The sequence below is a fragment of the Nicotiana tomentosiformis genome, chromosome 2 (genome assembly GCF_000390325.3).
Source record: "Nicotiana tomentosiformis chromosome 2, ASM39032v3, whole genome shotgun sequence".
NCBI classification, from domain to species: domain Eukaryota; kingdom Viridiplantae; phylum Streptophyta; class Magnoliopsida; order Solanales; family Solanaceae; genus Nicotiana; species Nicotiana tomentosiformis.
Window position 1 is genome coordinate 111431759 of NC_090813.1, and position 72089 is coordinate 111503847.

At 40.0% G+C, this 72089-nt stretch overlaps 2 protein-coding genes and 1 pseudogene across 2 annotated transcripts; 2 read left to right on the forward strand and 1 right to left on the reverse strand.

Annotated features, from left to right (window-relative positions):
• Positions 1-21127: 21127 nt before the first annotated feature.
• LOC104118982 (ADP-ribosylation factor 2-B-like) lies at positions 21128-25078 on the forward strand (annotated as a pseudogene).
• Positions 25079-44110: 19032 nt separating this feature from the next.
• On the forward strand, positions 44111-45787 carry LOC104112415 (ADP-ribosylation factor 2-B-like). The gene is made up of 6 exons (XM_009622336.4): positions 44111-44364; positions 44664-44734; positions 44834-44953; positions 45029-45147; positions 45311-45392; positions 45503-45787. The coding sequence occupies exons 1-6, from the start codon at positions 44217-44219 to the stop codon at positions 45506-45508; spliced, it is 546 nt and encodes a 181-aa protein (XP_009620631.1). The 5' UTR covers positions 44111-44216; the 3' UTR covers positions 45509-45787.
• Positions 45788-50138: 4351 nt separating this feature from the next.
• LOC104112414 (cyclin-D3-2-like) lies at positions 50139-52036 on the reverse strand. Its single transcript, XM_009622335.4, has 4 exons — positions 51291-52036; positions 51008-51209; positions 50767-50897; positions 50139-50666 (listed from the first exon to the last, which is right to left on the reverse strand). The coding sequence occupies exons 1-4, from the start codon at positions 51774-51776 to the stop codon at positions 50382-50384; spliced, it is 1104 nt and encodes a 367-aa protein (XP_009620630.1). The 5' UTR covers positions 51777-52036; the 3' UTR covers positions 50139-50381.
• Between the last annotated feature and the right edge of the window lie 20053 nt (positions 52037-72089).

The following is a 72089-nucleotide window of genomic DNA, read 5'->3' on the forward strand; positions in this document are numbered from 1 at the left end:
CACCTTTTCCACTCCATGTAGTAACAGTCATGGCATGTCCCTTGTTGTTCCCACCCTTTGGGTTCACCACCGTGTCACTTGGTAGTGCCCCCTTAGGACGAGTGTTTAAAGCTTGCGAGATTTGCCCCAATTGAACTTCCAAATTGTGAATTGAAGTGTTATGAGAGGCTAGTTGGGCATCAGAGTCGGCATTCTTCTCCATCATTTATTTGAACATGTTCTCAATTCGTCTCATCTCACTGTTGGAAGAGCTTGGACCATTGGAAGGATAAGGAGGCAAGTTGCTCGGTTGTTGATACATCGGTAGCCTTTGAAAGCTCGACCCCCGATTTCATTGGTTATTGTTCCACCCTCCTTGGTTGTTACCTCCCTAATATCCTTGAATATTGCCACTCTAATTGCCTTGGTTATTTTGACCATTCCAATTTACTTGATTGTTTTGATTGGTCCAATTCCCTTGGTTATTTTGATTGTTCCAATTCCCTTGATTACCATGAGGTCACCATTGTTGTTGATTCGGGCCTTGAGAGTTGTTTCTTTGCCCTTGGACGTTGTTCACATATTGTACTTCCTCCTTTTGGTCATTGTAAGAGTCATCTTGATCAAACCCACTATTTTCTTGCACATAATGTTTCGCACGATTTTTCACTTAAGGACCCTTTTGCCTTCTCCTGTTTACCATCATATTAACTCCCTCCATTGAATTGACTTGCTTAGGACCTTGCACCTATTGAAGTTGAGCCTTGGCTAATTGATTCATTGTGGTGGTCAACTCGGCAATTGCTTGCCCATGATCGTGCAATTCGTTATGTAGGTGAATCATGTTTGGATCACATTGAGGAACATTTGCTCTAATTTGCTATGCTGATGAAGTATCCGCCATTTCATCTCAGATCTCACAAGCTTCTGCATATGGCGTTGTCATGAAATTTCCACTGGCAAGTTGGTTTACCACGCATTGATTGGTAGTATTGATCCCCCTATAGAAAGTTTGTTGAATCATAGCCTCTGTCATGTCATTGTTTGGGCACTCTTTCACTATAGTTCAGTACCTCTCCCATATTTCATGCAATGGCTCATTGGGTTCTTGTTTGAATGCTAGAATCTCGTCTCTAAGAGTAGCCATATGCTCGGGAGAAAAGAACTTGGAAATAAATTTCTCCGCCAATTCATCCCATGTATGGATGAAATGGTTTGGAAACCTTTCTAACCAATCCAAGGCTTTCCCCGTAGAGAAAGTAAATAGCCCCAACCTTAAAGCATCCTCGGAGCCGTTTGTCTGTTTAATCCCCCAGCAAGTGTCCACAAACCCTTTCAAGTATTTGTTCGCATTTTGATTTGGAGCCCCGGTGAAGAATCCCTGTTGCTCTAGCAATGTGAGCATAAAATTTGTGATTTGAAAGTTTCCCGCCCTAATGCGGGGAGGGACTATGGCACTTTCATACCCTTCATTCGGCAACACCCAGTGTGGAGCCGCTCTTGGGGCATTTGTGGGTGGAATGGGAACGTTGTCTTGAGGCGGTCGGCCTCGTCTATTTGCTTGAGGTTCAAGAGGAACCTCTTCAACTTGGTCATCTTCCACGTCCACATCCCCCAAAGGCATGTTTCCAAGAGGATCATTTTTGTTGAGAGCCATTGTTTCACCTACAATTGTTTCACCAAAAAGATTAGTAACACAGAAGGAAAAGAAGACAATTCACACACAAAACCAAATATATAACTAAATCCGTTTTTTTTGCTCCCCGGCAACGGCGCCAAAAATTGATCTCATCCAAATCACACCTTTATTCAGGGTTGTGAAATGGTCCATTGCAATAATAATACCCAACAAGTAGTTGGGATCGAATATCCCCAGGGAGCTGAGATGGGATTAGTGGTATATATTTGGATAAAGCGCGTGAAGTATCTTGGTTGCACTTCCACAAATATGGTTTTGTTTTTACTTCTAAAATTACGTTAAGGATTATAATTCTAAAGATATAAAACTAGAGAATATTGTTTTTGGATGGTTTTCAAATATAAAAAAAGTCCTAGGGGTATGACCTTCACCTAGGTGTTTGCCTAACGGGCTGTAAACTTTAAAGCTTGTTTTGTTGGTCGGGGTATATTATAACAATCAACACTCAAATATCCACTCAATACCTCTCGGTAAGAGAGTGATTTTGCCCAATTTGGTTTTCTCAAGTCCAAATGGGTATTGAACAAAACAGTTGATAAAATGCTCAAGTTGGGTTTTACTATCTGTAAGTTCAATTCTTTAATTGGGACTATCAATCTCTTGATTTTATCCCAAATTCCTGTTAGCCAAGTTTTCCTAGACTAAGTCTCTCTTTTTCAAGTAGAAACCAAATCAAATAGGCATGAACTAATGTTTACAACCATTAATTCTACAATTAAAGGCAAGAACAAGGCTAAATAATAATCAACCATAAATAAGCCATAAATCAAACACCCATTAGGTTCACACACTAGGGTTGGGTCACAACCCTAGCTAAAAATCTAGCTACTCATAATGGGTATAGAAGAAAATAAAGAAGAGAAGATGATAAAACTCATATTGCAAGATTAAAAGATAAAAATCCAATGTTAAATCACCAAAGTAAGCTAAAGTTTCCTAAAGGGTTAAGTAAAAATGTCTACAGGACTTTCAATATTCAAAACTTGACCTAATTTGTTGAAAGTAGTCTATTTATACAAAGCTGGAATTTTCAGATAAAATTGCCCTTTCAGAGGTTCTGCGGCCGCATAATTATATGTGTGGTCCGCACTTCTCTTCAGATCTTGACAGGAGTTGATTCTATGGTCGCACAATTCTGGATTACAGTCATATCTCTCATGTTCTGTGGTCCGCACAATCCTGGGTGCAGCCGCACTGGGCTCTTCTGCGGACCGCAAATTTCCTGAGTGCGGTCGCATAGCTGTTTCTGCGGCCACACAATTATTGTGCGGTCCGCATTTCTTCTTGAGCTTGAAATGAAACTCTCTAAACTTTGGCTCTTACGTAGCTTCTGCGGCCGCACAATAATTGTGCGGTCCGTACTTTGCACTGGGCTCTGTTGATTTTCCTTCACATTCTGCGGCCGCAGATAGAAATATGCGGTGCGCACTTGAGCTTTTATGCCTGATTTTTTTGTCCTTGTTAAGATCACTCCTCCTTGAGTTGGATTTCATCGTAGTGGCTTATTTTCCAATACTCTTGCAGGTAAGCATATTTCATCAGTTTTCGGGAATACAATTAGACACTTTTGTACTAAAACGAAAGCTAAAAGGCGCTAATAAGTAGTCAAAATTCCCACTTATCAACTCCCCCAAACTTAAGCTTTTGCTTGTCCTTAAGTAAATAAGGTAATTCTCACTTCCACAAGATAAGAGTTATTCTAGATAATCTAAGGTGAATCAAACACACATCAATTGGTACCAATAATTACCCACAACACTTATGAATTATCAACAAGGCAATGATTTGAAGTTTTAAGCACAAATAATTCTAATGTGACACTAGAGCATCAAGAGTTGACTTTACTCATCAAGGAAGTTTGCTCTTTTATGTAGGTCATTGTGGATCCCAATCTCCTCCTCCTCTACTCTCCGTTAGCATATCTCACTTAAGAATGTAGCACTCACTTCAAGGATTTGTGAAAAGTTTGCTTATCTCTCTCAAAAGAATGTCACAAGTATGGCTCTAAGTACCATATGCTTGCCCCTCATGTAAATCACCACTAATGTAAGTTCACTTGGCTTGAAATCACGTAGGGCTTTTTCGAAATGTAATGAAGGCTTTTGGCCCCCTATGTATAAAAGGTGACCGAAATGTTGTCGAATTCGCCGAGCTGGCTGGCGTCGAGGTCTTAGTGTGGCATCTGATTCATCTATTCGCGCCCAATTTTTACCGTGGCACGGTGCTGAATCTACAACATCGTGGAGGCAAGTGTTTGGTGGTAAAAATGGATGACAAATGTAGTTGACAATTTTGGCTCGACTTTTTCTTTGTCAAGACCGAGGTCGTCATGGCTAACGTCGCAGGTTTTCCTGAGGCATGAAACCGCAACCGTAAGTATTCATATTCATCACTTTTAGGTTTGTCCATTTTGAGGTTGCGTAATAACCCTCTCTATTTTGCAGCTACTGATCGACCTCTTCAGCTGGTGTCGAACCTTGCTGACTGGGTCAGGAGAGTCCTCCCTTGTACTGTAGGGATACGAGATTGGCCGAGCTTCTGGAAAATTCAAACAGGCCCTTCCCTTAACAGGTACTTTCATTATTCTTGTCGGCTCGCACTTGTAGTTTCTTATATTGTTATGCTTATCTTTTTGTGCTTCCTATAGGTTCTATCAGGGGATACACGAAGGAACATAGCGCATGCCCTCGTTTGGGAGGAGAAGGGTTGCTATGCCTTTTGTCTCTGCTCAAGTCTTAACTACTGCGCATGCTCTCTCCTTGGTTTCATTCCTTGTTGATGAAGAGGAGATTTATCCACATGACGCAAACTCGAGACCTCACAAAAGAAAAGTCGTGGATGTAGGAGAAGGTGTGCTTGCAACCGTTGACTTATTAGAGGACGAGATCGTGGTGCAAGATACTATGACGGTATTTATTGGGAAGGGTGTTGGGCGACCTCTGAGGTGCTTCGGTTAGTAGAGATTGACGGATTTGTACCTTTACGCTCCGAGGAGGATACAGTCGCGGAGGGGGATTTAGTGATAGCTCTGCACCTCTCGGCGTGAGGAGACCTCTTCTTCTAGGCCAACTAGGGATACTCTTCTGCTGATAGAGAAAAAGGCAAGAGTCCCATCGATGAGGGAAACGAGTCTGATTCCGACATGGACCCCGAGGATCTCAAAATGATCGATGAGGGGATCACTCAGATCGAGGTGAAGATGGAGTGTGACCCTCAAAGAACTGACTGATGGCACCTTGTCAAGGAACATTGCAGGCCTCGTCCTCAAGGTAAGTGTGGTTGTCCTTCATTCTTTTTCCTTTGATTTAACTTGCTTCTAAGTTTTAACTTTTGATTTTCCTTGATTTGCAAACTGTCATTCTATAAATAGAAAGCGTGCGGAGGGAGAAAAGACAGAAAGAGATTTACGTGAAACTGAAGGGTAAATACCAGGAGTTTCTTGGTAAGTATTGGGACACTTAGAGGCAGCTTCACGAGAAGGGCGATATGCCGTCCTCGAGGGAGGATTTAAAAAAGAAGGATGAGGAGCTGATGGTGGCCGTAGAGAGGTTCAATGTTCTCGATGGAGCGTTGAAGAGGAAAGGAGAGGAGCTCGAACTGAGCAAGGGCACGAAAGCCCAATACAGCGACCTCCAGAGTCAGTTGGTTCAACTGCGAAGTCAGTTGGACGTAGGGCTGTGCATAATTTGGTAAATACCGAATTACCATAGTGAAACCAAAATTTTTGGTATTTGGTATGGTATTTGGTTTACATTTAAAAAACATTTGGTATTTGGTATATTTTTTAAAAAATACCGAAATACCAATATTGTACCGAAATATATATTGGATTAATTTTAAATATCCTGTTATCCTTGCTGCCTGCAGTTACAGTAATTTTGGAAATTTAATCTCTCATGAAGAAATCCGACTAAAAAATGAGTGTTCCAACTCACAAGGCAAGAAGGGGAGCAACACACAAGAAGTGCGGTCCGCAGAGGTATTTCCGTGTCTGCTGAAGAAAGTGCGGACTGCAAAATTCCCTCTGAGGCCGCAGAACTTGTGAAGAATCCCATCTGACATTAAGCAGAAGTGCGGACCGCACATGAATTGTACGACCGTATAATAGAGTTCGCACTAACAAGAATTCAAAAGTTTAGTGAGTGTGAAAATGACCAACACTTGAAGCCTTGCCTGAAGTGCAGACCACACAATAATTGTGCGGCCGCAGAAGCTGACTTGCAGTCGCAGACCAAATTGTGCGGTTGTAGAATCCATGTCACTGCAATACCAAGCAATGTACGGTTGCAGAGCCTTCCGAGGGGCATTTTTGTCAGCGAATTTTGGGCCATTATAAATAGATGAGAATCACATTTTTAGGTCAAGTTTTGGAGTTCAAGCGGTTGTAGACGTCAATTTTCCATTTTAGGAAATGTATGATCATTTTGGGATTAAAACATCATAATTTATCATTTTACTGTTACATTATGAGTTTAATTAGTATTTCTTCTTTGTTTTCTTCATTTTCTACTATGAGTAGCTAGACTTTTACTAGGGTTGTGAGCCAACCTTAGTGTGTAAACCTTATGGGTATTTAATTTAATGCTTGTTTATGATTGGATGTTGATTATTTAGCCTTGTTTATGCTTTAATTTTAGAAATAATGGTTGCAAACATTGATTCATGCCATTTTAACTTGGTCTTTACTTGAGAAAGAGGACCTAGTCTAGGAAAGTTTGGCTAACAAGAAAGTGGGCTAATTAAGGATTTGATTATCCTAATTAAAGGGTTTGAACTAGATATAGGGAAAACCCGACTTGAGCTCATATCAACTATTTAGCTTGATACCCATTTGGGCTTGAGAAAGCCAAATTGGGAAAAATCACTCTTTGATCGAGAGGTATTGAATGGGTAACTTAGAGTTGAGAGCTACAATACACCCCGATCAGTAAAACAAATGTTAACGTACTTAACCTATTAGGCAAATCGACCCAGACTCTTGTTGGGTACTATTCTTCCAACGACCGTTTTCACTCACTATTCATTACAGATTGGACGTGAATCAATTTTTGGCACTGTTGCCGGGGTATATATTTGAATGTGTTTTTGGAATATCTTTTTTCTCTTCCGTGTTACTAACTTGTGTGAGAATTTACATGTACCAAAATGACGAATAATGATCTCGGAAATTTGCCTTTGGGGGAATTGGATGGCGAGGAGGAACAAGTAGAGGAGGTACCTCTTGAACCTCAAGCTAACCGGAGAGGCCAGGTACCTCATGACAATGTGCATGTTCCACCCCCACCTCCACCACGAGCGGCTCCACACCGGATATTACCCAACGAAGATTATGCTAGTGCAATAGCCCATCCCCGTATTAGGACGAACAACTTCCAAATTACCAATGTGATGCACACTTTGCTTGAGAAACGAGGTTTATTTACCGGTGCTCCAACGTAAAATTCTTATAAACATTTGAATGGCTTTGTGGATACATGTTGGGGGATCAAGCAAACTAATATTTCCGAGGAAGCATTGAGGCTAAGGCGTTTTCCCTTCTCTCTACGGGGGAAAGCATTTTAGATTGATTGGAACGATTGCCGAACCATTCAATTCATCTTGGGATGAGTTGGCGGAAAAGTTCATTGCTAAGTTTTTCTCTCCCGGGCACATTGCTACACATTGAGATGAGATCTTGACATTCAAGCAAGAGCTAAATGAACCACTACACAAAATATGGGAGCGCTACAGAACAATGGTTAAGGAATGTCCCAATAACGATATGACGAAAAATATGATTTAACAAACCTTCTATCGTGGGATTAAAAAAAACAACCAATGTGTAGTGAATCAACTAGCTGGTGGGAAACGTGTGAAATCTTGGATGAGATGGTAGAAATGTCGTCAGCTTGGCAATCATGGGCCAGTGTTTCATAAGGTGATCTGAATATGATCCACCTTTACAAAGAATTGCAAGATCATGGGCAAGCCATTGCCGAATTGACCACTACCATGACTCAACTACTGAAGGCCGAACTAAATCAAGTGCAAGCTCCTAAGCAAGTTAATGCTATGGAAGGAGTGAATGTGATGGTTAACAAAAGGAGGACCAAGGGTCCACAAGTGCAAACTCGAGTAAAGAACTATATGCAAGATGATGGTGGTTTTGAGCAAGATGATTCTTATAATGACCAAGAGGAGGAAGTGCAATATGGGAAAAAATTTCAAGGGCAAAGAAACAACTTCCAAGGCCCAAACCAACAACAATGACGACCACAAAACAATCATGGAAATTGGAATTCTAACAATAGGGGAATTGGCATAACAACAACAATCAAGGTAATTGGAGTGGAAACAACCAAGAAAATTGGGGAGGCAACAATCAATGTGGATGGAGTAACAATCAAGGAAACCGGGGGTCGGGTTTTCAAAGGCCCCCAATGTACCAACAACCGAGCAACCCACCTCTTTATCGTTCCATGGTTCAAGTTCTTCAACCAATGAGATAGGACGTATTGAAAGTTTGTTCAAGCAAATGATGAAAAAGAATACCAATTCGGATACCCAACTTGCCTCACACAACATATCAATCTGCAACCTAGAAGTTCAAATGGGGCAAATCTCTCAAGTTTTAAATTTTCATCCTAAGGGGCACTACCAAATAACACGGTAGTAAACCCAAAGGTTGGTAACAATATGGGGCATGCTATGGCGGTTATCACACGAAGTGGAAGAGGCAGTAATGCACCCACTTCAAGTAGAAGGCAACTTTTTGGTGATTATCAAGTGATGCAAGAAGAAGAGATCCCGAACAATGTTGTGCAACCTAATGAGGAAGTTCGGAATAATATTGATGATAATGTGGAAGAGACTCAAGAGGAGGTGAACCCGTCTAGGAAATACATTATTGAAATACTGGAGCCGGTAGTGCAAAAGGCTAAGGCACCATTGCCTAAGCCTCCACCTCCATACCCTCAAAGACTTACCAAGTAAAATGGTGAGAATCAATTCAAGAAGTTCATTCAAATAATGAGGGGTCTTTCAATCAATGTGCCATTGGTCGAAACATTAGAACAAATGTCCGATTATGCAAAGTTTATGAAAGATCTTGTGACAAAGAAGCGGTAAATGAATTTTGAGACAATCAAAGTCACTCATCAAGTGAGTGCAATTGTTCATTCAATGGATCCTAAGTTGGAGGATCCCGGTTCTTTCACAATTCCTTGTACAATTGGAAGTGCCGAGTTTGCTAAAGCTTTTTGTGATCTTGGGGCAAGTATAAATTTGATGACCTTGTCGGTTTTCAAGACTTTGGAAATTGGGCAGCCAAGACCCACCTCTATGAGATTGCAAATGGCCTATCGTACCATGAAAAAGTTGTTGAGTGTGATTGAAGATGTTTTGATCCGAGTTGATAAATTCATTCTTCTAGCGAATTTTGTCAATCTAGATTGTGAGGTTGATTATGAAGTGCCAATTATTCTTGGGAGACCTTTCCTTGCTACGGGTAAGGCCCTTTGTGATGTTGAAGCCGGAGAACTCAGTTTTCGGGTTGGTGATAAAAAAGTGGTATTCCACATGTGTAAGTCCATGCGGCAACCAAATAGCAATGAGGTGTGTTCTTTTGTAGATTTGGTGACAGATGTCATTGTTGATGATACAAGTGCTACAATCAATGTTGGTGATATGTTGGAAGCCCTCTTGCTCAACTTTGATGATGACGAGATGGATGACTTCATGGAATGTGTGAACTCTCTGCAAGGAATGGGGTCATACAACTATGCACCCCGGAAATTGTCCTTGAATCTTAAAAATAGGAAGACTCCTCCTACAAAGCCTTCTATTTAAGAGCCACCTACCTTGGAGTTGAAGTCATTGCCTCCACATCTTCGGTATGAATTTCTTGGCCCTTGTTCTACTTTACCAGTTATTCTTTCCTTTTGTTTAACTAACGTGCAGGTAGAAGATTCCACATTGGCGGTGGTACAAAAGAGGAAAAAGGCTATTGGGTGGACCTTGAAGGATATTCAAGTTATAAGCCCCACCTTTTGCATGCATTGGATCAAGTTGGATGATGGCGCTAAACCATCTATTAAACATCAAAGGAGACTCAACGATGCTATGCAAGAAGTTGTCAAGAAGGAGATTATCAAGTGGTTGGATGCCGGGGTTGTCTACCACATCCCCAATAGTTCATGGACTTCTCCGGTTCAATGTGTCTTAAAGAAAGGGGGCATGACGGTGGTCACCAGTGGCAAGAATGAATTGATTCCTACAAGAACGATGACCGATTGGAGGGTGTGTATGGATTATCGCAAGCTCAACAAAGTCACAAGGAAGGATCACTTTCCACTTCCTTTCTTAGATCAAATGCTCGATAGATTTGCCGGCCGTGCTTTCTATTATTTTACTGATGGGTACTCGGGCTACAACCAAATTCTCATTGCTCTAGAAGAGCAAGAGAAAACAACCTTTACATGTCCCTATGGTACTTTTGCTTTCAAATGGATGCCATTTGGTTTGTGCAATGCACCGACGACTTTTTGAAGGTGCCTGATGGCTATTTTCATGGACATGGTGGAGGACTACCTTGAAGTTTTCGTGGATGACTTCTCGGTGGTTGGGGATTCTTTTGATGATTGTCTTGCAAATTTGGACAAAGTGTTGGCTAGATGTGAAGAATCTAATTTGGTGCTCAATTGGGAGAAATGCCATTTCATGGTCGAGGAAGGTATTGTTCCTTGGCCATAAAATCTCAAGGGATGGAATTGAAGCTGACAAGGCAAAGATTGAGGTGATTTCTAACTTCCACCCCTAACTTCGGTGAAGGGTATGCGGAGTTTCTTAGGCCATGCGGGTTTTTACTAGTGCTTCATCAAAGATTTCTCTAAGGTGGTGAACCCATTGTGCAAGATTCTTGAGAAGGATGCCAAGTTTGATTTCAATGATGATTGCATTAGAGCTTTTGAATTGCTGAAGCTCAAGTTGACAACTACTCCCATCATCACCGCTCCAAATTGGAGTGAGCCTTTTGAACTCATGTGTGATGCAAGTGACGTAGGGGTTGGGGCTGTTTTGGGGCAACGTAACAACAAGATTTTCCATCTGGTATACTATGCTAGTAAGACCATGAATACTGCCCAAGTCAACTATAGCATTATGGATAAAGAGCTCTTTGCTATTGTGTTTGCAATGGAGAAGTTTCGCCCGTACTTGATGGGTGCAAAAGTTATTATCCACACAGATCATACGACGCTTCGTTATCTTATGAGCAAAAATAACTCCAAAGCTCGGTTGATGATATAGATGCTCTTGTTACAAGAATTTGATATTCACATCCAAGATAGGAAAGGTAGTGAAAACCAAGTGGCGGACCACTTGTCTCATTTGGAGGAAGAGGGGAGGCCGCATGATGGCCCTGAAATCAATGAGTCCTTCCCCGATGAGCAACTTTTGGCAATTTCAATGAAAGAGGTGTCATGGTTTGCGGACTTAGAAAATTTTCTTGTGTGTGGAATCATTCTGGATGAGTTCTCTTCAAGCCAAAGGAAGAAGCTCAAAAGGGATTGTCAAGATTATTATTGGGATGAATCATACCTTTTCCGAATTTGTACGGATGGGGTTATTACGAGGTATGTACCGAAAGAAGAGCAATGTGATATTCTTGGGGCTTGTCGTTCTTCGCCATATGGTGGTCATCATGGTGGAGCAAGAACAGTAGCCAAAGTACTTAGTTGTGGTTTCTATTGGCCCACTCTTTACAAGAATGCTAGTGAGTTAGTGAAAGGATCTGATAAATGTCAACGGGCCTGTGGAATTTCAAAGAAAAATGAAATGCCTCTAACAACGATTTTGGGGATTAATATTTTCGATATGTGGGGCATTGACTTCATGGACCCTTTTGTGAGTTATGTGTCCAAATGGGTTAAGGCCATCGCTTTACCCAACAATGAGGTGAGAAGTGTAGTGGCTTTCTTGAAGAAGAATATTTTCACAAGGTTTGGTACTCCACGTGAAATTATAAGCGATGAGGGGTCACACTTTTGCAACAAGGCTTTCGATACTTTACTTAGCAAGTATGGTGTTACTCACAAAGTCACGACTCCCTATCACCCACAAGCTAATGGGAAAGTGGAAGTCTCCAACCGGGAGATAAAGAGTATATTGTCTAACGGTGAATGCTAATCGGACGGATTGGTCCAAGAAGTTTGATGATGTATTATGGGCTTTTCAGACAGCTTACAAAACACCTATCTGAATGTGACCATACCACTTGGTGTTCGGAAAAGCTTGTCATCTTCTGGTGGAACTAGAGCACAAGGCAATGTGGGCTCTAAAGAAGTTGAATCTTGATTGGGATGTAGCCACTAACTTGAGGGTTGCACATTTGAATGAATTGGATGAGTTCCAGTACCATGCTTATGCGAGTTCGTCCTTATATATAAAAAAAGAGGAAATATCTTCATGACAAATACATTTGGAACAAAGAGTTCAAGGTGGACGATCTTGTATTGTTGTTTAACTCAAGATTGAGGATGTTTCCTGGGAAGCTAAAATCCAAGTGGAGTGGTCCATTTGAAATTGTTGGTGTGATACCTTTTGGTGCATTAGACTTGAAGAACAAAAACAATGAAGTATTCCGAGTCATTGGTCACCGGGTGAAGCACTACTTGGGCAAGGTTGGAGATAGCCACGTGGTGGCGGTCATTCACTTCATTTGAGAAAATTCTGCGTCGTGCCATGATATTAAATCAGACGGTTCTTGAAAGGCAACCCATATTCTTTTCCTTTTTCTTATGTAGTTAGATGTTATTTGTGTTTTAACTTGATTTGAGGTAGATTACAGGGATAAGTGTGACTTACAAGAAAGATAGACAAAAATATGTCTAAGTGTTCAAAATTATGTGCATCGTACTTTATTTGTGCGGGCCGTACATTTCTATGTGCCACGACAGAAGAGCATTGCGGCCGCACATTTCTATTGCGGACCGCACATTTGAAATATTGAAAAATTGTTAAAATGCCAACTCTTTGAAGTTTGAGCTGGTCGGTGCGGAGGTCGATCTGTGACCGCACGTGAAATTTGCGTCCGCACCTGAAATGTGCGGACCGCACATTGAGTTCTGAGACTATCCACCCAGGTGATAGAGTGCGGACCGTACATGAAAATGTGCGGCCGCATTCGCCTCTTTCCCCTTATCAAACAGTTGGTATAAATAGAGGAATAGAGCTCATTGTACATTTTTCCCTTTCTGAATAAACACTATTGCTCTGTTGATTTTCTTAAGAGATTTTAACTGTCCTCACACACAACCACCTTGATTATTAACCCATTGCACTCACTCTATCTGGTATGCTTCAATCTCATGTTAAATTTTTGTGTTAGTTTAATTTTTAGTTCTTTTTAGGCCATCTGTTATTAGAGTTTGGCTATGTGTCCATGTGGGGTATATCTGAATTGGGTAACGATAATACATGCTCTAATGGGTTTGAGTGAGTGAAATTTCATGTTTTTACTATGTTGCCATGTCTATTTGAGCAAGAAATTGAAAAATCTAAGTAGACAAAATATGATTGTTCGTAACATTTAAAATCTGCGGCCACACTTGAATTTGTGCGGTCCGCAGATTAGAAATTTAGCAACTCAGGGAAGCATGGATCTTCGGCCGCAAGTTAAAATGTGCAGACCGTAGATTTTCCTCTACGGCCGCAAATCAGTCATATCTCTGTCTTCAGAGACTCTGCATTTTGAGAGTCTGAAGTGCGATCGCACTTGCAAATTGTGCGGATCGCACTTCTTTTCTGCGGCCGCAAAACCAATTTCTGTGGACCGCAGTTCCCTTCTGCGGCCGCACATCAAAAATGTGCAGACTACAGATTCCATTACCTGCATACATGTGTTATACTCATAACCCCACTGTGTCCAGTTATTTCTCCCTTACTCACATAAGTCCTGAATGTGTTGAATAATAAACTGCAACTAACAATCATCTTTACTTTGATACAAACAATGGGCACCAGCTCTAAGGCTAGTGCCCATTCCCACAGCTCCAGTATCTGCGATGTGAGTCTCCTAGACATTGGCGAGTCTCAACAACTAGATGCAGACAACTACTTCAAAGATATCTGACTTATCTAGTACTGTTGCAGCGCAGTCCACTACAAAGGCACCATATGCCCCCTCTAACATTGATGAGATGCTCAGGAAGATTCTGTACAACCAGAAGACGATCATGGATACCTTGGTGCAACTCGGGTCAGTTATTGAGGAGTTGGGAAAGGACGTGAAGAAGATGAGGAAGTCTCAGGCAAGCAAGAAATCAGTTGACAAGCTCAGAAAGGAGGTGACGAGACTTTCTACAACTGAGGAGCTACCTTTTTATATGTTACTTGACCCGTACCAGTCCTTCTTAGATCCATCAGCACCATCTGCACCGATAGCACCAGCTAGCCAGTCTGAGGAGCCAGACCTTGCTGCTGACACTGCTGAGTCAACGCGTGCTATGATCACCACTCCCGCCACGCCTAGATTTGACGATGATGAGATACAGTTGGTTGATCCTGAGGGAGATGATATTGCTGGGGACACTGAGATGTCCAAGGATCCTTAGGGAGTTTTCTTCACCCTCTCTTCTTTCACTCTTATTTTGCTAAGCATTTGAGACAATGCTTATTTTTATTTGGGGGTGGAGTTTATTTGATATATTGACACATTTTGGATACATTTAGACTGTAATAATTTGATGATTCTCTTTATTTTCTTATTTTTATTTATCTATATTTAGTAGTTATTGTTCACTAGCTTCTTTATTTTTCTATTTTAGTTCTTGTTTTGTTAAGTAGCTTCTTTTTATGCTTTCGTAGATAATAAACCTTTGGTTTTCTTAACGCCACGGTTCTTTCCAAAGATAGTTTTTGTTTGAACCGGGTGACTCATCCCAACGATGGGTGGCGTGACAACCTTCTTAAGAAAATAAGTCCATTTTTGTGTTTAGGTAGTAGTAGTAGTAGTAGTGGTGGTGGTGGTGGTGGTTGTGGTGGTGGTGGTGGTAGTAGTAGTAGTAGTAATGAATGAAAAGGCCTAATCAAGTCATTCTAGAAGAGTTAATCATGCTTCATTTAGTACCAACACACTTAACTACGTGATTATGGATAAAGACAAAGTTTTTGAAAGAAATAGCTCTAGTTTATTGGACCATAGTGATCTTTAAACTTAAATGTGGTTGTTGTAGACTCTCGAATGAATCCTCTTTTATGATCTAGTTGCGTGAAGGGTGAGATAAATATTTGCTAGTCCAAGTATCCGTGCGAATGGTCTAGAACTTGACTTGAATGTGCTTCAAGACAAAATCCTAAGTTTTACTTGGTTTGAGAAGTGATTGTTGGCTTTCCTTGGCCTGTTTGAGCTTTCTATTTTCAACCAATATCGTTATCCCTAGTCAACCCTCTTTGAGACTCTAGTCTTTCTCATTTGATAATCATGTTATAAGCCTTTACCCATTTTGTCGTGACCCTCCCTTGGCACCCGAATTTTTTTTAACACTCTTGTGAAGTAAGTGGCTTAAAGCATAGGTTTGGGGGAGAGATTAGGAATTTGAAAAAGGTATCAAGGCGAAAAAAGAGAAAATAAATAATCTTTAGGAAAAGAGAAGGCGAGAAAAGAAACAAAAAGAACAAAAAAAGTGCAAAAAAAAAGAGAATAAGTGGAAAGGTTGATGGATTCAAAATGAGGTAATGATACCTAACATGAGCATAAAAGGGAGAAAAAGAATGAAATAAACAAGAAAGAGTGATGTCAAGTCTCTCTAGCCCCCAATAAAAGAAAATGCATCTAAGAACTGGTAATTGTGAGCCGAGAAATGAAAATATGAAGTGCTTGAGGAAAGGTGTAACCACTTACCCATATGGTATCCTACCCTAATCCAAAAGCCTCCATTACAACCCGATAGAAGTCCTACTTGGTTTCGAACCGAGTGAACTTACATTAGTGGTGATCTACATGAGGGGCAAGCTTATGGTACTTCAAGTCGTATTTGTAACATTCTCTTATGAGAGAAGAGTGAACCTTTCATGAATCTTAAGATTGAGTGCTAACTTTTTAAGTGAGCTTGGCAAATAAAAAGTAGAGGAGGAAGAGTTTGGAGTCCACCATGACCTACATTATAGAACAAGAGTCCTTGATGAGTAAAGTCAATTCTTGAAGCTCAAATGTCGACTTGTCACCTTGTTGATAATACATGAGTAATGTGGTTAATTATTGGTCCCAACTGAGTATGAATGGCTCACCAAGCTGAAATGACCTTTAACTTTGAGGAGTTGGGAACTAATTTATTTGCTTGAGTACAAGCAAAGATTTGAGTTTGGGGGAGTTGATAAGTGTGGATTTTGACCACTTATTAGTACATTTTTGCTTTTATTTTAGTCCAAATATATTGATTTATGTTCCCAACACTAATGAAAGTGTACAAATTGCAGGAATTTTGGAAATTTGATCTCTCATGAAGAAATCTTACTCAAAAAGGAGTGTTCCGACTCACTAGGCAAGAAGGGGCGCAACACACAAGAAGTGCGGTCCGCAGAGGTATTTATGCGGCCGCAAAAGAAAGTGCGGACCACAAAATTCCATCTGCCCCCGAACTTGTGAAGAAGCCCAACAGACTTTAAGTAGAAGTGCGGACATCACATGAATTGTGCGGTCGTAGAACAGGGTCTGCACCAACAAGAATTCAAAAGTTCAGAGAGTGTGCAAATGACCAAGACTTGAAGCCTTGCCTAAAGTGCAGACCACATAAGAATTATGCGGCCACAGAAGCTTACTTGCAGCCGCAGACCAAATTGTGCGGCTGCAGAATCCAAGTCCCTGCAGGACCAAGCAATATGCGGACCGCACAAGGAATTGTGCGGCTGTAGAACCTCCCGAGGGGAAGTTTTGTCAGCAAATTTTGGGCCACTATAAATAGACGGGAATCACATTTTTAGGTTAAGTTTTGGAAGTCAAGCAGTTGTAGCCGTTAATTTTCTATTTTAGGAAATTTGTGATTATTTTCGGATTAAAACATCATAGTTTATCATTTTAATCTTACATTATCAGTTTAATTAGTATTTCTTCTTAGTTTTCTATATTTTCTACTATGAGTAGCTAGACTTTTACTAGGGTTGAACCCAACCCTAGTGTGTAAACCTTATGGGTATTTATTTAATGCGTGTTTATGAATCGGTGTTGATTATTTAGCCTTGTTTATGTTTTATTTTTAGAATTAATGGTTGCAAACATTGATTCATGCCTTTTTGACTTGGTCTTTACTTGAGAAAGAGGGACTTATTCTAGGAAAACTTGGCTAACAAGAAATTGGGCTAATTAAGGATTTGATTAGCCTAATTAAAGGGTTTGAACTAGAGATAGGGAAAATCCGACTTGAGCTCATATCAACTATTTAGCTTGATACCCATTTAGGCTTGAAAAAGCCAAATTGGACAAAATCACTCTATGACCGAGAGGTATTTAGTAGGTAACTTAGAGTTGAGAGCTATAATACAACCCGATCAATAAAACAAGTTTTAACGTACTTAAACCATTAGACAAACACCTAGGTGAAGGCCACACCCCTAGGCTTTTCAACCATTTGGTAAAAACAACAAAAACAATCATTCGCTTTCTAGTTTCTTCTCATTAGTTTATAATTGTTAGTGATAATTTAGAAGTAGAAAACAAAATTCATTATTTGGAAGCATAATTTAGTTATTTCACTTGCTCTCATCAAATATATACCCTAACACCCATATTAAACTCCCTGTGGAAATAGACCCTGACTCTTGTTGGGTACTATTCTACCAACGACTGAATCTACTCACTATTGAATACGGATTGGACGTGGATCAACGAACAGGGCTCTTCATTCTAAATGAGAAAACGTTCTATGCGGTCGAAGCTAAGGAGGCCAGGCTCTAGGAGAAAATAGGAGATTTGGATAAGGATAACTCCGAGCTACTGGAGCGAGTTGTTATTATTGAGGACGATAACGCCCGATTACTTGAGCGAGTTGCTGATGTTGAGGCCGAGAAAGCCCAATTGCTCGAGCGTCCATCTACGTCTCATGCCTCTGAGTTTCTTGACATTCCCCGAGAGAGGTACGAGGACTGGATCCTCACTGAAGACCACTCGAACATGATTTGTGAGTTGAACAAGACGGGCTTTGTCTTCGAGACGGTTATTAAAGAGGCTCGAGCCCAAGCTCGTGAGGCCCGGCTCGCCTGTGACTATGATCTCGCCACACCTCTGTCTAATTCCGAGGAAGGCAATGAGGAAGGTGTGGATCAACTTGCGGATAGCGCTTGATATGACTTTGCTTACGACCGAGGCGAGGAAGGAGAGTATGGTGGAGGTCAAGGCGGTGACGACCATTAAATGTTTATCTTTTTTTATTTTTGTTCAAATTTTGTATTGTACCTTTTGTTGGCGTCTTCGAACGCCTTTATAAAAACTTTTCTATGAATACAAAGGTTTGTTTTGGTTTCATATGTACCTTTTGTCTTTGTGCGTTCTTCCTTTTGTACTTATGTTTTGCTTCTGTGTTTTTTCCATTATTATCTTCCACTCGAGTTTAGGCTGAGGGCTGATAAGTGTTAGGCTAAGGGATGATAAGTGTTGTTCGAATGGGTCAAACATGTCGTTGAGTTAGGTCAAGGACGAGGGCTGATAAGTGCAATTCGAGTTGACCGATCATACCTTTTTGTTTAAGACGTAACCAAGGGCTAATAAGAGTCGTTCGAGCTGTTCTGACGTACCTTAGATTAGGTTGTGGCCGTGGGCCAATAAGAGTTGTTCGAGTTAGTCGAACTTTCTTTTCATTAGGTCGTGGCCGAGGGCCGATAAGAGTTGTTCAAGCTGGTCGAACTTACCTTTCATTAAGTCATGGCCGAGGGTCGATAGGTGTTGTTTGAGTTGAACGTACTGTTTTATTTTGTTGCGACCGTGTGCCGATAGGAGTTGTTCAAACTGGTCGAACTTACCTTTGATTGAGTTGTGGCCGAGGGACGATAGGTGTTGTTCGAGTTGAACATACCATTTTGTTTAGTTGCGGCCGTGGGCCGATAGGAGTTGTTCGAATTGGTCGAACTTACCTTTGACTGAGTTGTGGCCGAGGGCCGATAGGTGTTGTTCAAGTTGATCGAACGTACCATGTTGGAGAGCAGTTTTAATAAATGTTCATCTTTATTATTTCGGCATCGTTGCTTTGATTACATCATTTTGCCCATAGGCAACTTTTGGAGAAAATTATAAGTTTCGAGTGTTGGCCGGCGTTCCAGTCCCAGTACCAGTATATCTAACCAGCATATCTAGTCCCTTCATTATTCGACTTGGAGATTCTTGTGGAGTCGGGCAATGAAAAATATGTTTGCTCTCGTGTACTCCAACTCGAAGTGTCCCACACGTCGCCTCATTAAAAATCTCCTTGAGAAAACCTTATTGGGACAAAACTCAAGTGAGGAAAAAAAGAGTACGGCTTACGGGGCATTTCTTATTTTTTAAAAATTGAAGTACTTGAGATGGCTGATATTCCAATTATTTGGTAGGAGATTCCCTTCTATAGTTTCCATTTGGAATGAACCTTTGTATTCTTTGCTTGTGATTTTGTAATGTCCGTCCTAGTTGGTTCCCAACCTGCCTTCTGTGAAGTCCTTGTTTGCTTGGGTCTTGGCTTTGAGTACTTAGTCCCCGATCTTGAGCAATTGAACCTTTACCTCTTTGTTGTAGTAGCGATCTGCTTGCTGTTTTTGTACGACTATACTTATGTATGCCATATTGCGTCGCTCCTCGACCTCGTCAAGGTTTTGTCTCATATTCTCGTCATTATCAGTGCTACTTTCATGGGAGTACCTCAGGCTGGGTTCTCTGACTTCGACTGGTATTACTAATTCTGTTCCATAGACTTGAGAATAAGGTGTATCTCATGTGATCGTCTTCGGGGTCGTTATGTTCCCTCATAATACTTCGGGGAGTATTTCCGGCCACAGTCCATTGGCGTCCTCGAGTTTATTCTTCATGATGTTTAAAATAGATTTGTTGGAGGATTATGCCTGCCCGTTGTCGGCTGGATGGTAAGGAGTTGAAAGTATCCTTTTAATATGCCACTTCTCGAATAACTCGGTGGTTTTTCTTCCCGTGAACTGGGGCCCGTTGTCATAACTTATCTCTTTAGGTAGGCCGAATCGGTAGATGATGTTTTTCCATATGAAGGCGATTACCTCTTGTTCATAAACTTAGCTGAATGATCCTACTCACACTCACTTAGAGAAATAGTTAGTTAAACTAGAAGAAAATTTACATTACCTCGTCTTGGCGGAAGCGGTCCCACGATATCCATTCACCGTTTAATGAAAGGCCCTGGAGAGGTGATGGGGTGGAGGTATTCACCTGCTTGGTGGATTATCGGGGTGTATCTTTGACACTGCTCGTATTTATTCACAAATTCTAGGGCGTCTTTTTTCATGGTGGGCAAATAATACCCAGCCCGTATGAGGCACCTAATAAGTACTCAGTCATCGGACGCAATGACCTTTGTGGACTTCTTCGAGAACGCGCTGGGTTTGGTTCGGGCCTAAGAATTTTGCCAAGGGGTCCACCGTACGTTCTCTTATACAAGTCGTTGTGAAGGAGGTTGTACCTGGCGACCTGCATTCTCATCTTTTTGGCTTCATTTTTTGTTGTTTGGGAGGGTGTTGTCTTGCAAATAGTTTATAATACAATTAAGACAATCCCAAGTTAAATTTATAGATTTTACCTCGATGTGATTCAATGCCGAGTTGAGGAGATGAACTACACTCTTATCCTCGGGAGTTATTCTTTTAGTGGCACGGCCAATTTGGCGACGCCATCTGCTTCGACATTCTGAGTTCGTGAAATTTGGTCGAGCTGGCATTCTTCGAAATTGGGCAGCAATCTACAAATCTCGGTCTGATACTTCTGCAACCTCTGATCTTTGATTTGGAAAGTCCCAGTAACTTGGTTGACTACGAGCTGAGAATCATAATAGAGCTTCAATTACTTTGCCCCGTACCTGAGTACCAGTCTCAATTCTGCAATTACGGCCTCATACTCGGCCTCGTTGTTAGCCATATCTGGGCACCTTATGGATTGGCGAATTATTTTACCGGTGGGGACCTCGAGCATAAGTCCCATTCCAAACCCGCATGCATTTGACGCGCTAGCGGTGTGTAGTACCCAAAGGTCCTGTGTTCGAAGGAAAGCTTGAGTGGCTTCTTTTTCAGCCTCATACATTTCTTTTGCGCTAAAATCTACGATGAAGTCGGCGAGCACTTGCGGTTTTATTGTTATACGAGGCTGATAAGTGATGTCGTGCTCACTTAATTCAATGGTCCACTTGGCGAGCCTACCCGACAACTCGAGTTTGTGTAATATGCTTCTTAAAGGAAAAGTGGTGACGACCGCGATTGGGTGGCACTGAAAGTATGACCTGAGCTATATCCAAGTGTGTAAAAATGCTATTTGCATAGGAAAAAAATGAGAATATTAATGGTGGGACTCGATGCATCTGGAAAAACAACTATCTTGTACAAGTTAAAACTTGGGAAAATTGTCATTGTCGTTCCTAGTAGTTGCTATCTCACCTCTGTCTACCTTTAATTACTATAAAGCCTATTTAATCAATTCCAAAGGAAGAACTTGATATTTTCTCAATCTCGAATAATTTAATTAAGTCTTATATATTAATACCAGGATTTAACACGGAGACGGTGAAATACAAGAATTTGAGGTTCACAATATGGGATGTGGGTGGACAAGATAAGGTATTCAATAATCAAAAAATCCTAATCAAAGCCGACTACTTTGTCAATCGAAATCCCTATTTTGTAATTTTGTTGTACTAATTTTACAGATCCGGCACCACTTTCTGAACACTCAGGATTTAATCTTTGTGGTAGATAGCAATGATAGAGATGGAATTACATAGGGCTGTCAAAATTGGCATGAGGAGATCAAATGGGCTACACAGTTTGCATCGGGTAGGCAACCATTAACATCCATATATAGAATGCTATTAACGTGTATTGTCTATCACATATGGCAAGAGAGAAATTGGAGAACCTTTCGCAATCAGAAGAGGAGAAGTGAGGACATGGTCGATTAATAATCCAAGAGGTCCATTATCGAGGGAGTTTGAGACCCAACTTAGCAATGAAACTATAGAATCTAACTTCTACCCTTAGCTAGTTTTATCCTTAGATTTGGTGCTGATTAGTTTACCAAGACTTCTAAAGTTGGGGCTACATGTTCAACTCTAGAATGAGAGTGAAGGGTTTTATTATGCTTGTACATATTTTTCTCGGTAATAAAAATTTAAAATTACCAACAAAAAAAAATTTGGCCCAAGCCCAAATGACCCGGCCAACCCGCTCAAAGTTGGGTTGGTTATTGACCCGCCTATTTATTGAACTTAGCCCATCTTGATACAACCCATCTCAACCCATTTAAAGTTGGAAAAAGTTTTAGCCTAAATTGATCCATGAGTAACTTTATCAAAATATCTTAGAAATATTATTTTTTTTTATTTGATATGTTATATATAACCATAACGAAAGAAAAAAAATTATAAGAAAATAACACATATTAATTAAAGCTTAATAAGGATTGTGCGGGTTGGGTTATGACCCGAATTTTAGCCCATCTTGACCCACCCATTTTAGCCCAAGTAATTGTTGGACGGGTCAAATGACCCGCCAAATTATTAACTCAACCCATTTAGACCCGCCCAAAATCGAACTAATCCGCCCATTAGACACCCCTAGAATTACCAGTATCAAATTCAAGTTGGCTGAAATTAATGATGGTTTATGCAGAAAGAATTAGGAGACGCCGCTATTCTTGTTTTCGCCAATAAAAAAGACCTTCCAAATGCTATGAGTGTTTCAGAAATCACTGATAAACTCGGCCTGCTTTCGCTGTGTCAGCGTTGCTGGTACTATCTCCTGTCCATATTATCTATTTTTGTATGCCCCTTAAAAATAATATTTCATAGCCTTATTTATATTTCTCTTAAATGTCTCGCTTAATTAAAATTAGACCAACAAGGGTGAAACTAATTTTTTTTTTTAAAAGGTAATAAATGCTTCTCATCTTTTAGGTACATCCAGAGTGCTTGTGCAACATCTGGGCCGGGGCTTTATGAAGGTCTTGATTGGTTATCAAATAATATTACTGGCAAGGTAAGAATATTTTGGCCTTTTAGTTTAGTTACCTCTTCTCTTTCATCTTTTTCAGCCAACAAAAAAAAGGTTTAGAGCCTGTTTGGATTAGCTGATTTGAAATAGCTGATAAGCATTAGGTGCTGAAAAGCATTTTTAATTGCTGAAACTGATTTAATAAATAAGTAGTTACGTGTTTGGATACAAGTGCTGAAATTGATAATAAGTTGCTGCAGTATTTGATAAAAAAATGCTGATAAGTTCTTTTTCTGTTAAAATGACTTAAATAACCTTATAATTGTTTACACTTATAAAGGCATAATTTCTTCAAAATTTTAGATTTTAGATCGATTCAAATACAAAATATTCTATTTGTCATTTTATTTTAAATACAATTGTGCTTAGATAAGATAATTTTTATGAAAAATATAATTTATTTTATGATAAGCATATAATCATAAGTTATAATACTTAATAAATTGACAAAAGTTTCTCAGTAAAAAATGAACCTAAATAGGACAAAATATTTGAAGAGAAACAAACATTGTTTTCATCACCACAACACTTAGAAAGCAATACACCAAAAAATTGATATGTCTCATTTATTACATTCAGTTCAAAGATTAATACACAATTACATTGATACAAATATGCAAAGGAATAAAGGATTCGTTTATCTTAAATAGTCAATGAGAATTGCAAACTTGAAGAGCCCGGGGATAGGTTGAAAAAATACTTGAGTTAATGATTATCGATGTAGGAGTTTTGTTCTAAAAAAGAATATTTTAAGGATAAAATAGCAAAAATCTTGGTCAAACTTAAAGTACTTATAAGCTAAAATTCATAAGCTGGGGGTGACCAACTTATGGCTTTTGGCTTATTTTTGACTATAAGCACTTGGCTTATAAACACTTTTAACTTTATCAAACGCGTAGATAAGCTAAAAAGCGCTTATAAACTAGTTTGACCAGCTTATAAGCTTAGCCAAACACCCTCTTATTAATTGTAATTTTACTTGGGTTAATAAATCATCATTGCAGGCATAAATTCAGAGCTACATTTAGCGTAAGAAGTTCCTGGTCTTTAAATCAAAACGCGTGGGTTGAAATTATTATGCTGTGGCGGTTGCGAGACTTTATATGATTTTATATCTATATGATTAATAGCGAGGTCATTCCCATACTTTTGCACAAACTGTTATTTCTTTCTTTTTGTTAAATAATTGGCGCAAAGTTTGAGCTTTTCTTCATACTTTATGTGTGGTTGAAACTTTTTTTCATATTTTTGTAAAGTTTGGATCAATTTATCATAGGAGATTATTACAAAAGAGTATAAGATATATACTCTCTATGCACTGATTTAAAACATTGAATTCACAAATGTATGTGTTTTACCATATAAATGTGACAAATCTACTAGCATACCTGCACTGCATCATGCATGAAAATTCATGAGGTATCATCAAATAATATTGATGGGTTGGGTCTTTTAATTTGTAATTCAAGAACTCCTATTGAATCCTTAAACAGCCTTAACCAAATAAGTCACGTACAGCCCACCTATTTTTACTTCTATTGTCTGCTGAGTATTTTTTTTTTTAAACCTAGTGTTGGGCTAAAACGTCCGGTAATACTCGCACACCAAACACAACAACAACAACAACCCAGTATAATCCCACTAGTGGGGTCTGAAGAGGGTAGTGTGTACGCAGACCTTACCCCTACCCTGTGATAGAGAGGCTGTTTCCGATAGACCTTCGGTTCTCTCCCTTCAAGAACTCCCCACCTTACTCTTGGGATGACTCGAACTCACAACCTCTTGGTTGGAAGTGGAGGATGCTCATCACTAGAACAACCCACTCTCACCAAACACCTAGGCCATGATTAGTTCATTCCCCTGTGAGCTGTCTTGTTGACCTAGCTGTAAGCTGGATTTGGAACAAAAACAAGCTGGATTAGTATTCCGGTTCACAATTCCTGTTTAAAGATCTTTAATGACAGGTTACACAGTACTACACAGGATGTGGATGTACAAAGCCAAATGGAAAGAAGGGTTGAGACTCTGGATTACCAGTCGTCGGTGGGACAAATGCAAGAACAAGGGATCATAGTTTTTCTCATTTTATATTCATATGATTCGAACTCTTAACCAATTGGTGATGTGTCCACAGTTCAATTCCAAAAAAATCTTGAGAATTCGTCTACTAATATTTGTTTATTACTGTCTCTGTTGCAGTAAATATTTGGTTCAGTTAAATATTCATCTTAGAGATTGTTAGTCAATATAACTGGTGTTTCCAAGTTGAATTAATTTAAGGTTACAGCTAAATGACTCAAGAAAGGATAAGCATATATTCGTATTTTCTTTTGTACACAGGAAAAGAGTATCTAGTTACTAAGTGTATTATTTCTCTAGATCTAGCTAGAGGTCTTCTTTCTTGTGTGGTTGTTTGAGACATGTAACTCTATTGGTCAGATCCCATATTATATATAACTTATACTAATAGTTTGTATTTACCTCAAAATCGGATAACAATTAAATTTGTAAGTGATTTTAAGGATACGCGGATTAATTTGATACAAAACGATAAATTGGATTAAAACGAACAAATTGAAATACACTAAATTCAAACCACGCGGGGAGGATGTCTTCAGCCTTAGTGAACTATTTGCCCTCGATCCGGACTCACAATGATCAATATTGATGACTAAAAGAAAAGCTTAGAATAACAATGAAAATAATAGTATATTGCTTTGGAATGCGTGTTATAATGTGCTTAATGAATTATCAGACCCCCTTTTATATAGTAAGGGAATCCTATTCTAAGTATAACTCTATAAAAGGTAAAAAATCTTCTGTTTAATTGATTGTCGGTTCTACATCAATACGTGCCGAGCTCCACGCCGTGATATCCGACTGGTCACGGATATTACGGCCTCCTGTTAGTCGTGCTTGATTGTCCGACGACGCTCTCCGAAGTCCTTCAGGTTTTAGGTCGATCTCGAATCATGACCTCGATATTATTGAGGGTCGATGGTCGGCCCCCGTACTCTGACTCGAGGATATCCTTGCTTCTATTCTGATCTTTCGCAATCATATCTCGAGCTCGTTTTACCTTGTTGGAGGCTGGAGTGTATCATGAGCTCGGTTTTACCCGCACAGAAAGTCCCCTCGTTTCTCGAAAAGTAAGCTGATGAGAAACGACATGAGCGTCCCGATTCCTTCTTCGATACACCGTGACATAAACAACAAAAAACTCGAAACGTCTCGTCAGTCATGTCATAATGGCATTAAATGCATATCAGCCGCCGGTCGGCTGTCCCTAGAGGCAAAGCATCACGGCACCACTATAAATAACCCCTCTTTCGTTCATTTTTTACTTTATATTAAACCGTCTACCCTCGTACCCTCAGGATTTCACTACTCTCTTTCACATTCTAGCATTTTTACCTCCGGTATTCGAGATCCTTCGAAAACGTTACTCAACATCCACTCAAGTCAACACATCTGAGCCTCCAATTTTCAACCCTTTTCCATCTTCTTCAAGCTTTCTCTTAGAACAATGGCAAAAACCTCAAAATATGTCCCCCAAAAGGTTACTTCTACCTCCCAAACGACTGTCGGAACCAATGAGACCACTTCCGATGTGGTCGACCACGGGAGATCCACTGCTAACATGGCCATCGACGAACCGGCTCCCGAACCTCCCTTGAAGATGTTCATTCCCGGGGGTTGTTCGATTGCCAATGACTTCAAGGTCGAGAAACCCTTCCCGGTGCAGGGTCGGTGCGAGGAGGCATCGAGGTATATTTCCTCGATCACCGAAGACGATCTCCCCTTAGTCCGAAAAGACTATAACTGGGCTAAAAAGGACATAGTGGTCCCCGACCCTGAGGAGGCCATTACTACTTACGTTGAGGGATAACTAAGTGTCTATACTTAGCCTTTTACGTTGGGCCAGGTGGATTCGGTCATCTTGGACTTCTGCAAGAGGTATGAGTAATGTCTCGGCCAAATTCACCCCTCACTATGGAGGATTGTGATCCTCCTCCAATTTTTTGTGGATAAAATCGATTCGTTCGCCTTCACCATCGACCATCTACTCCGTTTATACAGTCTCGAATCTTTTGGGGGGACTGATAAAGCTTGTTCGCCAGGCCAGCAAAGCCCCATTTTCAAGCATCGACGAGGACCGGGATCGAGGCTCGCAGGGTCATTTTGTCCAGAGAGGACCTCGGATTTGATTCCGGTCGAGTTCAGGCCATTCCCCGAGATGTGGAATGCATCATGTAAGTAAAAACTTTCCTTCGAATGTTGATTCTATGTTCATCCCTCTTTTTCTCATTGGTATCTGTGGTGGTGCAGCTGTTTCCCGAGTCCCAAATGTTGTTCCTCGATTCAAGGAGTGGGTTGAAGGTATCGTCTCACAAATGTCCTACTCCGAGCGCTCATGGCGCAAACTCTCGAAAGGTCGTTGGGAGGCCCGTTCCTATGGTAAGAATTTCCCGAGTAGGTTGTGTTAGGATTCTTCTCTCAGCCCTATGTTCTTATTATTATTTTTTTACTTCCTTTTTGTAGGTTTGCCTAAAACCGTCGAGCTTAGGCCCTCGGTCGGGGACGAGGACTTACCTGCCGGTTCATCTGCTTCAGGAAAGACCGGGGCCATAACAGTGGAGAAGAAAAGAAAAAGGGCCCTGAGTTCACCAAGCTCGGAGAAAAAGAAAATGAGAAGAAGGTTGGTTCGTAAGCCAAAGGAAACCTCCAGCTCCCGAGTTCTTGACTCGGAATCACTTCTCCCGCTTAGAGACGAGCCTGAGAAGGACGGCATCTTCATGGCCTATGTTCCATCTATCCTCGAGGAGCGGGTGGAAGCCGGGGGGAAACAGCTGAAGCTGATCCCCCTCAAGTTTGCGAGGCTGATGCCGAGGTAAGGGCCGAGGATTCGCGAGATGCCGGTCCTGCCCCGCCCGACGTTATAGATATTTCGAGATATCCTTCGTTCACAGAATTAATGTTCGATGAAGCCCGAACGACGAAGGAGCGATCCCATAAGGAGGCCCATGGAGTGGATGATCCCCTCCAAGGCTTTTTTGACGATATAGGCTCATCCGTACCGGAGGATTTTACCGGGTTGGGTGACTTAGAGGTACCAAGGAAAAGTCCACCTTTGGAGGTTGGCAGGTCGAGCTCGAGCTCAAGCCCGAAATTAACCAACTGGTTCCCTGCTCTAAGCACGGTTCCTGGTCGAAGTGGGCCGTCTGTAACACCCCGAAAAATTTTGACGTACTTAAGCGCTATTAAGAAAGTTGATGTGTGCTAATTATATTATTTTGTGTGCAGACGAGGACTATTAATATGATGGATATCAATTTGATATGATAATGAGTGTACGAGTCATATTATAAGTAATGTGGGGTCTAAGAAAAGCCCTAAGTCCAAGTCAAGTTGGAAATTACATGATAGGCTAAAAGTTCCAAATGAGTACGCACAAGACCAACCTTTGGACGAGCATATCTACATATATATATATATATATATATATATATATATATATATATATATATATATATATATATATATATATATATATATATATAAGGAGTTATGTGATGGATGACCTATAAAATTAAAGCTCTTCGAGTCTAGTTTCTAACGCTTCACATTGTTCGTCATTTGGACACTTCTACAAAAAGTTATGACCAAATTAACAAAGGCTAGCAGAAGGTGATTCTGCGGCCAATTCTGCGATCACAGAATCATTCTACGGGCCGCAGAAGTGGTATGCGGACCACAAAACTGGTCGCAGAATGGATCGGTGCAGCCCAGTTTTGGGCACCTATTTCACTGTCAATTGTGCGACCCGCATACCCATTCTGCGGTCCATTATGCGACCGCAGGCCTGATTTTGGAGGATTAATTTTTTTATTTTCATAACCCGACCTCATTTTGATAAATAGGCTTTGGGGCTTATTTTGGGGTAATTATCTGAGGTTTTTTAGAGAGAAGTGAGAGTGTTCTAGAGAGAGGAAGTAGATGAAGTGTTTTGTTCATCAAGATCTTGCCCAAGCTTTGAAAGCCAACAAGGAAATCTCACAAGATCTTAACTCAAGAGGTAAGATTCAAACCCCTAGTCTTCAATTTCGAATTTGGGTAGAAGATGGTTGATTAATAGTACAATTCTTGGGTATGAGAGTATTTTTTATACAAGCATGTACCAATAAGTTTTGTGGGAAGATTGTTGAGCTCAAATGGGTAAAGATTGGATTGAGGAGTGAAGGAAATCTTGTAGAAGAACCTTGTAGTTAAATTTGCACACCTAGTGTTTGATAAAATGTACAAATGAGTTGAAACCATGAATATCTTCCTAATTTGTGTTCAATTTGTTATGTCTCAAAAGAGATTGGGATTGCTAGAATTTTCGGAACGATATAATAATTTAAGGAAAGCTCAAAGCAAGGTATGTTGGCTAAACTACTCTCTTAGATTGGGATTACACCTCCACCCGCATACATTGGGGTGAGGCGGCAAGGCCTCTTTGTGTAGAGCTTTTGGTATTGTGGAATACACCTCCACCTGCATATATTGGGATGAGGCGGCGGACCACTTTGTGTAGGGATTGTGGTATTGTGATACATCTCTACCCGCATATATTGGGGTGAGGCGGCATAACCGCTTTGTGTAGGGATTGTAGTATTATGATGCACCTCCACCTACATATATTGGGGTGAGGCGGCAGGACCGCTTTGTGTAGGGATTGTGGTATTGTGATACACCTCCACCCGCATATATTAGGGTGAGGCGGCAGGGCCTCTTTATGTAGGGATTGTGGTATGGTGATACACCTCCACCCGTATATATTAGGGTAAGGCAGCAGGGCCGCTTTGTGTAGGGATTGTGGTATGGTGATACACCTTCACCCGCATATATTGGGGTTAGGCGGCAGGGCCGCTTTATGTAGAGATTGTAGTATCGTGACACACCTCCACCCGCATATGTTAGGGTGAGGCGGCAGGGTCACTTTGTGTGAAGGTGGTTATAGAGGATCCCCGACTTAATATCTATAAATTTGCTTGACGTTAACGGATATCTAAGCCTTTTTACTGTTACCATGATTCATCATATTCATGTTGTATTTCCAAGCCCTTGAATATGTGTAATTCTATTATGTAAGTGAACACTGTGAACGGTCTATGAAACGCACATGTGCATTGTATGGGTGATACTGTGAACGGTCTGTAAGACGCATAGGTGTAAAATATGATATGTGAACACTAAGGACTGTCTATGAAATGTATATGTTAAAAGTAAGAGAGGAAGGTGCCATTTTTTATTGGCCTTGTTTGTACGTGTTGTTACAGTTACATTATATTATGTATTCCATGTATAGTTCATATGGCGCGGTTGATCCTAAAAGAAGGTTAGAATGATGCAAGTATAATAAGACTTGAAATGTGATTCTATGGGATGTTTCGTAGTTTCTTGATATACTTTATTTGCCTCTTATTTGAGTTACCATATTTTCATATGTTGTTTTGACTGCCTTACATACGAGTACTATTCCACATGTACTCATGTCTCTTTTGCTGGGGGCGCTACATCTTTTAATGGATGCAGGTATACTTCTATAAGATGATATGGACCTTTGATAGGGATCTTCTTCACTACTCAGCTTATGGTGAGCCCGCTACAGTCCTAGTGGGTATTTGGATCTAGTTCATTTTATGTATATAGGTATCTATTGTCATAGAAGCTCCATGTACACTATGGGTCATATAATTAAAGATTTGAGTTTTGTCGTGTATTTATGTTCACAGTATTTACAGTTATTTATAGAGCTGTGAAACTACCACGAGAAAGAAAATATGGGCCATTGAGCCAAATGTATTCAATTTAAAAGTCATGATCTAATGATGTTTTGGTATATCATTAATGAGTAATGATGAGAGGTTAATCTAAATTAGGCTTGCTCGACTGGGTTTACTCGGTTGAGCACCAGTCGCGCTCCCCGAGATCGGGGCATGACACCATTGTTATCACCGTTCTGGAGGACGCCCGAATCCTTTCCGCCCCTGTAGGGATAGCCAGTTACCTCTGGTGTTTGGTGACCGAAGAAGACCAGGCGAAAATGAACGAGGTAGTAGTGCCATGCCTATTCAACGAAGCACAACATGCGCTAAAACGGGTAATTCTTGATGATTCTAATATATCTTCTGATATTTGAACTAATTTTTGATAATTCTAATATCCCTTCTTCGTATATACAGGCCTCGTTGCTTCACCACGAAACCTTCCTCTGGTACCGGGATGAGCTGAGCTAACTCGTGGCCGAAGTCAAGAGCTTGCTGAGAAGATAGGTATGTATAAGCTTCTTAGCGAGCAACGTGAAGGAGAAGTCAATAGCCTCCGAGCCAAGCTGGACACGGCTCAGAAGGAACATGCCGACCTGTTGGAACATGTAAAAATCTTTAAAATTAGTGATGATGAGCTAGACCGGTGTCTAACAGTCAGAATCCACAGGTCCAGCAGAAGATTGATCGGGTCGACCAGCTCCGGGCTGATATGGATGAAGTCAAGGCCATGGCTGAGGAGTGAAAAGGCAAGATGGACAGATTGGCTTCAGAAAAGGAGACTGTCCGGGAGCAGATGGCCTCGGCGGAGGCCCAACTTCGTTCGGCGAATGAGAAGGTTGAGATCCGATCCCGAGAAATCAAAAATTTCTTGTCTCATCTAGGCTCGGTCATTGCCACCCGGGATACCCTTGTCAAGGAGCTCGAAGCAGCCAAGTCAGAGGCGAAAATGACTTGGGCCGACGCTAAAGAGATGGTGGCCCAGTACAAAGCCGATACTGAGGCAACTCAGGAATGCCTAAAGGCCATAGTCGAATATGTGAAGTGGCAGTCCCGGAGGGAGGCTCTCGAGGAGGTTCATGCCCGGGGGTTTGATTTATTGGCCGATCTAGAAAATGTTAAGAGGCTCGAGGCCGAAGCCAAGAAGCTGGCGTACCTCGAGGATGAGGAAGATTCCGAGGGTTCTGGCGGATCCGAGGATGGGGAAGGCCTCGATGGCTCCGGTGACGAGGCGGGCTCCGGGAGGATCAGGCTTCTTAGGTGCCTTGTAGATTTCATTTTTGTACTTTTGTATTTCGTTGAGGCCGTTTGACCTTTGTAAATATTTATGTATATGTATATATAAGGCTGTTTTCCTTCGGCAAATTTCAGACTTGTTTCTTTTTGCTTTTTTCTTTATTATTGTGAAGATTTTGAATGCCTTAGCACGTAATTATTAGGTCTTGTCCGGAAGTTCGAACAATGTTCGTTCTTCATGTTATTTTGCTTAAGACTCGTGGGGGCTTAGTATGACCAGAAGCTTTCCCTGAAGTGTTTACTTAGAATTTGTTATAATTTTTGCCGAGAGTATTTTTCGAACCGATTTAGAAATTTTGAAGGCCTTATGTTTCGGTTACGGATCTCGGACGTCTCCGAGCCGTTCTAAGATGACCGTAGCCTTTTAAGTTCGGGTGTTGCCCAATAAGCTTATTATCCTGAGCCATCTGGGCTTTCCCGAGATAATAGTCTCCGAATAGGGATAGCCATAGCCTTTGAAGTTCGGGCACTGCCTAATAGGTTTTATGCCCTCGGGTTTTGTGCCCTCGGGCTTTAAAGCCCGAGCTTTCCGAGTTTTCCCAGGACGATAGTCCCCGAGAGGGGGTGATTTTTAAAATTCGGACAGAGGTGGACCTTGGGCCCGATGCCCTTTAGGTACGAAACATAGTAGTTTTTAAGAGACATAATATGTATCTGCAAGGTAGAAACTTTCTTTTATTTCTGTGCAACATACAAGACTGCCAATGTGTACAAGTTGTATGTTATGGATTAAGTGATCTATGCGGGCATGGATCATTTGACTGTTTGGCCCTTACAACAAATCCTATCCACCAAACTTAGACTTGTTTGAGCATGAAGTTTCCTTCCTTGCTAAAATCAATATCCGAGGGTGGTGACCCCTAGTGTTCGAGGCCGATTTTAGAGAGGGCTCGGATACAGTTGATGCGAACCTTGACGCCGGTTCATAGTCGGTCTCCAATTCTAAGTTAGCACGATCCACTGTTGCCTCGTTAAAAATCTTGTCGGAAAACCCATTTGGGACAAAACCAGTTCGAAGGGAAAAAGAGTGCAACACGTGCTTTCAGGCCTAATAGTCATATCGTTCCTTGGTCATTACCTACAAGTGTCAGCCCAGTCCGTAATATATTTAAATGAAGGTAATGAATGGGGTCGTACCTTAGCAGTAGTATCGTTTTAAGTGGGTTATGTTCTAGTTGTTCGGTAGCCGTTCACCGTTTCTAGTTTATACGATCCTTTGTTGGTGATATCGATAATTTGATATGGGCCTTCCCAATTCAGTCCCAGCTTCCCTTCGTTCGGGTTCTGGGTGCTCATCGTCACCCTTCTTAACACCAAGTCCCCGACACTGAAGTATCGAAGGTTGGTTCTTCGATTGTAATATTTTTTGATCTGTTGCTTTGGGCGGCCATTCGGACGAGGGAGGCCTCGCGCCTTTCGTCTAACAGTTCTAGGTTCGTATCATTGCCTCATCATTTGACTCTTTGATCGCATATCGGACCCGGAGACTCGGTTCTCATACTTCGACCAGTATAAGGGCTTCGGCACAGTAGACCAACGAGAACAGAATGGCCCCAGTACTGGATTTTGAGGTCATACGATATGCCCATAGAACTTCGGGTAAGATTTCCTTCTATTTTCCTTTGGCATCGATCAACCTCTTTTTGAGGTTTTGGAGTATGGTTTTGTTCGTGGACTCTGCTTGCCTAGGGGTGGCTAGTGGGCCGGTTAGGACCGGGACCGGCCCAGGACCGCAAGCCCACATGGGCGGTGGGCCTAAAAGGTCCTAACCGGATAGGACCGGGACCGTGGAGTGGTGGGCCGGGTAGTGGGCCGGTCTCATAGGGGAGGCCCGCGAGACCGGGACCGGCTCAGAAGTGGGCCGGTTCAAGCGGTCCTAAACGGTCCTAAACAGGCCCAACGGATAATTTTAAAAAAAAAAAATTGACCGTTTGGCCATTTAAAAACTAGCCGTTTGGTCTGCCAAAATAGCCGTTGGATATTTGCAAAATAGCCATTAACCCCCCAAATTTTGTTTTAATCCCAAACTTTTTATAATTACACTTTTTCCCTATTTTTAACTATAAATACCCCCTTATTCTTTCATTTTTCTCACAAAATCATCAATCTCTCTCAATCTCTCTCTAATATTCTTCTATAATTGCTTACTTAATTATTACAATTTGTGTAAAATTATGAAGTTGGTAAATTGAAGTCTTCAAGTCTTCAATGATAATTATTTTTTAACAAGTTGTTCGTCAATTCGGTAAACTCGTTCCAACTCTTAAGTTTTAATATTATGGTTTTGTTTGTTTTATTTACTTTGCTTGATTAATTAAGATGGCTTATTCCCTAAAAAAAAAATATTTAGTAAAAATAAGGAAAAATCCAAGAGTGGTGAATCTAGTGGCCAATCTGTTCCTCCTCCACTTCCCCCGGCTCCCCGGCCGAAACCTGTTACCCGTCCTACACCTGTTACTCTTGATAGCGATAATAGTTTATTATAATTTACCGAGAGTCAATTTTGCCATAATATTGCACCCGGTGAACAATTAAACCATGAATATATGAATGATCTTTATGGTAATCCAACTATTGATGAAAATGATGATAAAGAAATAGATTTTGATGAAATACAATCGGATGACGATACACCCACTAGTCCTGCTCCTGAAGTTAACCCAACTAATAATAATCCAAATGATCCCCCGTCTGACCCTCATGTTACTGCCCCTACTTTTTCTAGACAACCTTCTAAACGGGCAGAAACATCTCTTGTTTGGTCATTTTTTACTCAACTAAGAGAAAAAAATAGGGCTAAGTATAAAACTTATGGCAAAGAGTTAGTTTTTAAATATGTTGGAAGTCGGGAGGGGGACGGGAAGTTTGACTAGACACATATTGCTACACCCTCAAGATAAATCTAGATATTTTCATATGAAAGCTTTGGCCGAGGGGACAAGTGCACCTAGTCAGGCTAACTTTAGTACCGGGTCAAATCAATTTCAACCGGGAATTAACACTGTTACCGGTGGTATTTTATATTATGATCCAAATAAAGATCGGGAAGAATTGGCAAAAATGGTTACTGTTATGTACTTACCCTATAGTTTTCCTTCTAACCCTCACTTTGTGCATTATATTAGAAAAGTTTATAATCCTACTTATAAAGGTTTTCCTCGCACAACCGTAAAGAGTGATATTTATAAATATAAACATGAATATGAACAATATTTGCGCTATTTATTTACTCATATAAATTGTCGTGTTGCTATTACAACTGATATTGGTAGAAGTGGTAATGATTGTGATTACCTTACTGTTACCAGTCATTGGGTTGATGAGGATTGGATAATGCAAAAGCGCATTATTGCTTATAGAATAATTAATTCACGCCACACAGGGTAGTTTATTTCTAGCACGATTACGGATATTTGTAGATATTTTTGCATTAGTGATAAAATAATGTCAGTTTCAATGGATAATGCTACTAGTAACACAAATGTTGTAGCCTTGCTTACCACTACACTAAGTCCTACATTTAGTAACATTTTTCATGTTAGATGTATTTGTCATATTTACCATTTAATTATGGGTGATGGTATGCGAATTTTAAATGTTGAAATTGAAAAGGTTAAAATGGCTCTTAATTGGCTTTTTTATTCAAACCGTAGAAGTAGACTTAGAGAATATTTTAAAAGATGCGATGAATTTGGCCTAAGAGAAAGAAAGGTTCCTAAACCTTGTCCAGCTAGATGGAATTACATGTATGAAAGTTTAGTTGTTGCATATGAATATAGAAACCCCATAAACTCAACGTTTAATGCTCATGTAAGTGATGATGATGAGCACCTTACAAATGCGGATTGGGCTAATGTTAAAATACTTGTAGATTTTTTAGAAAAATTTTATATTGCTACAAATGAATTTTCTGGGCAATATTATCCTACTATTTCTAACTATTTAGTTTATATTGCAGAACTTGCTAATTTGTTTGATCATTTTTCAGAGGGTGGAGAAATTTATCAACTTGCTATTGATTCCATGAGAAAAAAATTTAAAAAATATTTTTCCCTATTCCCCCTATTTATGGTGTTACTGCATTGTTAAATCCTACTATGAAATTAGGAGGTCCTCAATTTTGGTATGAAACTGCTTATAATGGTTTAGCACTTGAAAATGAGGAGTTGTCTACACTTGCGGACGCAATAGCCTCAATTTAAATAAATGTTCAAACTATTTATAATGCTTATCAAGTTGCATTAGATCATGCTAGACCAAATGTTCCAACTCCTTCTTCTTCTAGTTCTCAATCATCTAAAAGAACTGCGGGAGTAAGAGCACTTAGTGCTTGGACAGGGTTCAGGGGTTCTCAAGGTTCTAGTACTAGTGATTTTTCACAACTAAATGAGCTTGAAGTTTATTTGTCACAGGGAATTGAGGAAGTGAATCCCGACGGCTCCTTTAATATTTTGGAATGGTGGAAGGACAAAGAAGAACACTTTTCGATTCTTTCAAGGATGGCCCGAGACATTTTAATTATTCAAGCTTCAACAGTGGCATCAGAGAGCGCTTTCAGTCAAGCAAGACTTCAACTCGGTGATTATAGAGCGTCTATGAGGGAGAGCTTGGAAAAATCAGTACTTTTCAGAGATTGGATCCGTTCGGAAAGAATAAATTTTGGACTTGCTGAATCACAACCAGAGATAGACGAAGCTTATGAAGAAATGCTAGCTGAACTTGCGGAGGATGATGCTTCACCTGGAAGCAGTGATGACCAAGCTTCATTTCCGCCACCACCAACGAAAATTCCTCCGGACCTTGAAGGATTTATGAAATTTGCAAGAGATACCATGTAAATTAATATGTAACTTGTATTTTGGCACATCTTGATTAGTTTCTTTTTCTTCTCAATGGTGGTATTAGCACCTTCTTGTGCTCATTCCGTAGGGGGGAGGAAGACTAAGAAAGATATTGCCATGATTTTTTAATGCTATAATAAATATATAACGCATTGCTTTAAATATCTCTTCACAATATTTTTGTCTTTTTATATACCGTAAGCTATACATATAGTATATATATATATATATATATATATATATATATATATAGTATATACTATATAATATATATATATATATACATCTTACTATATACATAGTATATAAGCCATATTCGATAGTATACATCTTACGATATACTATATATACATCTTAATATAGTAAGATGTATATTTAGTATATATATATATATATAAATCGAATATAGCTTATATATCTTAAGATGTATATATAGTATAGTATAGTATATATATTATAACGCATTGCTTTGAATATCTCTTTACAATATTTTTGTCTTTAAATTTGAATTAAAAACTTTAGGTGACAATTCTATAATATAATTAACTAGGAATTGCCTTAGATATTTTTATTACTATTTTTTTTCTCTAACTTGTATAAAAATAATTTAAAAAATAGAAAGTTTTCGTTGGGCCTGCTTAGGACCGTTTGGGCCCGATTAGGCCCGGGACCGGCCCACTTAACACGGGACCGCTAGTTCGTGGTCCGGACCGGTTCCAACGAGAAGCCCGGAACCGCTTAGGACCGGCCCGCCTAGGACCGGACCACTTAGGACCGAGCCCGCGAAGCCCACTTAGGACCGAGCCCGACCCACATGCCACCCCTATGCTTGCCTATTTCCACTAGGGTGATAGGGCGTTGATAGGATCCTTTTGATATTGTGGTCCTCGAAAAACTTTTTCACTTTGCTGCCGATAAATTGCTTCCCACTATCTCACACGATCTCGGCCGACATTCCGAATCGCCATATTATGTGGTCCCATATGAAATCAATAACCTCCTTCTCCTTGACTTTCTCAAATGCATGGGCTTCCACCCACTTAGAAAAATAATTATTCATAAATAAGAAACATTGAGCCTTACCGAGCGCCCAAGGTAGGAGACCAATGATGTTCATCCCCCATTTTATGAATGGCCAGGGCGACAAGACCGAATGCAGCGGCTCCCCGTGCTGGTGGATCATCGGAGCATGCCTCTGACACACGTCGCATTTTTGTATGAACTCCTTTGCGTCTTTTTCCATATCGATCCAGTAGTAACCGGCTCTGATTATCTTCCGAACCAATGACTCGGCGCCCGAATGGTTCCCGCAAGTGCCCTCGTGGACTTCCCTCAAAACGTACTCGGTGTCTCTCGGCCCCAAACATATGGCAAGTGGGCCATCGAATACTCTTATGAATAGGGTACCGTCTTCGAACAAGCTGAACCAGGCCGCTTTCGTACGCAAAGGTCTCGATTCTTTAGGATCTGAGGGAAGTTTTTCGGTCTTCAGGTAATCTATATACTTATTTCTCCAGTCCCAGGTTAAGCTTGTCGAGTTTATCTCGGCGTGGCCTTCCTCCACTACCGATTCCATGAGTTGTACGACCATTCCCGAGTTGAATTCATAGTCATCGGCTGACGATCCCAAGTTAGCAAAAGCATCGGCCTCGCTGTTTTGATCCCGAGGTACATGTTGTAAAGTCCATTCCCTGAACCGTTGTAGCGTTACCTGTAGCTTATGCAGGTATTTTCGCATTCGTTCCTCTTTGACTTCGAACGTTCCGTTGACTTGATTCACCATGATGAGAGAATCGTATTTAGCTTCGACCACCTGGGCCCCTAGGCTTTTAGCCAGTTCAAGACCTGCAATCATGGCCTCATATTCGGCCTCGTAGTTAATCAATTTTACAGTTCTAAGAGATTATCTAAATACATTCCCCGTCGGTGGTTTCAACCCGATGCCAAGTCCAGATCCCTTTCCGTTCGAGGCACCATCCGTAAAGAGGGTCCAGATTCGAAAGAGGTCCCCGAGTTCAATAACAACTCCTTTTCGACCTCAGGAACTAGGGTCGGCATGAAGTCGGCCACGAAGTCCGCTAAAATTTGTGATTTAATGGCAGTTCGGGGTCGATATTCAATCTTGTACCCACTAATCTCCACAGATTATTTGGCCAATCGTCCCGAGATCTCGGGCTTATGCATTATGTTTCTCAGGGGGTAAGTGGTCACAACACATATGGGATGGTATTGAAAATACGGCTTTAGCTTCCTAGAGGCACTTAGCAAAGCGAGCGCCAATTTTTCTAGGTGAGGATACCTAGTTTCGGCCTCGCCTAGAGTTCTGCTAACATAATAGATAGGAAATTGCGTACCTTTCTCTTCTCGGATTCGGACTCCACTTACCGCTACCTTGGATACCGTTATGTACAGGTACAACTGTTCATCTGCCTTCGAAGTATGAAGCAAAGGCGGGCTCGAGAGGTACCACTTAAGTTCCTCCAAGGCATGTTTGCACTCAGGAGTCCACGAGAAATTATTCTTCTTCTGTAACAATGAAAAGAACCGATGACTCTTATCGGAGGCTCTCAAGATGAATTGACCCAAAGAGGCTATGTGCCCGATTAACCTTTATACATCCTTAACACTATCCACAAAGGTGATGTCCTCGATGGCCTTGATCTTATTGGGATTAATCTTGATTCCCCGGTTGGACACCATGAACCAAAGGAATTTTCAGGACCCGACTCCGTATGCGCATTTCTCCGGGTTCAACTTCATGTTGTACTTCTTCAATATGTTGAAAGTTTCGTGCAAATATTTCAAATGGTCCTCTGCTCGGAGGGACTTAACTAACATATCGTCAATGTAAACCTTCATCGATTTTCCTATTTATTCTTCGAACATCCGATTTACTAAGCGTTGGCCGAATGGCATTACATTATAGCAGTAGGTACCGTATTTAGTGATGAAGGACATTTTTTCTTGGTTGTCCAGGTCCATCCGAATTTGGTTGTACCTGGAGTAGGCGTCGAGAAAACTGAGGATCTCGTGGCCGGCCGTTGCATCGATCATGTGATCGATGTTTGGCAGAGGGAAAGAGTCCTTGGGGCATGCCTTGTTCAAGTCTTTATAGTCTACACACATTCTTAATTTATCTCCCTTTTTAGGGACTACTACTACGTTTGCTAACCAATCCGGGTACTTAACCTCCCGGATGGACCCTATTTTAAGGAGTTTAGATACCTCGTCCTTGATGAATGCATGCTTGACTTCGGACTGAGGTCTCCTTTTCTGCTTGACGAGATGGAACTTCGGATCCAGGCTTAGCTTGTGAGTGGTTATCTCCTGCGGAATCCCTGTCATATCAAGATGGGACCAAGCGAAACGATTTATGTTAGCTATAAGAAATTGAATGAGTTTTTTCCTGAGCTCGGGACTTAACCCCGTGCCCAGGTGTACCTTACGATCAAGAAGGTGTCCAATCAATATGACTTGCTCCAATTCTTAGACTGTTGATTTGGTGGCGTCGGAATGATCGGGACTATGAAAGACCTGGGAACTCTGTAGTCGCCGTCTTCATCCATTCCCTGCTTCTTTGGTTCCATCGAGACCGGTATCGATAATTACTATTTGGTTTCATCTTTGGATATCAGGTTCAGACCTTTCGATGTCGAAAGTGTGGTACCGGGATCACCTCGTCGACTGTGAACATCTCCTTTGCGGTCGGTTCCTCTCCGTAAACTATTTTAATTCCTCCAGGCATTGGGAAGGCCAGCACCTGGTGCAGTGCCGAGGGTATTGCCCTCATGTTGTGAATCCATGGTCTCCCGAACAAAGCATTGTACCTCATGTCTCCTTGAATCACGCAGAGCTTCGTTTCCTAAATGGTCCCTGCGGTATTCACCGGTAATGTTATCTCCCCTTTAGTGGTATCGCATGCCATGTTGAATCCATTCAGAACCCTGACTGCATGCACGATTTGGTCTTGCAAACCCAGTTGTTCCACGACCCTCGATCTAATAATATTGGCCGAGCTACCTGGATCAATCAACACACGCTTAACTCGAAATTTAATTTTGAGTACAGATATTACAAGTGTATCGTTGTGGGGATGCACGATGCCTTCAGCATCCTCGTGGTTGAAAGATAAGGTCCCTTCTGGTACATAATCTCGAGTCCGTTTTTCTCTCATGATAGATACTTTGGTGCGCTTTAACATCTTCCCCTGGGAACGTCGACCCCATTGATGACCATGTTAATGACGTGCTAAGGTTCCTCCTGCTCAGTCTATTTTTTAGAATTTCTATTCCTGAAATAATTTTTGGCTTGATCGCTCAGGAACTCCCGGAGATGTCCGTTGTTGAATAACCGGTCTACCTCATCCCTTAATCGTCGGCAATCCTTTGTTCTGTGGTCGTGTGTGCCATGATACTTGCATATTAAGTTGGGATCCCTTTTGGCTGGATCAGAGTGTAGAGGTCGAGGCCACTTGGTGCCTCTGTTGCGTCCTATGTCGGATATGATAGCAGTAGCATCGACGTTGAAGTTGAACTCCAATACCCTCGGCGCTTCCTTAGGCCCGATGGGCCTGTCAAAACCGTTTTTGCTCATGAGTCCTCGGTTATTTTGACTCTGATCGCTTCTCCTTTCATTTCTCACGGGGTTTCATCCAGATCCGTTACCCCTACGATCACTGTTGTACGGATGATATCAATCCCTATTTGACCTTGGTTCACAGTCAATATCTCCTTTGGGTCTATCAATAGCTCAGACAGGATAAACAGATTCGGAAGGGGCCCCAAGCTGATCATCTTCGACTCTAATTTTTTACTGATATCGGTTATGCACATTGGCCCAAGTTACGGCCGGATATTCTACCAGATTTTGCTTCAACTATTGCGAAGCCAACGAGCTTCGAGTATTGAGTCCTTGGGTGAAGGCCTGAACGACCCAATCGTCTGCCACCGGCGGCATGTCCATCTGTTCCATTTGAAATCTTGACACGAACTCCCTGAGCACCTCGTTATCTCTTTGCATTACCTTGAAAAGGTCCGATTTCTTGGTCTCGATCTTGATGGCTCCGGCGTGTGCTTTTACGAAAGCATCTGCAAGCATGGCAAATGAGTCAAATAGAATTTGGGGGGTAAGTTGTGATACCATATCATAGCTCCTTTTGACAAGGTCTCCCCGACATATTCGATCTCATCATCTTCTAGGTCGTTCCTCTTGATGGCACACATGTATGAGGTCACATGTTTATTTGGGTCAATCGTCTCGTTGTACTTAGAAATTTCAGGCATGCGAAACTTCTTAGGGATCGGCTTCGGGGCTGCGCTCGGAGGGAAGGGTTTCAAAACAAACTTTTTGGAGTCTAGGCCTTTCAATATCGGTGACACTCCGGGGATTTGGTCGACCCTGGAGTTGTAAGTCTCCACCTTCTTGTCGTTGGCTTCAATTTTATTTTCTCCCGTTTCCACCCGCTTTTTCAATTCCTTGATCATCTTTATTATCCCGGGGTTGGTCCCAGGTTCAGCTTCATTTGGCCTATCTGTGGCTGGTTCATTTTTGCGAGTGTTTTCCCGGGATGATTCGGGCTCAACTCTATTGGAAACGTGGCTTTGGTTCTGCAGTTGTGCTATCACTACCTGCTGAGCCTGCAATATTTCGAAGATCACCCGTAAGTTGATCCCATCTCCTTCACATTCACGAGCATTTTGGGCTACCGACCGGACTCCCCCGCGGATGTTGTTCTCAGGATCGGTGAGCAAATTCATGTTGATGGCCACATATGAGCTGGCGTCAATCGGGTCCGCGATTGGAATTCCGTTGGGATCAACAGGGGGCACCTCGTTACCGGGCACTATATTGTTGTTCTCGCCATGGTGGCCAGACTCAGCATCCGTGTTTAGAGGGGCAGATTGGGAGTTCGACATTTTAAACGCAGACCTGAAATCAAAGATACTTCAAAGAACAAGTGAGAAGTATAGTGTGTTATGGAAATTTATATCAAATTGCCACTATTATCCTTAGCCCCACGGTGGGCGCCAAACTGTTTATCCTCAAAATCGGATAACAATTAAATTTGTAAGTGGTTTTAAGGATACGCGGATTAATTTGATACAAAACGATAAATTGGATTAAAACGAACAAATTGAAATACAGTAAATTCAAACTATGCAGGGAGGATGTCTTCAGCCTTAGTGAACTATTTGCCCTCGATCCGGGCTCACAATGGTCAATATTAATGACTGAAAGAAAATCTTAGAATAACAGTGAAAATAATAGTATATTGCTTTGGAATGCGTGTTATAACGTGCTTAATGAATTATAAGACCCCCTTTATATAGTAGAGGAATCCTACTCTAAGTATAACTCTATAAAAGGTAAAAAAATCTTCTGTTTAATTGATTGTCGGTTCTACATCAATACGTATCGAGATCCACGCCGTAATATCCGGCCGGTCACAGATATTACGGCCTCCTGTTGGTCATGCTTGATTACCCGACGACGCTCTCCGAAGTCCTTCAGGTTTTAGGTCGATCTCGAATCATGACCCCGATATTATCGAGGGTCGATGGTCGGCTCCCATACTCTGACTCGAGGATATCCTTGCTTCGATTCCGATCTTTCGCAATCATATCTCGAGCTCGTTTTACCCTGTTGGAAGCCGGAGTGTATCATGAGCCCGGTTTTTACCCGTACCCAGTTTGTATTCCATGACTCCATGAGGAGAAAAAAGGATAAATGGAATATATATAACTTGATTTCCAAAATCGAATTTGCAAGTTTCGATAATCTTCCTCATTCCCTTCGGGCTTCGGCCTTGGCTTCCCGTCCTTTCCTTTTCACATATGTCCCTATTTCCTTTCCCATTGTCTAAATCAAACATACATCGACAGTTCATGCAAGAATCAATGCTAGATGATGCATCTATTTTGTCTTCTCTTCGAAAAAGGACTCAGTATGAAAGATTAAAAAGTTGCTGTATTGAGATGCCACGCAATAGGTGGACAATTAATTAATCTCAGTGGCTACTACTTAAAAATACGATTCGTTACTTCTCATACAAGTAGTACATAGATTTTCAAGTTTAAAAAGGGAACCTGCTTTTGGGAAACGAATCACCAATGGACTAAACACATTATGGGACAAGGACAGATGCCTTCTTAGCCTCAAGTGTAATAGAATTAATTTGCACCCTTTATTCTCCTCGAAACTGATCAGAATCATATTCTTTATTTTTTCCTTTACGTATTGGAAATGCGATTCATTATTTGTATTAAAAAACTTCTACTCTTTCATTGAATATATATTAGGCTATTTGGAAATTGCAGATAAAATAAGTGAATTCTCTGCACTAGTAGTTGTGTGTTGATCGATTGTAGAGCAATGGGCATGTCAATATCCAAGTTCGTAAAAATGCTATTTGCAAAGAAAGAAATGAGAATATTAATGGTGGGACTCGATGCAGCTGGTAAAACAACCATCTTGTACAAGTTAAAACTTGGGGAGATTGTCACTACCATTCCTACAATTGGTATTTGCTATCTCGACTCTTTATCCGTTTGATTACTACAAAGTCTTTACGTTCAATTACAAACAAAAAGAAAAGAGAGTTTATCCAAAAAGAAAAGACTTTCCTATGATTTGAATGCTTTTTTTGTCTTTATTAATTTTTTCTGTGCATTGAAATTGACATATAACAGGTAACTCTTCGTATTAGGTTTGATATGATAACCATAGATTGAGCATTGGTATACGGTTAAATTTCGTTAATAATATAAAATTTCTTAATATTATGTGCAAAGCTTAATCTCTTGATATATTAATCCCCAGGATTTAACGTAGAGACAGTGGAATACAAGAATTCGAGCTTCACTGTATGGGATGTGGGTGGACAAGATAAGGTATTAATTCAATAGGTTAATACCAAAATATCCCAATCAAAGCTAATTACTTGGTTAATTGAGTTACCTATTTTGTAACTATGTTGTATTAATTTACAGATCCGGCCTCTATGGAGGCACTACTTTCAGAACACTCAGGGTCTTATCTTTGTGGTAGATAGTAATGATCGAGATAGAATTACAGAAGCTAGAGATGAGCTCCATCGCATGCTTAATGAGGTATTATCAAAACTGATGTACAAATTACAAGTATCAATTCCGCATTAGTTGAATTAATGACTATGATTTATACAGGAAGAATTACGAAGCGCTACCATTCTTGTGTTTGCCAATAAACAAGACCTTCCAAATGCTATGAGTGTTGCAGAAATTAGTGATAAACTTGGTCTGCATTCGCTCCGTCAACGACGCTGGTAAAATCTCCCGTTCATATTATACGGCCTTAAAAAGACATTTCATAGCCTTAGCTTAATCATAATATCATTTTGCATTTTTGGACCTTCTTGTATTTTATGCAAACAGTTTCCAAACAAAATAACTAAGGAGTGTGGCTGTGTGTTGTCTATGTCTTTTTAGGTACATACAGAGTGCTTGTGCAACATCTGGACAGGGGCTTTATGAAGGTCTTGATTGGTTATCAAATAATATTTCTGGCAAGGCAAGAACATTTTGGCCTTTTAGTTATCTCTTCTCTTTCATCTTTTTTAACAAATTAAAAAGAAAGTTTACAAACTGTAATTTTACTTGGTTAATAAATCATCATTGCAGGCATAAATTCAGAGTTGCAACCAGCGCAAGAAGTTCCAAGTCTTTAAATCAAAACGCGTTGGTTGAAATTAATATGCTATGGCTATACATTCTGTTGCAAGACTTTTCATATTTTCTTTTACCTATAGTGATTAATGACGAATAAGTCATTCCCATACTTTTGCTTACTTACCCATTTTTTCTTTCTGTTTGTTGAATAATACGGGGCAGGGGCGAATATATCTTTGAGCTTTTCGTTACATGTGGTTGAAATTTTTCTTAGTATACATATTTATATTAAGCTTACATCATTTTTTTTATAAGAGATTTTTACAAATGTGGTTGAATCAGTATTGGGTGTGTGTTTTTAGACATAAATGTGAGAAACTACTGGCATACGCGTTTCATGCATGAAAATTGATGAGGTATCATCCAATTATATTGATGGGATTGGTCTTTTAATTTGTAATTTAAGAACTCCTACCTGAATACATAAACAGCATTAATCAAATAAGTCCCACACAGCCACCTGTGTTTACTTCTATTATCTGCTGAGTATGTTTTATTTAAACCTAGGCCATAATTAGTTCATTCCCCTGTGAGCTGTCTTGTTGGCCTAACTATAAACTGGCTTTGGAACAAATAGTTATTGACCACCAATGATTTTTATTAAGAGAATGTAAGACATAAATATCAAATTGAGACATAAATGTAATGGAAGCTGATAATCATTTATTTCAAAGATTCAACAACATTATAACCTTCCAACAATACATCTCAACAAACATACTATAATGTAGTGGCCAAAATCTAATCTGGACCAGGCCTACTAATTTTTGGTATCAGATTCAATCTAGACAAATATAATTGGCTGATACGACGCTCCACCATTGACGCACTAAACTTTTGTTACCCTCTAATGACAAACCTAGATCAAATTAAACCTCAACAAATATATCATGACCCAAAGCTCTCTTTGATTGTTTTTTTTTTCCATTAAACATATTTCTTAAGTTTACTCTAATTGTTTCTTTCTCTTAGTAATTGCTGCTTCGATGCACCATAGTAACTCTCCAAACTCTGAGACATATTATTATAGGCGAAGCCAAAATTTGAAGTTTATGAGTTCAAAATTATATCCCTTTTAAGTCACTAAATTTTAAATTAATAATTTGTAACTATAAAATAATTTTTTCAAGGCAAACTTGTACCTTGGTCTCTAGCTCCTCCAGTGATACCATTGAATAGAACATTACTGCTTTTTCTTTATATTTTGTCCATTATTTCCGTTCTTACTTTGTTGATCTATACACTGATATCTAACTAGTGGATTTTTAAGATGAGACATCTCATACATTCTGGACATAGTCGGGGGTCGTGGAAATATTTTGGAAGAGCCATAGAGCAATTAGTGCAGGGCCTCAAACGAATTAGTTACGACTTATGAATTGTATGACACTTGTGCTATAGCACAATTAATCCTCTTTTGTTTGGTCTTGTTTTTGCAAGGACTTATAGTACACAACGTGAAAAAACAGACAGTTTTTCTGAAAATTTGACTACAGCCACCCGAAAAATATTTGGTACTCAACCTATTTCATCAGGGCATTAATAGAAACAAAGGAGTACTGAGGAATTGAATCAATGACATAACAAACAAATTCACCCTTAGCTGTTTCCAACCATAATTCCTCTTCTGTTTGATCACATGAATTCTGTGGATTCACTGTTTTGCCTTTTTCATCACCTTGTTTCTGATTCTCTAATGTTTTATCATCTTTTCTTAAAATATGGGGTTAGCTTAATGTGGAACAAGACAAAGAGTTGATTAATATGGTAATAATTTTCCTCAGTCTTCAATGCTACTACCCTACAGAGGAAAGGGTCATGAAGTTGCCTAACCTTTAATTTAAGCAATTTCCCCTTTTCTTGGTTATCTACGAATGCATACCGAAACAGATATGTATATGCCTCCTTGCTTTTAAGCCTGGTTTATTTTGCATTTAATTCGTTGGTGATTTTAATATCCACTTTATTGGAGTATCAAGATTTTCATCTGTTTTGCCAAAATTTGGTGTATGGTAGGTAGCACGTTGGACCATTGTTTCTAAAGCTGTGACATAAATATTGTATTAGGTATACGATTACAAAGCATTTCTTTTAATAAAAAATATTGTATTAGGTATACCATTACATAGCCTTAAGGAAAACAAAAAGAAATTCCCAAAATATAGATATAATCCTCCCCACCCCAGGGTCACTCTCATCTCTCTGAGACCCCTCTGTTTGTCTTGACTCAAATTCTATAGAAACTAGCAAACAGTTAACCAGCCTCATTTGTCTTGGCCATACAGCCAATTTAGGGAAATATTCAAAACACAAGCTACTTTTTCTTCTTTTTTTATTTTGGTGGAAAATTATGTATAATACTCTACTAACTACTGCAGAAGGGAAAAGGGGCCAAAAAACAAACTCTACTATCTAGGAATTGCCAGCGGAGTTTACTCCTAGAGTTGTGGTCAAACTTGCAAGGTTTAACGTATATTATTATAGTGTTATTCCAGAACTAGAATTATTGGGTGGTCCAATGTCCATCCCAAGTAAATTAGCTCTTCCCCTAAATAACACTGCTGCTTCCTAACGAATCATTATGCTGACTTAAGAGTATCATAACATAACGACTTTAAAAACTGAAAGAAAAAAGAAAGCCAAAAGGCCCGATACAGAGGACCCAAAGATTGGTTACGTCCGTGACAAAAAATGTATTCTCGCTAATTGTGCTGCTTGAGGGAATTGCACGTTCCACTTCCATTATTGTACCACGAAAGGAAATCATATTACTGTAGTATGAAATGTGGCAGCTAGAAATCCATTTAGTAGTCACACCAATCATTTTATGCGTTCAGTAATCTAACTTTTCTACATGATCTATTAGAACGTCGTATTCCTGTTTTATATGTTACACACTCATTATATTACAATCGACAATTATTTATAATTTACTTTGAAATAACTCAATATGTGATGCAAATCGAGCTTGTTGCATTTAATATACATCAAGCAATTTCGCTTTCCCCTATCATTGAAATACTGAGATCGTAAAATTGAACTTTTTTTTATATAATACGACATTTAAACATGAGTTTGTTTCTTAAAAATTAAAAGTAATAGTACTAGTGTCTAATCCTAATGGTACCTACCACTATGTTTCTTTGAGTTTATCTTTTTTATGAATTTGTAACAAAGTATACACCAAACATGAACACCATTAAGCAGCTAAAGTATGCATAAAACTTGCACTATTTAGATTATCATGTAGACAACGCCGACATAGTAACGAGGGTTCTATTATTTCCTTGCTTAGGGACAGTGAATTCAAAATGTTGCACCTCCTATTAGTCCTGGATTAGCTTTAGGTAAACAAGAGTATATGAATGCTTTTGTTTTTCAAAATAAGGTCAAAGCATAGGAGAAAAGTCTATGCAACAACTACTGAAATCCCACTGGCCGACAATCTATTCCTGCCCTCGAGACATATCTCTCTACATTCTAATTTAATATACTACGTAGTTCAGAAGCACATAGTCCACTGCCAACCTGTCCTACCTTGAAAACCTTTCTCAATACATATAATATCTGTTTTTTGAAATAGCAGAGAAACTAGGGATATCCATCTCTATCTATGATCCCACATCCAAGAATCAGATCAAAGTTATGGCTACTGCAGCATTCATCTTTTGATAGACAAAGGATCATAAAAAGCACAACGACCAGAGTCGGATTCAAGATTCGAAAGTTGCGGGTGTCACCATGTTATGCATACAGTATACATGTCATTAGCTACAAAAACAGAATAAGAATAATAGGTCGGGTCGGTTAGTTTTTAGTTAAGCTGAATAGGCCTTTCATTCACAAAGCAAATAAGTTCGATTTTAGTTCGAATTTTTAACGCTTAATTTAAACACATTCTAAATAAAAATGCAAAAGAACAATAACATTTCATGAAAGAGCGCTTCCAATATAAATATTTGCTTAAAGAGTAGCTTAACTATACTATGACATTTCATGAAAGAAGATATTGCTCAAATTATATTCCAATATACAAAATTAATATCGTTTCATTAAAAAAAAAAAAAAATTATATGCTAATTAAAATCAATTCAAATTAACTATAGAAAATAATTGTTCATAAAGTAAGGTATAATGATAGAAACAAAATGAGGACCGAAAGTTAAAAAAACAAAAAAGAGATACTTAGCAAGTAATAAAAGGAAGTAAAGGAGGGAAAGAACCGAAAAAGAAGGAAAAGATGTGAGGCACTAGGGCTCAACAGAAAATAAAAGAAATCTTAATAAGTAGAAAAAAAGAAAAAAATCAAAGGAGCTGCTCCAACAGAGAATCGAACTTGCATTCATGAGGCCAAGGAAAGCCTTCAAAGGCAAGGCTGAACCAATGGCACCCGCTTCCACCTTGTGACTTCTGAGTGCCACTCTATCCATATATATGTTTCTTCACAGAAATATTATGTACATAGTAAGAATTTTAGCGAAGCGAGCGGGTGGGGTGGCACCCCTACCTCATAAGGTAGATCCGCCCTGATAACGACTGACAAGAAATGAATCTTGAAATCATAAATTCAACGATGAAAATGATCGTATTCGACATAATTTAGCAGCATTGATTCAACTCAAGGGAAAACTCCACCAATCCCATTTCCTATGGAAGAGGGGGTGGAGTTGATGTTCACATCCGTCTAAACCATCCAACGAATAAAGTCCAGTAAAACATAATGGAACATCAGAGCATTGTGCAACTGCAGTTTAAGAGAACATACCAAAAAAGAGAGATCATATAGTAACCATAGCCGTAATACTAGATAATCTAGAGAATGAGATACTGATCAACGAGGACTACTGCCCACAACGACAGAAACAGAACTCAGTGGAGCCAGTGTCATTGTCTGATCCTGAGTTTTGATCCTCTTATACTGAGGTTCTGGTGACGATGAAATTGAAGATGCTACCGACCACGAATCATTAGAGCTGTCGCAACTAAAATATGCATCGATAACTCCACTTGGACTGCCAGGTACAGATTGATGTTTGCGCTTGAGGCTTTGGCAGATATTGTAGCCAGAAGTGCCCATTAGCTCTAGAATAAGATCATGGCATTCTTCAAAACTATCCTGTTAATTGATCAAGAACATTAGTGACACAATAGACTAATCAAGTTTAGATATTAAGATGCCAGAAGAGGCTAAAATTCAAATGTGAAAGAAAGCAGACCTGTTTGACTTTAAGAACAGTCATGAGCTGATTCTGGTATTCCATTGCATTGCAAGGCTCAATCTCATTGATCACGAAATACACTACTGCAGTTGCAATAACAGATGGAGGATAATGCAAGAGCCTAGAATCTGCATTTGATAGTCAACCAGTGGAATCAATTACAATAAAACAAATGTGTATTTCAATTTTTTTTCCAAAAGTAACAGCCTAAATAACCGAAAGCAGGTAGATATCTCACCAGTGATAATACCAAGAATGAGGCGTTCACATCTCCTAAGAAAATCCAAATGTAGATTGGTCATGAATCCAAATCTCCTCATGATATGATCAATGAAAGATAGTGGTGTCACTGGATTCATTTTCCACTTAAGAGTGGAGAGCACCAAGAGTTCCATTCTCTGAATAGTCTTTGCCTCAAACACAAATCTTGAGTCAGCCACCTAAACAATAAAACAGAGCCAGCATTAATCATTTAGACATTTATACAAACAGCAGGATTGCACACTTGAATAGAGACATACTTGGAGGTCTAAGAGAAGGGGGACTTGGGTCTCTTCCACTTTAGCAGCAATAGAAAGACAAGCCACAGCAGCAAGTTGACTCATCCAAGGCTTATCTTTCTGAAAGCAGAGTCCAGATACAAACCTATCAAAATAATTCACAGCTAAAACAGCAGTCATAGCAGTGAAACCATAGTGAGCAATGACTCTCAACATCCAATCCAATGCCTCTTTTCTAACCTCCACTAAAAACCCATCTCCATCTGAGATTAAACAATCAAAACCCAAATGAGACTCTTTTTCCTTAGTTAAAAGAGTGACAAGCTGGTCATCTTCCCAAAACATGTCACATTCTAATAAAGGTAGAGTCTTTTTCACATTATTTCCTACTTGTTCTAAAGTACTAGACCATTCTCCTAAATCATCATCGTCCAAGAATCGATCTTCCTCACAGTAAAGGACATCAAAGATTGGATTTAGGAGCTGAGTATCTAAAGGGAAAACCATCTTCTTCTTCTTCTTCTTGACGGAAGAAGACAATGGAGGCTCTACTCATTATCTTCAAGGTAAGCCAAAACTCAATCTTGGACCCAGTAACATATCTGCTGCTTTGCTTATACTTTCTCTCTCTCTCTACAGGACAGAAAATAAAGAAAGAGAAGGAGAGAATGGGAAGAGCCAAAAAGGAGAAGAGAGTAAAGGTGGGGAAGGGGGAGGGTAACCAAAGAAGTAAGCAGAGGAGGGATTTTATCTGAGATAGCTTTCACGCCTGTCCTTTTTTCCAAAAATTCGTATATCTTTTTCACAGTGATATATAACTCCTTATTCTATGTTTTACTATTTTATTTCAAAAGGGTTTTTGGTGGGGGGTTTGCCGCGCAGGGGAAAGAGCGCACATTCACTCAAAATTCCTATTCCTGTAAACATTTACCCCCACACAATATTTACACCAAATCTATGGCATGTGTTTGTACATATAGTTCTTTCACTTAATTATTGTATATTTATATCTTATTAAATTATTTATCTATGGTAAATTAATTATAATTTGATGTAAACGAATAAGTTTATATCTTCCTATTCCTAGTTGTAATTTCTTTCTTCTGTGTATGCTCATGTATCAAGAACATAGATTTATACCTATTTAGCAAAATACTCCATAATGTAGTTATTTAAGTACCGTACTACAATTAGTTTTCTAACTTCGTTCTTAGATCTTAAAATGTGAAATTTAAGACAGTTAATGAAGGATTAATACTAAAGACATCATTAATTTTTGTAATGATTGTGGCTGATTAGATCTAGGAAGAGTTCATACAAATGGTAGTACTAATAATTGCAGCAGCAATATTGATTACAAATGCTGAAGAGAAATAATAGGGATACTATAATTAGTTGACTGAATATCAAGCTAATACGATCTTATAATTTCATCGTATAAGAAAAGACAAATTGAGTACTAGTAAGACCCCTAGATTCTTTTCAATGTTTAAATTTCAAAATAAACCAAGTCTTTCCTTTTCCAAGTTAAGACTCCAAAAAATAAATAATTGTCAAACTAACGCTATTCTATAAAACTAATAAACCAATATTTCTATTCTCACCTACCATCTCATTGTCATATGCGTAACTTTAGATTTTTCTGTAAAAACTAATTAATACATTTTTTTCAATCTTTCAACAGACACAATGGTCACCTCACCCCGTCCATCTCCGCGATCCATGATTCAATTTGAATCGGTTCTCTAAAGAAAATCAAACCAATTAATTCGATTTTAAGTTAATTTGTGTACGAAAATCGGTTCAATTTGAATCGGTTCTCTAAAGAAAAATATTACTCCTATATATGTATAAGCAAAAAACAAGACTAGTGCAGAAAATTAATATGTAGTATAAAGCTATATATATATATATATATATATATATATATATATATATATATATATAGCTCTATTTGATTTTTATTTTTTTTTGCTTAAAATAAAAATTAAATCAAACCAACAACTATTACTATTTTCAGTTTGATTCTTGAGAACACCCCAAATCTCATCCCTTGCATACCCTATAAAAAATTATAAGTATCTTATTGTTATTACTGTTTATGAGATTTGACGGAATTTTCTTGATATTTTAGTTAAATCCTTTTTTTTTCAATTTAATTTTAAATCTAACATCTTAATTATTTGACGGGAACCAAAAGTTCTCACTTTTAGCAAACTTAAAGGATCAAACTTCCCGTAAGTATATTTAAATAACTATTTTAGAAAACATAAGGGACCATTATATTTTCTTAATTTTTCCTCTCTTCCCTCCTTGAAGGTAGGTAGGTACCTCATCTTCATTATACTTGTCATGGGCGATTTTTCTCGGCCCAAAGTTACACCTGCGCGGCAATTAAGTTGCGCACTTGACTCAGCCGTTCCAACACTTAGTCAAATTTTCAGCAAGTTTGTACTTAGATTATTTTGGGCTGCAAACGTAAAGAAAACACAATCAAATATAGAAAAATCCCAATTCCATTGTACTAATTCGAAAACTTACAAAGAAAACCCTCACTTGACTATGATCACAAGTCGATCACAATCTCACTTTGACAAAGAACACAAGTCGTCCTTTAGCCAACACTAAAACCTACACAATGCCCAGCCTTAGCCCTTTTTGAAAAACTTAAAAAATCTCATGTTTCTCTCTTGTTTCCCTTACTGAATTTCACACGAAATTCCCCACATAATCTAACTAAGTCCAAAGGCACCTATTTATAGGACATAGGCAGCCTTTGGCACTTGACAACATATTGACACTTGTTGTCTACAACTTTTGCCACTTAGCGGGGTAATGCTAAATCTGTTCCTATCTTGTAGTTAACATAGGCCATGATCTACACGAAATGATAGTGGATACAAGCATAAAGCAGACATGGATACAAGTAGTTACAAAAAGGTAACCACTAACTACTTTGGCATGCGCACTGCATGTGCGCTTTTGCTGACCAGCTACTACACGCCCAAGGCTGGCATTGTGCGCAGCCTTTGCTTCTTTTGACATTGCTCCGCACCACTGCCTTGCTCGTAACCTACCGCTCATGACTTTGCCGCACACGCCCGGCGCCACTGCCGCTCGCACATGCGTTGACCGAGTTTCTGCCTTGTCCCTATCAACCCTTATCTCACCCATGCCATTGCTTGTATTTTACTTCACATAGCCTTGTCCTAGCTATCTAAAACCTTTGCCATCATCCCGTACGGTTTTGCCTTAGCTTAGTCCGCACTTAGCACTGTCACAACTCAAAGTGCCCGGGCCATTGACTTTGGTGCGCATGCCATGCTGTGCCGTCCCAACTAGCTCACACTGCCTTGTCAAGCTTTTGCCAAGCATGTTTTGCATGTCTCAAGATCATGGCCAATACTTGCCCACAACAGCCCACATGACAATGTCTTGTCCATTGCCCGCATGATCGTTTTACCCGCACATTGACCAATAGAAAGGCCATCGCGCTCAATCCTTGCCATAGCCGCGCCACGCCCGATATCAAAGAGTCAGGCCCTAACACTACTCCTGTACCTTTTTCTGTTTTGTGCATCTTTTGTATTTTAAGGTCACCCAAAATGGAATTGCGAAGAACAAATAGCAACTTCTGAAATATTCAACAAGAATTAGTGAACATTTTTAAATAAAAAGCCTGAAAAAAATGCAGTATAAGTTTCTGAATATTGAAAGTTATGCCCAAGTTGCGAGCTTGCGAGTGGTGAGTGGGTGACAGAGCTCTGTATGCAATTTTTTGTGTCCCCCTTCGGCCTCTCTGTCCATATTGTTATTTCACGTCACCCTACTGTCCAAAAGAAAACATCTAAACCTTCATGCTCAACCGTAGGTGTTTGGACACAAAAGTTATAATTTTTGAAAAAAAGTAATATTTGGAGTTAAGTTGAAAAATGATATTTGAAATTTAAAATTATGTTTGGACATGTATTTCACTTAAAAAAATATTGCAGTTCTATGAGTGGGGAAAAAAGTTTTTCTGAAAATTTTGAAAAAGTGGTCAAAACCATTTTTTGGTTTTCAAAAAACTTATTTTCGAAAAATTTTCAAAAACTTGCAAATTTTTTTGGACAAACACATTTTTGAAAAAAAAATTGAAAAAAAAATAAAATTATGGACAAACGAGGCCTTAATTTAAATAGAAAAACCCATAGTTCAGCCATCAACAACCGCACGAATATTCCACAAAAAATAATTTTTTCTAATTTAAAACCTATAACTTCATTTATGCGACCAAATCAAATTTACATGTAACTTTAAAGGCCAAGTATATGATGTGTAACAAAAAAGTAGTAATGGCAAAGGAACCAAAACAGCAGAACTGCAAATCTCTGTCTTGTACCTTCGCTTATAAATATTAAGTACTCATTATGTTTAATAAGTACCATCCTTGTAGTACTTATTAAGTATTTGAGTTTCTTTTCTACTCAAAATGTCTATCGTACTTGCATTGGGATGAACTTAATTGATAGATTAGTAAAGGTGGAATGATTTTACAAACCTAAAATGTACGACAACTATAATTTAACCAAATTTGTGGTATAAATTCTTTCTGAAGAACAGCACATCGGGTTTTTCCTTTTCCTGGCTCACATGTTAGTACTGGAAATAAACCGAAATTCGTTTCTCTTCTATTTGACTAGTAAAGTTAATGAACCACTTTATTTGATCTATGCATGTGATTCTAAGTCGGCTAAATGTGGTTAAAAGTTATTTAAAAAGAAGAAGAGCTGAGCTAGCTAGTTTTACATGAGCTTAGGCCTTAGCTATAAATAATGCAAAGAAGGAAGATAACGACAACAAAATATAGTAGTAATTAAATAATATTGAACAATTCATAGGATACTCAAATAAATACACATCCATATTGTCTGAATGAAGTGCGAATTCCATTGATTCCAGTCTTTCATCTGTTTCCCGGATAAAAAGGTCTGAATTACGTACTGCAAACGGTGTTGTCATTTCAAGAATGTATAACTTCTATAGACTATAGTCTACCAGCATATTAATTATTCATATCTATTATCCATTCTATTTATCTTACTAATATATCCCCGTTATGTTAATAAAACTAAGGCTACTGTGTCGTGACTCATGATCATGCAAACTATGCAATAAATTGGTTGCTCTTGAGAGGATCTAAAAACAAGTACTGTGTGAAATTGTCAGTTATTGCTTTTTTTAGTCTATGCATATATATATATACATATAGAGAGAGAGGGAGAGATGAATTTTTTTTTTACATATAATTAGATCAGGCTCATTTTAAACATACTGAGTCTAGATTCTAAATTCGGTTCTTTGTATTTGCTCCAATTGTATTTATTTATTTATTTGAAAGTTTGTAATTGGAAAACTAGCAAATGGGAAAAGAAAAGAATGAGGGGCATGAAAAGATGGGAACATGTGTAGGTTGGTGATTCAAATTTTCTAAAAGGGTAGAGCTAGGGATGGGTCATTGGTCAAGGGAAAAAACGTTGTGTGTTAATGTGGTCCTTGTTTGAAGATGCAGATCTCTGCTAGTAAAACCAAATTTAGGATTTTCGGGAAGGAAAAAAGCATCACATTCGCTCTTGCCTTTTGATACTTTTTCTCTTTCTCTATTCTATAGTTCCAATTGCCAATTATTTTATTTTAACTCCATTTTAATTTCTTCATTCAGAATAAAGTCGTTACGCATTATTATGCACTTTTATGTCGTTTCCAATGTCTTCTTATATTTAAACGTTCATGTTTCTCTTTCTCTCCTGTCTTTGTTTAGTAATTTGGAAGAAAATGAAAAATAGCTATACATAAATGTATGTGTGTGTGCAGTGCTTGCTGTCCATCTTTTTCCTTATAGATTTAACTAGTATATATATACACTAACAACGTGATGTATAGGATTTTTCTTGCACTATCCGTTTAGTTTAACCAGTAATAATTTGTTAGCTACTTTTTTATTAGCTTGCCAATTATTAATACTTATCATGATAAATATTTGTGGTTATCATATAGATAATTAACCTGGTTGTATGAATATTTTTACATTATCAATTCATATATATATTGTATACGGTTAAAACCGATCCTCGATCATGAAGATTGATCGAGGATGGCATTTCAGTCAAGGGGTATCTTCATGGAGAACCCGAACAAATTTCGAGATGGGGGCGTCGAGCTTGGGGCGTTCGAATCGACCGAGGTAACGTCGACCGATACAGGTCCCGAACATCGATGCCCGAAAGTGATCACCTAGCTCGAAACCAAGGCCGAGATTCCGATCCGATGCCGAGCTCGAGTCGGTATCGAGTTCACAGAGAAAAAGTTGTTACAACCGCACCAAATGAGAGAATCTCGGCGGGAATTAAGGAGGAGACACACCATCATGGGTCCTCTACTAGTAATATTATTCCATCATGTTGCTATAGATAAAGTAGTGATCCTTGGCTATAAAAGGCAAGATAGATTGTAATAGAAGGCATCTTCGCTGGGATTAAGAATTCATTGTGTTTATCTTTCTAAAGCTCACTAAATATCTTTGTTCATCATTTTCTATTTTTGCACCATAAATACGTGTATTGTTATTTTCAGATCAAAGGAATCTACTTGCCCTTAGAACCATACATAAATTCAACGTTATCCGATTTTTCGGGTAAACAGTTTGGCGCCCACCGTGGGGCTAAGGATAACAAGTGATTATTTGATACAAATATACAGTGCACTCCAGCTTACAACTTCATACCAGCAATGGCTCCGCCAATCGATCCCGAAGCCGGCCTTCAGGATGAAACCAACAACTTGGTGCCCGTGGCCGAAAGGCTACCCAATAACAGCAACGAGGCTCGAATCGAGGAACCCGAAATTCGAGCCAAAGTACCAGTAGATATCAATTTACGAATAGCTCTAGAAGCGAATCAATGTTCCGAGCAGGAAAGAAGCGTTCAGGGTGGCGCTCGACTCATAGCCCGAGACACCCACAGCACGGGGGAAATCGAGGTCATCTTACGTATGATTTTCGAAATGCTACAGGCCCAACAAGTAGCGATAGCTCAGTTGTAGAGCCAAACTCGTATGCAAAGTAATTCTAACTCCAATCCACTTCTTCGAGAAGTAACCCCCAGAACGGAGCCCGGCACAGTAAAATCGAACGAGCGAAAATCAGGAACCGCTCCTGAAATTGCTAAACTGCTCGAGGAACTCACAAAACGAGTCGAAGCCAACGACAAAAAAATCAAAACATATGATGCTAGGATCGATCAGATCACGGGGGCTCCGCCCATGATGAAAGGGCTGGATTTGAAGAAATTCATACAAAAGCCTTTTCCATCGAGCGCGGCCCCGAAACCGATCCCAAAAAAGTTCCGTATGCCCGTAATTCCCAAATATAACGGTACGACCGATCCTAACGAACATCTCACCTCCTATACATGTGCCATCAAAGGCAACGATTTGGAAGACGATGAGATCGAGTCCGTATTATTGAAAAAGTTCGGAGAGATCCTCGCAAAAGGAGCAATGATCTGGTATCACAACTTGCCACCGAATTCTATCGATTCTTTTTCCTTCTTAGCAGATTCGTTCGTAAAAACACGTGCTGGTGCCATAAAGGTCGCAACGAGAAAATCAGATCTATTCAAAGTAAAACAAAGGGGTGACGAAATACTGAGGGAATTCGTATCCCGGTTTTAAATGGAACGCATGGATTTGCCACCAGTCACAGACGATTGGGTCGTACAAGCTTTCACCCAAGGGTTGAACGGACTGAGTTCGACAGCACCACGTCGGCTGAAACAAAGCTTGATCGAATACCCTGCAATAACTTGGGCGGATATACACAATCGGTATCAATCGAAAATCAGGGTCGAAGATGATCAATTGGGATTTTCGTATGAACCCACGCGTCAGAACCGCGCAACCACTAAAATTCTGGAGGAAACCAACAGAGAACAAAGGTCAAACAGAGACTGATACCAGCCGTACGTCACAGATCGGGTGAATCACGGTTCAGCACATGAGACAGTTAGGGATAATCGCAGGTAACCATATTAAAAACAAGGACTTCGACAAGCAAAACGAAGAAGAAGAACCACAGCACATCATTCACATGATCATCGACGGCGTCGATACCCCTCATGGACCTATGCTCAAACGCGCTAAAACGCCGATTGTGAGGGAAAAGCGATCTCGAATTCAAGATTACACTCCCTCAGGGACTTTATCGTTCAATGATGAAGATGCAGAGGGAATCATCCAACCCTATAACGATGCACTAGTAATATCCGTACTCATAAATAAAATTAAAATTAAGCGTGTGTTAATTGATCCAGGTAGCTCGGCCAATATCATCAGATCGAAGGTCGTAAAGCAGCTCGGCCTACAAAATCGGGTCGTATCTGCAACTTTGGTTTTAAACGGATTCAATATGGCATGCGAAACCACCAAAGGTGAGATAACCCTACCGATAAACGTCGCCGGAATAATTCAGGAAATAAAGTTTCACGTGATCGAAGGCGATATGAAATATAACGCCCTTTTCGGAAGGCCATGGATCCACAACATGAGAGTTGTACCTTCGACCCTACACCAGGTCCTCAAATTCCCAACACCGACAGGTGTCAAAATAGTGTACGGAGAACAACCAGCCGCAAAAGAAATGTTCTCCATCGAGGAAGCAAAACCAACATCTTCGTCTTCACCGGTGAATGGATCGGGTTCAAAAGGAGGCACAGTTGAAGACCGGAATGCCAAATAGCAACCAAAGATATCGGCCCCGACCCAGCCAGATAAGCAGAGCATCGAAGAAGATAATGATCAGTGGATCCCTCGATCCTTCGTGACCCCCGATGACTCTGATGCCACCAAATCAATTATTGAGGAATTGGAGCAAATCATTTTGATCGATCACTGGCCCGAACGAAAGGTATACCTGGGAAGGGGTTTGAGACCCGAACTCAGGAAGAAAATCATTCAATTTCTTATCGATAACATCGATTGCTTTGCTTGGTCCCATTTAGATATAACAAGAATCCCGCCGGACATAACGACACATCGACTAAGTGTGTCCCCTAGATTCAGACCGGTGAAGCAAAAATGAAGACCCCAATCGGAGGTGAAGCACGCATTCATAAAAGATGAGTCCCTGCGCGCAGAAGACCATTTGACCCATTTGCAGGAAACATTCGATATTCTGAGGAAATACAACATGAGGCTCAACCCCAAAAAACGTGCTTTCGGAGTCGGCTCGGGTAAGTTCCTCGGCTTCATGGTGTCAAATCGGGGAATCGAGATAAACCCAGACAAAATCAAGGCCATTGAAGACATCACCATCGTGAACAGCGTGAAAGCTGTACAAAGGTTAACAGGAAGAATAGCAGCCTTAGGCCGATTCGTTTCGAGATCATCAGATCGAAGCCACAATTTTTTCTCTCTACTCAAAAAGAAGAACGACTTCGCTTGGACACCGGAATGCCAACTAGCATTACAAGAATTGAAACGATATCTATCGAACCCACCACTGCTACACACTCCAAAAATCGATGAAAAACTTTACCTGTACTTGACAGTATCAAAAGTCGCCATAAGCAACGTCCTGGTTCGAGAAGAGGAAGGTACGCAATTTCCTGTTTACTACGTAAGTCGGACCTTAGGGGAAGCGGAAACTAGATATCCGCACTTGGAAAAATTGGCGTTTGTACTGGTTAGCGCCTCTAGGAAGTTACGACCGTACTTCCAGTGCCACCCCATAAGCGTATTAACCACCTGCCCACTTCATAATATTTTACATAGGCCTGAACTATCGGGGTGATTGGCCAAATGAGCCATCGAACTCAGCGGGTATGATATCGAATATCGACCTCGAACGGCCATCAAGTTTCAAATTTTAGCAGACTTCGTGGCTGATTTCACGCCGACCCTCGTACCCGAAGTCGAAAAAGAACTACTGTTAAAATCAAATTTATCGACAAGGGCATGGATCCTCTTTACGGACGGAGCTTCGAACGTAAAGGGGTCCGGGCTAGGCATAGTTTTAAAATCTCCCACGGGTAACATTATTAGGCAAGCTATTAAAACTATCATGGTAACTAACAACGAGGCCGAGTATGAAGCCATAATTGCAGGTTTCGAGCTAGCTAGAAATTTGGGAGCGGAGGTCGTTGAGGCCAATTGTGACTTTTTGCTAGTGGTGAGTCAAGTAAACAAAACCTTCGAAGTCCGAGAAAGCAGAATGCAAAGGTATTTGGACAAACTGCTTATCACTTTGAACCATTTCAAACAATGGAGTCTACGACATGTTCCACGAGAATAGAATAACGAGGCCGATGCGCTTGCTAATTTGGGATCATCGGTCGAGGTGAATGATTTGAACTCGAAAACTGTCGTTCAACTTTCAAGATCTGTAATCGAAGAAGGGCACACCGAAATAAATTCTACTAGCTTAAGGGAAAGCTCCCTTCAGACCACAAAGAGTCCAGGCCCCTTCGAACTAAAGATGCTCGATTTACTTTGACTGCGGACAGAACGTTATATCGAAGAACATTCGATGGACCGATGGCGGTATGTATAGGTCCGGGATATACCAATTACATCCTCCAGGAAGTACACGATGGCACTTGTGGCAATCACTCTGGTGCCGACATATTAGTTTGAAACGTGATCAGAGCAGGGTATTATTGGATCGATATGGGCAAAGACGCAAAAGAATTTGTTCGTAAATGCGATAAATGTCAAAGGTTTGCTCCAATGATCCATCAGCCCAGAGAACAACTTCACTCGGTCCTATCGCCATGGCCATTCATGAAATGGGGAATGGACATCGTCGGCCCCCTACCATCGACCCCAGGTAAAGCCAGACTTATTTTGTTTATGACTGACTATTTTTCTAAATGGGTTGAAGCGCAGGCGTTCGAGAAAGTAAGAGAAAAAGAGGTTATCGACGTTTTGTGGGATCATATCATATGCCGATTCGGGATACCATCCGAAATAGTATGTGATAATAGGAAGCAATTCATTGGCAACAAAATCACAAAATTCTTCGAAGACCACAAAATAAGAAGGATACTAGCAACCCCATACCACCCCAGCGGAAACGGACAAGCCGAATCAACAAACAAAACTATTCTTCAAAACCTGAAAAAGAGATTGAACGACGCTAAGGAAAAATGGAGAGAAATCCTGTCCGAAGTCCTTTGGGCGTACCGAACAACATCTAAATCCAGTACAGGGGCGACCCCGTTCTCCTTAGTATATGGCTCCGAAGCATTGATACCTGTCGAAGTCGGAGAGCCTAGTCCCAGATTTCGATTCATGACGGAAGAATCAAATAACGAGGCTATGAACACCAGCCTTGAATTATCAGACGAAGGACGAGAAGCTGCCCTCATCCGGTTGGCCGCACAAAAGCAACGAATCGAAATAAACACTCGAATATTAAGCCTATGTGCTACTTCTATATCAAGTTCGAAATACTCAGTCGACCGTTGAGCCTACGGGTTACTTCAACATCGAGTTCAAAATAATCACTCGAATATTAAGCCTACGGGCTTCCACATTATCTCAAGTTCGAAATAAACACTCGAATATTACGCCTATGGGCTACCACATTATCTCGAGTTCGAAATAAACACTCGAATATTAAGCCTACATGCTACTTCTATATCAAGTTTGAAATACTCAGTCGACCGTTGAGCCTACAGATTACTTCAACATCGAGTTCGAAATAATCACTCGAATATTAAGCCTACGGGCTTCCACATTATCTCGAGTTCGAAATAATCACTCGAATATTAAGCCTACGGGCTACCGCATTATCTCGAGTTCGAAATAAACACTCGAATATTAAGCCTACGGGCTACCTCTATATCAAGTTCGAAATACTCAGTCGACCGGTGAGCCTACGGGTTACTTCAACATCGAGTTCGAAATAATCACTCGAATATTAAGCCTACGGGCTTCCACATTATCTCAAGTTCAAAATAAACACTCGAATATTAAGCCCACGGGCCACTTCTATATCGAGTTCGAGATAAACACTCAAATATTAAAGCCTACGGGCTGCTGAGTTCGAACAAGGACCCAATCGAATTTGAAACATTGAAAAAGCTATGTTTACTCAGAGTTTACGTTAACCACCGACTGACACACATTAAATGCCTCGATAAAACCAAATTGATGGGACAACTATCACGCACGTTATAGTCAAAGTCGATAGAAACGTCATCATTGATTCGGTCAAACCTTAGGGAAGTCACATCGTTTCTCGTCATCTCCTTTCCAAGAAACGAAGGGCTATCTGTATACGGTTAAAACCGATCCTCGATCATGAAGATCGATTGAGGATGACATTTCAGTCAAGGGGTATCTTCATGGAGAACCTGAACGAATTCTGAGATGGGGGCGTCGAGCTCGGGGCGTTCGAATCGACCGAGGTAACGTCGACCGATACAGGTCCCGAACATCGATGCCCGAAAGTGATCACCTAGCTCGAAACCATGGCCGAGGTTCCGATCCGATGCCGAGCTCGAGTCGGTATCGAGTTCACAGACAAAAAGTTGTTACAACCGCATCAAAGGAGAGAATCTCGGCGGGAATTAAGGAGGAGACACATCATCATGGGTCCTCCACTAGTAATATTATTCCATCGTGTTGCTATAGATAAAGTAGTGATCCTTGGCTATAAAAGGCAAGATAGATTGTAATAGAAGGCATCTTCGGTGAGATTAAGAATTCATTGTGTTTATCTTTCTAAAGCTCACTAAATATCTTTGTTCATCATTTTTTATTTTTGCACCATAAATACGTGTATTGTTATTTTCAGATCAAAGGAATCTACTTGCCCTTAGAACCATACATATATTCAACGTTATCCGATTTTTCGGGTAAACATATATATATATATATATATATATATATATATATATATATATATAGAAGTTAAACCTCTTCCCATGTCTTTACTATCTTAATATATATGACACTCTTTCCATTTATCCTATTCCAAAAAAGAATAATATTTTTTTATATTTAGTACAATTTAACTTTAAAATGTTAATTTACTCTTGATGAAATGATTAATATTCATGCAACTATTTATAACTTATTAGCCAAAAACAAAACTATTTATAACTTATTTTAAACCACAGGGAACAGAGAAAGTATATTATCATCGTCTTTTTTATTGCATTACGTACGATAAAGTTACTGAATCACCCCCAATGCATTGCCAGCTGCAAGTCATTGAACCAGCATAACAATTAACAAATGCTGAAATAGAAACACTTCATTTTCTTTCCTACTTACACATCTCTCTTTCTTTTTTTGTTATCCTTTTGAAAAGGGAATCATCTTCGTAAGATGCAGATATTCACCATGCATGCAGATTCCAGAAATTAAAGCAACATTTCAGATTCAACGGAATTGTGTTAGTGAACTGTTTCAAGTGCTTTGGGCTATAAATTAAAGCTTTTCTCTGCTTTAGTAATGGCTCGATTTGCGAGGAAAGCATGAAAGAGAAGACGGTTTTAAACAAGTTGGTTTTGGAACGTAAACTTTTTACTCGTGAATTAATGCTTCCTACTACTTCTCTGCTATTTGCACGAAGCAAATATTCCTTTTCATCTTTCTAGTGCTTTATTGAAAGACTGTTTTTGCCTTCAGAATTCAGCCTTGACTATTATTCTTATCGTCGAGTTATTCTTCTTACCTTACAAAGTGGATTTTTTCATGCAATAGGAGATATGATATGATTTTATTCAGCCTTGTCAAAAAATTGTCAGAAGTACATAAGCAAGTCCTGACCATTTACAACATTAATTGTGGTATCATATATATATATATATATATATATATATATATATATATATATATATATATATATTCTTTGGCAAAACCTGCTAACTTCTCCTCATTGAACACACTTTTGATTCGGACTCCTTACGATGTGCTAAAGCAACTAATGCGTGAAAAAGAGGGGTCCTATTTTAATGCTAAGAATTAGTGCTTATTGTACCCCATGCAATGGTGGAGCAACATGGTGCTAATGGTAAAAGTGACTCAAAAATCTTTTAGGTTATAAGGTCTAATTTCAAGTTTTTTTTTAATCCATTATTTGAATAAGAGTCGAAGCCATGATTTGAAGCTTACATGTTTAGGAATTTTAAATCTTTTATGTTATTGAGTTCTAAATTACTAATTTACACATATTCAATAAATTTCTTACGACGATACATGGTTTGAATCAAAGCTACTATGTTCGGCCGAATCCGTAGCTTCTACTCTCCCTCCGCCCTGATTAGAATTCCTGATTTTGCCACTTGAGTCATATAGTTATTTCCCTAGTATGTAACACGATTGACCAACACTCCTCAAGATGTAAAATCTAATTAGAAATTCTGGAAATGATAAGAAATATGGCATGATAGTAAAAAATTGAGTTTAAAATGGAGTATAACATAATAGTCAAGTACTATGCAATCGTTTGACTCTTAAGAACAAACTGTTCTATATATGTAACATAAGATGCTTGAATTTACTTTTGTTTTGTTTTATTTTGGAGTTTCAAACTATTAACTGCTTTAACGGGTTCCAGAAATCCTCTGATAATTAAGGCTGCGTCCATGTTATCATGAAGAATCTTAGGTAATCTGGTATTATTGACTTGGAGAAAAGAAGAAGGACAAAGTAACTAAAGACTTCTTTTAAGGAACAGTAAGCTTTTTATAACAGAAAAGATGTAGTTCACGTTCATCTTAAATGCTTTTTTGAAGAGCAATGGAAATTCAGTTCAACCAAAGACTTGGTCATCTAGATTAAGCCTTATATTTAAGCAAAGAAAAAGGGGAAGTCAAGTCACCGTTATATGTGTATAGAGATAAGATCGAGCCTCTTGAACATCTCGGTTTCCCGGTAAGACAAACGGGACTGGAACGTAATCAAAAGGAATCGGAGTTTGGGTGGAAAACCTCTTACATCGGGGATCGAGCATAACATCCGCCCTCGGAAGCATCGGGGCCACATCTCCCGGGTCCGATTCGAGTCCCTCAACTTCGGAGAGCATTACCAAGCGGTCGAAAACGACTAACAAAGAGCTGTGACATCCGTGCCCAACCGGATGTCATGACGTAAATCTCGGCACGTATCAGCAGTGAATTAGTGATTAGCATAAAGAAAGATTTTTATCTTTTTTTTAGAATTGTACTTAAGGTGAAATTCCCCTACTATATAAAGGGGAAACTAACTGTTCATCAAACACATTGTAGCTCGCATATCAAGGCAATATACTCGTATTCTCTATGTTATCCAAAATTCTTACTTTTGTTTATCAGTTCTTCATTAGTGTAAGCCTGGGATCGAAGGCAAGCACTTCGTTAAGCCGTTAATGAGTCTGGGACCACCCTTCTTATTGGTTTGACAATATATTACGTCTTTTACTTGTTTAATCTAATGCCGTTTATCATTTATATTGAATTAATCCGCATATCCCTAAAACCACATATAAATTCAATTGTTATCCATTTTTTAGGGTAAACAGTTTGGGACCCACCGTGGGGCTAGGGATAATAGTGGTAATTTGATACAAATTTTCATAACACACTCTATTTTACACTTGTTCTTTGATATTTTAATTTCAGGTCAAATTAAAAATATCGAACTCTTAATCTGCACCTTTGATCGTTGGTGCTGAGTCTGGCCACCAGGGCGAGAACAACAATGTAGTACCCAGCAACGAGGTACCCCTATTGACCCCAACGGAGTTCCAGTCACGGACCCGAACGATACTAACTCACATATAGTTATCAACGCAAACTTGCCTACCGACCCCGAAAACAACGTTCGCGGGGGAGCCCGATCGATGTCCCGGAGTACACACCACGACGAAGGTGATGAGATCAATTTGCGGGTGATCTTCAAAATGTTACAGGCTCAACATATAGTGATAGCCTAGTTGCAGAGCCAAAGCCGCGCCCCCAACAGAGTTGAGCCTAAACCATCCCGAAAAAATACTCACAGAAATGAACCAGCCACAGAAAGCCCGGGTGAAGTTGAACCCGGAACCAACCCCGAGATAATAAAGATGCTTGAGGAACTGACAAAACGGGTAAAATCAGGAGGAAAAAAAAATCGAAGCCAACGACAAAAAAGTGGAGACCTAAAACTCCAAGGTTGATCAAATCCCAGGAGCACCCTAGATATTGAAAGGCTTGGATTCCAAGAAGTTCGTCCAAAAACCTTTCCTTCCGAGCGCAGCTTCCGAAACCGATCCCGAAGAAGTTATGTGTGCCCGAAATTCCAAAATATAACGGGACTACTAATCCGAATGAACACGTGACCTCATAAACATGTGCCATAAAGGGAAATGACTTGGAAGATGACGAAATTGAATCGGTTCTCCTGAAAAAGTTCGGGAAAACCCTGTCTAAAGGAGCAATGATATGGTATCATAATCTTCCCCCTAATTCCATTGATTCGTTTTCCATGCTTGCGGATGCCTTCGTAAAAGCTCATGTTGGGCCCATCAAAGTCGAGACTAGAAAATCAGACCTCTTTAAAGACAAGCAAAGAGATAACGAAATGCTCAGGGAGTTCGTGTCGAGGTTTCAAATGGAAAGGAAGGATTGTTCAAGCAACTGAAACTGAATTTGATAGAGTACCTGACGGTAACTTGGGCTGACGTCCATAACAGGTACCAATCGAAAATCAGAGTGGAGGATGATTAGCTAGGGCCCCCCTCTAGGTCCGTGTATCCCATCAGAACTAATGACAAGTCTAAAAGAGCCATCAACTATGAACCAAGACCGAGTAGAGATCGGTACCAACCATATAGCAGAGATCGATTGGGTAGTGGATCCGGACGTAACCCAGCAAGGAATGAAAAAAGAAGCGATTGAGGTCATAATAACCCGGGACTCATGAGCAAAAACGGTTTCGACAGGCCAATCGGGACCAGGGAGGCACCAAGGCTATCAGACTACAACTTCAGCGTCGATGCTGCCAACATCGTATCAGCCATCAGACACATCAAAGATACCAAATGGCCTCGGCCATTGCAGACTGATCCTGCTCAAAGAGACCTTAACCTGATATGTAAGTACCATGGCACCCACGGTCACAAGACCGAAGACTACCGTCAGCTAAGGGAAGAAGTGGCCCGATTATTCAATAACGGACACCTCCGAGAGTTTCTGAGTGATCGAGCCAAAAATCACTTCAGGAACAGGGACTCCAGTAAGCAGGCCGAGCAAGAGGAACCTCAGAACGTTATCAACATGATCATCGGTGGAGTCGACATCTCTCAGGGGCCAATGCTGAAGCGCACTAAGGTGTCCATTACAAGGGAAAAATGAACCCGAGATTACATGCCGGAGGAGACTGTCTCTTTCAATGATCAAGACGCTGAAGGCATCGTGCAACCGAATAACGATGCCCTGGTAATTTTTGTACACATAAATAAATCTCGAGGGTCGTAGAGCAGCTGGGTCTACAAGACCAAATATTGCCTATGGTCCGGGTCTTAAACAGATTCAACATGGCATGTGAAACTACTAAAGAGGAGATAACCCTGCCGTTGGAACTATTCCGGAAATGAAGTTCTACATCATCGAGGGGGCATGAGGTATAACGCTCTATTCGGAAGGCCATGGATTCACAACATGAGGGCAATACCCTCGACACTGCACGAAGTTCCCCACTCCGTGAGAGATCAAAATTGTTTACGAAGAACAGCCGGCCGCAAAAGAAATGTTCGAAGTCGATGAGGTGATCCTGATATCCGCCCTCTCAACATCAAAGAACCAGAGTCGGTTAGGAAAGAAGAAACTAAATAGCAATCACCGACACCGGTCCCGACCGAATCGGAGAAGCAACAAACATGCGTGGATGATGATTACGGAGTTCCTAGGTCGTTCATCGCCCCCGACGATTCCGATGCCACCAAGTCAATGGTCGAGGAGCCGGAGCAAGTCATATTGATCGAACATTTGCCTGATCAGAAGGTATACCTGGGCACGGTGTTACCTCTCGAGCTGAGGAAAGAACTCATGGAATTCCTTATAGCTAACATAGATTGTTTCGCATGGTCCCATCTTGATATGACAAGGATCCCGCCAGAAATAACTACTCACAAGCTGAGATTGGATCCGAAGTTCCACCCGGTTAAACAGAAGAGGAGTCCGAAGTCCGAAGTCAAGCATGCATTCATAAAAGACGAGGTATCCAAACTCCTTAAAATATGTTCCATTCGGGAAGTTAAGTATCCAGATTGGTTAGATAACATAGTGGTAGTGTCTAAAAAGGGAAATAAATTAAGAACGTGCGTAGATTATAAAGACTTGAATCGTTTCCTTTTCCTAACATCGATTGCATGATCGATGCGATGGACGGACACGAGATACTCAGCTTTCTCGATGCCTATTCCGGGTACAACCAAATTCGGATGGATCCGGGCGATCAAGAAAAAACTTCCTTCATCACTAAATTAGACACTTATTGCTATAACATAATGTCGTTTCGACTAAAGAAACACCGATTCCACTTACCAACGCCTAGTAAAACATATGTTCGAAGAACAAATAGGAAAATCAATGTAGGTTTATATTGTCGACATGTTAGTTAAGTACCTGCGAGCAGAGAACCATTTGGAATATTTGCAGGAAACCTTCAGCATACTGAAGAAGTACAATATGAAACTGAACTCGGAGAAATGCGCATTCAAGGTCAGGTCCGGGAAGTTCCTTGGATTCATGGTTTCCAACCAGGGGATCGAGATCAATACCGATAAAATCAAAGCTATAGAGGACATCATTGTGATGGACAATGTAAAGGTCGTTCAAAGGCTAACCGGGCGCATAACCGCTCTGGGTCGGTTTATATCAAGGTACTCCGATAAGAGCCATCGGTTCTTCTCATTATTGAAGAAGAAGAATAACTTCACGTGGACACATACATGCCACCAAGCTTTGGAAGAACTTGAATGGTACCTTTCGATTCCACCTTTGCTTCATACTCCGAATGTAGATGAGCAGTTGTACTTATACTTGGAGGTATCCGAGATAACAGTAAGTGGAGCCTGTGTCAGGGAAGAGGAAAGTGCGCAATTTCCGATCTACTATGTTAGCAGGACTCTAGGCGAGGCCGAAACAAGGTACCCTCATCTGGAGAAATTGGCGCTTGCTTTGCTAAGCGCCTCAAGGAAGTTAAATCTATATTTTAAATGCCATCCCATATGTGTCATAACTACTTACCCATTGAGGAACTTAATGCACAAACCCAGGCTCTCGGGACGACTAACCAATGGGCCGTGGAAATTAACGGGTACGATATCGAACATCGACCCCGAACCGCCATCAAATCTCAAATTTTGGCACACTTCGTGGTTAACTTCACGCCGACCTTAATACCCGAAGATGAAAAGGAATTGTTATTAACCTCAGGGACCTCCTCGGGAATCTGGACCTTCTTTATGGATGGTTCCTCGAATGCAAAGGGGTCCGAACTCGACATTGTGTTGAAGCCGCGTACGGGTAACGTAGTTAGGAAATCTATTAGAACTATGAAATTGACTAACAATGAGGCCGAGTATGAGGCCATGATTGCATGTCTAGAATTGGCTAAAAGCCTAGAGGCCGAATTGATCGAAGTTAAATACGACTCTCTCCTTGTGGTAAATCAAGTCAATGGGACATTCGAAGTGAAAGAGCAACAAATGCAAAGATACTTGGATAAACTACAGGTAATGCAATATCGATTCAAGGAATGGACCCTATAACACGTGCCCCGAGATCAAAATAGCGAAGCCGATGCTCTTGCTAACTTGGGTTCGTCAATGATGACGATGAATTCATCTCGGGAGCGGTCGTACAACTCATGAAATCAGTAGTGAAAGAAGGCCATACTGAGATAAACTCAACAAGTTTAACTTGAGACTGGAGAAACAAGTATATAGACTATTTGAAGACTGGGAAGTTGCCCTCGGATCCCAAAGAATTGAGAGCTCTGCCCATAAAGGCAACCATGTTTAACTTGTCTGAAGATACTCTGTTCAGAAGAACGTTCGATGTCCCACTCGCCATATGCTTGGGTCCGGGAGAAACCGAATATGTTTTAATTTAAGTTCACGAGGGCACCAACGGAAACTATTCAGGGGCAATATCGTTAGTTTGTAAGATAATCTGAGCCAGTTATTACTGGATCGATATGGAGAAAGATGCGAAGGACTTTGTGCGAAAATGCGACGACTGTTAGAGGCACACACCAATGATCCACCAACCCAGAGAGCTACTACACTCGGTCCTATCGCCCTGGCCGTTCATGCATGAAATGGGGAATGGACATCGTCGGTGCCCTACCATGGGCACCCGGTAAGGCTCAATTTATACTATTTATGACTAATTATTTCTCTAAATGGGTCGAAGCTCAAGCGTTTGAGAAGTTTTGGGAAAAAGAATTCATCGACTTCATTTGGGACCACATAATATGCCGGTTCGGTATACCAGCCGAGATAATATGTGATAACGGGAAGAAGTTCATCAGAAGCAAGGTAAGCAAATTTTTCAAGGACCAGAAGATCAAAAAGATTTTGTCAACACCCTATCACCCTAGTGGGAACAGACATGCGGAGTCGACGAACAAAACAATCCTTCAAAACCTTAAGAAAAGGTTAACCGACACCAAAGGAAAATGAAAGTAAATCTTGCCCGAAGTCTTGTGGGCATACCGCACGACCTCAAAATCCAGTACCGGGGCCACTCTATTTTCATTGTTCTATGGTGTCGAAGCGCTAATACCGATCGAGGTGGGAAAATCGAC

Coding starts and splice junctions, on each gene's coding strand:
- LOC104112415 (XM_009622336.4), top strand. CDS start 44,217: ATGGGCATGTCAATATCCAAGTTCGTAAAAATGCTATTTGCAAAGAAA. Junction 44,365..44,663: donor CACTACCATTCCTACAATTG/GTATTTGCTATC, acceptor ATTAATCCCCAG/GATTTAACGTAGAGACAGTG. Junction 45,148..45,310: donor TCGCTCCGTCAACGACGCTG/GTAAAATCTCCC, acceptor ATGTCTTTTTAG/GTACATACAGAGTGCTTGTG.
- LOC104112414 (XM_009622335.4), bottom strand. CDS start 51,776: ATGGTTTTCCCTTTAGATACTCAGCTCCTAAATCCAATCTTTGATGTC. Junction 51,210..51,290: donor CCCTTCTCTTAGACCTCCAA/GTATGTCTCTAT, acceptor TTTATTGTTTAG/GTGGCTGACTCAAGATTTGT. Junction 50,898..51,007: donor CATTCTTGGTATTATCACTG/GTGAGATATCTA, acceptor TATCAAATGCAG/ATTCTAGGCTCTTGCATTAT.